Raw genomic sequence first — 72,089 nt, 5'->3', positions numbered from 1 at the left:
TTTTTAAAATCTTGAGGTTTGTTTGTTGTTCAAGTGCTAGAGTGGAGTTGAAATCATACCATATCATATACTATGCTATATAATAAAAGTTTAGCCTAGAAGTCATGGTTGCACCAAGTGAATACACCAAATTACTATACCAAATTATAGTATTTATTTTAGATAAAAACAATAAATTATTCATTCTTATCAATTCTCTATCACTTTTTTGCAACAATTTTAAGATATAAAAAAAGTTAATAATTAATATCAACTTTTTTTTCTCAGTTATTTATTTATTTTTATTCTATCTTACATTCACTTTGCCACCTATACTGCTTTAAAATACTTCAAAAAAAAAAAAAAAAAAACTTACTTGTTCTAATCTATTAACTTAATTACTGCTCAAGAACTCTAAATGATCTTATTTTTATAATTGTCTAAATTCTAGATGATGTTATTATTATTTTTTTTTTCTGATAATCTTAATGGTCCAATATAATGGTTGTTATAGAATGAGGACACTATCACAACTTTTATCGACAAATGAGAGAGAGATGCTCAAGAATGGTGATAGTGATCTAATTAATATAGTTCGATACCACTGCGTACCATTGGTGTGGCGGTCACTCTACAAATATAAGTACTTGTAGTGTGTGAGGGGAGGGGGGGGGGGGACAAGAGCCAGAGTTCAAGTTTCTAAAAGGGAGTTTCACATACATATACACTTAGATTAAATTAGAATAGAAATTCTATCTTATATCAAAAAAATTAATATAGGCCAATAATCATAGCCCTACCTCAGTCAAATAAATATCCAATATAGATAATTGTAATAATTATTTATTCCTATTATAAAGATTATTCAAGTTAGCCATATAACTAATCTAAGAGAACAATTTAATGTCTTCCAAAATATTTTTGAGAAAGTAAAAACTTCTTCTTGAATGAATGGTCATCCATTGTTCCCACTGTAAACCTAATGGCTTGTTTGGAAATTTAAAAAAGAAGGGGGAGTGGAGTAAAGGGAGGAAGAGTAATTTAATTACCTTGTTTGGAAGTTTTTTAAGGAATGAGAGGGAGGGGTTTGGAGGGTTTCAACCACCTCTAACCCCTCATTTTTAATTCACTCAAATTGGAGAGATTTGGAGAGAGAGTAGAGTAGATAAATTATTGACTAGATAAATTTCTCAATTTACCCTTTCTAAATTAATAATAGACCAATGTTGCAAGTTCATTTTCAAATAAGGGTAAATTTGTCTATTTTAATCATTTCCTTTCCTCTCCATCCTAATTTTTAAAACATCCAATCAAGGGAAATGGCTAATTACTCCCTTCCCCCTTACTAATTTTAAAAACATCTAAACAAGGTGAAGGGGAACCATTCCCCTCTACTCACCTCCCCACTACTCTCCTCCCCTCTACTCCCCTCTACTTTCCTCCCTCTCTAAACTTCCAAACAGGCCATAAATCATACCACCCACGTACACCCATGTACATTTCCCTAATATATTTTCTCATACCTTCTCGATCTTCATTTTCTATCACTATTTTCATAATTTCTTGAATTATTTTTTGTGCTTTACAAAGAAAGTTATGTACGAATCAGTGGTTGTTCCAGGATTTTTTTTTTTTTTTAGGATGGTCATTAAGAAACTTAAATCATACAAAATCTTATTAAAAAAAACAAAAAAAAAAAAAAACTTCATATATTAACAAAAACACACACACGCAAATACATAAGGTCTTACAATTTTCTTTTACAAATTTTCTTATTTTAAAATCATTGAATGATAGTCTCATTATCAATGCTACAAGCTATATCTCTTTTAAAATTTTAGTTAAATAAAATTATTCTTGGGCTTTTTCTTATGGTTAAATGGATCAAAGTTTGAGGACAAAGTTTGACAACAATTTTAGTTGTAACCTAAGGCTTCAATTTTCACCAAAAAAATTAACATTGTGACGCATTTTAAAAATCTAACTGTTAAATTGCATGTTTTTTATGTTCTTAAAACACATATCAAATTTCATGCTTATTGAATATTATTTACTATTCGATCTATAAACTTATATTATATGTATAATTTTAGAATGCAAAAACTCAAAATTTAAACATTTGATTGATAATAAAGCTATTGATCTTTGATCTTCTTGAAATTCTGCAAGTATGGAGGATATAAGAAAAAAAATGTAAATAAGTGGTGGATTTTTCAAAATTCACATCTAATAAAAAAATATTGAGTGAAGTTTTTGTTTTAGTCTACAACTAAGTTTGTTGCCATATTTTGTCCAAAATTTGATTATGTTGGGCCTCAAAAAAATTTAGGGCAATCACAATTTTTTTTAAGGATAAAAAAAAATCATAAAATTTTAAAATTTATATATAATAATTATTTTTTTCCAAGTCAAGGTGGTCTTGTGACCACCTTGAACTCAATGTAGAGCCACCCTAGACATGAATGGACAGAGCTATCGAGCATAAGGGCACAATGAGAAATGAAGAATTAATAGTTTCTTCCAATATCCTAATAGTGTTGCTTGATAAACACCTTTTTGTAATGACATTAATTTGATATTTGTCCATTTTAAACAACTTTAATTCAATCAAATTGATATCTTTGTATTAATACCAGGATGATTATTCCAAAATCATTAAATACTAAGCATTTATTGACATGTTAAATGTTTTTCATGCAAAATATATATGACCACATTACTACTAATACTTTAAGGATTTATTATTGATAAGGTTTGTGGATTTAATATTATTTTTGTGCTTAGTGAGTAAGTGGGTTTTTTTTTTTTTTTTTTTTAAATAATACTTTTTTTTTTCAAAAATGATTTTGTTAGATTTTAGACACAACTTAGATACAGTGCATTAAATTTCTCAATTGAATTTATAGACTTGGTTGCATTAATCAATAAAAAAATATAATTTTTTTCTATTTCAATAACAATTCAATTCACACTTCAAAATTATTATATGGTTAGTACTAGGTAATGAAACACTTTCTTCTCCCCACTGGAGGAGCGTTTCTTCTCACCTATAGAGTGTGAGTGTTTCTTTCTTTCTTGTCTTCTAGGGTAGCCTACGAGATAAGAGACCTGGTGCCACAAGAGTGTCCGTTTGCTGTCATGAGTAGCACTATGGATGCAGACTTCTTAGAAAAGATCCAAAAACTGCAGCTTACTACGGAAGAAGACGAAACTATAACCATACGTCCAGTGAGGAGAAAAGAGATCCTGGATGAATACTCTCTAAGTTTAGTTGGGAAGTTTCTAACCAAAAAACTGATTAACTTAAGAGCAGCAAAGAACCTACTACGATCTATGTGGAAGATGGGGGACGACCTGAAGATTGTCGAGGTAGGCGATGGATTATTACAATTTAAATTTACGCTGGAAAGCCAACTACTATGGGTGTGGAATAATGGTCCATGGTGTTTTGATAACCATATGTTGGCTGTAAAGAGATGGGAGAAAGGCATGACGAGTAGATCAGTCACATTCACGCACCTTCCCTTTTGGGTCCAAGTGTGGGGCCTCCCCTTTGATCTAATGACTGAAGAAGCAGGTCACGATATTGGGAGGGGACTCGGAAAAGTTATTGAAGTAGATAGTAAGGCATTCAAAGCTGACCAAGCCCGTTTCTTGAGAATACGAGCTGAAATACCATTAGATAAAACACTACGACGAGGTGGTCCAGTGGTTAGCCCGGAGGGAGATGAAGTACGTGTGGCATTTCGCTACGAGCGCTTGGTTGGGTGGTGCTTCGCATGTGGCAGAATTGGGCATGATGAGAAGGAATGTAGCATGGCTGGAGGGGAAGACACAGGAAACCAAAGATATGGGGAATGGATGAAAGCCGGTACTCGCATCCGTGCCGATGATCAGAGGAACAACCAATACAGTCCACGCCGTCGCCGGACTGAACCAGCCACCCAAACTGACCATAACCAGAACACAGCTAGCCCTACCATGCCCATTAATGCAGAAACGGACAAGCCGAAAAACAAGGAAACCGATACGATGAGCCCCACCCATACGTTACGCACGTTAACGCAATCAATACCCCAGCAATTACTCCATGATACGGTACAGGTGGATGCGAATATTTCAGGAAATATGGTTAATGCACATTCACGCTCGACCAATATGGAAACTGGAAACGTTGATCATGCCCTTTATTACGTGCTAATCAGTTACGGGGAATCAAATGCAAGTCACACGCCGTCTACCAAGGAGTCACGTGCAACAGTTAATGAAGCAAAAACAACATGTACAGCTACTTGGAAGAAGATACCAAGACAGGGGCTACCCAAAAACAAAACAGAGAAGGAAGACCATGTACCAGTGGGGAAGAAGAGACAATCTGAAACCAGTGAGCTTGACGATGGACAGGACATCACAACCAGCAACAAACGGCTTAAGGGTGTGGCTGGATCAACACAACCTACATCTCCAACGGTGGTGGCTACGTCACAGCCCCGCCGATCGCAATGATCGTCCTAAGCTGGAACTGCCGAGGGCTCGGGAACCGCTTGGCAGTGGAGGTTCTTGCTGCATTGGTGAGAACACAAGTTCCCACAATTTTGTTTCTCATGGAAACAAAATTGACTGTGCGTGAGATGGAACCGATTAAGTCGAAGTTGGGTTTCTCTTCTATGTTGGCTCTCTCAAGTGAAGGAAGAAGGGGTGGCCTGGCTATGTTGTGGAAGCCCGACATAGTGATTAACACACAGACATACTCCCCACACCATATAGACGTTCAAGTGCTTGTCCCGTCCACTCAACCATGGAGACTAACGGGTGTTTACGGTTACCCGAAGGAGCAGATGAAGCCTGAAACTTGGAGATTAATGAGGCACTTAAAAAACAGGGCCAATCTACCGTGGTTATGCATAGGCGACTACAATGAGATACTACATTCTGAGGAAAAAAAATGGAAGGCACCCTAGACCATTGCCACCGATGGCTACATTCCAGAACACCTTGTTAGCTTGCGGACTAATAGACTTGGGCTACAGTGGGTATATGTACACATGGCGGAATGGAAGAGAAGGAGAAGCTTTCGTTGAGGAAAGACTGGATAGAGCGTGTGCCTCCCTAGAATGGTCTGACTTGTACCCGGCGGCCAAGGTGAAACACTTGACAGCATCATACTCTGACCATGACCCAATCATAATTGACACAAGACCCATGAACCATCAGCAAGTACGCAGGAAACAAAAGCTCCACCGGTTTGAAGAAAAATGGGTTGCTCACCCGGAGTGCGAAGGGGTAATCCGAGATTCATGGATCCATACCCAACCATCGGGCAGCCCTATGTACTGCCTTTTTGAGAAGATTAAAAGCTGCAGAGCACGCCTGGTAGCATGGAGTAAGTCAGCTTTCGGGAACAAAAAAGCTCGCCTAACAGAAAAACAAAAGGAACTTGCGGAGATAGTGCAACAGGGATATGCACCAAATCTTGAACGTATACAAATATTGAGAAGGGAGATCAATGAATTGATACACCATGAGGAAATGTTTTGGAGGCAGCGGTCTAGGTCCTTATGGCTTCCGGCGGGCGACAAAAATACTAGCTTCTTTCACCAAAGGGCTAGCCAAAGAAAGAAGAAAAATACTATTGAGGGGCTGTATGATGAAAACGGGGTGTGGCAAACAGATGAGGGAAGAATTTCTGCTATAGCCGAAAGATACTATGCTGACTTGTTCAAAGCTCAAAGTCATACAAATATGGATAGGGTGCTGGAGGATGTTGACAAGGTAGTCATGGATGAAATGGTGGGCTCTTTAAACCAACCATACTCAGAGGAGGAAGTAAGGAGGGCTCTTTTTAGCATGCACCCATCAAAATCACCCGGACCGGATGGTATGTCTCCTTTCTTTTTCCAAAAATTTTGGCACATTGTAGGGCCGGATGTTGTCATGGCTGTGTTATCTGTCTTACATTCGGGTAAATATTTGAGAAAAATGAATTTCACACATATTGTACTCATACCTAAAAAGAATGACCCACAAAATATCACGGAGTTCTGCCCCATAAGTTTGGGAAATGTTGTATCCCGTATTGTATCAAAAGTACTTGCAAATCGGGTGAAATCTATTTTACCCAATATTATATCTGACGCCCAAAGTGCTTTTATTCCTGATAGACTTATCACAGACAATACTATAGTTGCGTATGAAATGCTTCATAGAATGCGCAATCGGAGAAGAGGAAAGACAGGTCACATGGCGATAAAGCTTGATATAAGCAAGGCGTACGATAGAGTCGAATGGGGTTTTCTCCAACGGATTGTGCTCAAGATGGGACTACCGGATCAGTGGGTGAATCTGGCTATGGAAACCGTGAGTACAGTCTCCTACTCCATACTCATCAATGGAGAACCAAAAGGCCTCATAACACCAACCCGTGGAATAAAGCAAGGTGATCCTTTATCCCCTTACCTCTTCTTATTTTGTGCTGAGGGGCTATCTTCTATGATCAGGAAGGCAGTGACTACCAATAAATTAAAAGGCATTCAAAGTTGCCGGGATGGTTCCGTATCTCCCACCTCCTCTTTGCAGACGATAGCCTGTTGTTCTGTGAGGCTAAGAGAGGCGAATGTCAACACCTCCTTGAAATCCTTACACAATATGAGGAGGCATCCGGACAAGCAATCAACAAACAAAAGACCACAATTTTCTTTAGCAAAAACACTGCCCCAAGTGTTAAGGAGGATATTCAGAATTTGCTTGGTGCACAGGTTATGACAAATTGTGAAAAATACCTTGGCCTCCCTATGGTGGGGGGAAAATCTAAGGTGAACACCTTTAAGGACCTGCAGGAGCGGATAACAAAAAGGGTGATGGGGTGGAAGGAAAAAACAATCTCTAAGGCGGGAAGGGAGGTGTTGATAAAGACGGTGGCCCAAGCAATACCCACTTATTCTATGAGTATTTTTAAGCTCCCTAAGAAGGTTTGTGACGATATTAACTCGGTGTTGGCTAAGTATTGGTGGGGCCAAACTCGCAATAAGAAAAAGATACATTGGATAAACTGGAATAAATTGTGTAATCCAAAGAATAAGGGAGGAATGGGTTTCTGAAACATCCACACCTTCAACCTAGCTATGTTAGCCAAGCAGGCATGGCAGTTGGTCACAGGTGCACAATCTCTATTTTATAGAGTGTATAAAACTAGATATTTTCCCCGGTGTTCATTCTTGGAGGCTGAGTTGGGTCCTAATCCATCTTTTGTGTGGCGTAGCTTGTGTGCTGCTAGAGAGCTCATCATAGAGGGGTCACAATGGCAGATTGGGAATGGGCAAAGTATCACCATAAACAACCAAAAGTGGCTGCCTCGTCCACCCCTTTTCAAACCGGGGGCTGACACATCATTGAAAGTCGGTGACCTTATTGACAAACACACCATGCAGTGGGATAGGCCAAGGGTACAAGACATCTTCATGCAACCCACACAATAGGATGTACTCATTATCAGGCTCGGTGACCTCCGGACACAAGACAGAATTTATTGGAAGGAAAATAAGGCCAACTGCTTCACAGTCCGGTCTGCCTACTTTGTTGCCCTTGCTTGAACCAAGGAGGCATGGTTGAACACTCTAGAGCACACGAGGATAAGAGGTTGTGGAATAAAATATGGAGATTGCGAGTACCACCGAAGGTGCGAAACTTCCTTTGGCGAGCTTGCTCAGACATCCTTCCAACTCAAGCTAATATTGTGAAACGAAAACTCCCTATTGATCCTAGCTGTGCAATCTGTGGTCAGGCAGAAGAATCAGTTTGTCATGCACTATGGGAGTGTCCGTTAGCCACCAATGTTTGGGCGCTGGTTAAAGGTAAGTTGCAGAAAAGCTCGGCGGTAGTGCAGGATTTCCATTCCCTCGCCAGACAAATGGAAGACAAGCTCACGGGTAAGGAAATGGAGGTTTGGGCAATGGTTGCTTGGTCTATTTGGAACGCCAGAAATCGTTTCTATTTTGAGAAGAAACAGTCCCAACCTGGCGACATACTCCACAGCGCCATGTCCCTGCTACAAGACTACCAACGTCTGAATCAGCACCTAGCCGGACAGAACCACCCAACGTGAGACCTCATGGGTTGACATAATGTAACTTCTTTATATGTTTTTTAGTGGACAAAGAAAATGTAAGCCAATATGGGGTTTCCCCTGTTCTTTTATTAATGAAATTTCTATCTTCAGTGTCAAAAAAAAAAAAAAAAAAAAAAAAAAAGAACAATTCAATTCAAGATAATTTAACCGATAGACTCCAAGATGGTTGCTCTTTGTGATAGCATCGCTAATTCCATTTCGAGCATGGTGGGTGTTTTTTTTTTTTTTTATAAATAAAATGTGGTACAATTTAAAATTTTTTTAGTATGCATTTGATCTTCTTTTTTGCACGTATTTGTTTCAACATAAAATATTTTACGACTGCAAAATATTTTTAATAAAACAACTTGCTTTCTGGTGTCTAATTAATTGTGTTTCTGAAAATACTCTAAAAAAAATTTGCAGACATTTGATTTGTATGGAAAATAAAAATGTTCAAGAACAAAAAATTCACCAACCAATAGTATAATCCCACAAAATCTACACAAATTCACAATACCAACAAATCCATGATACCATTTGTAACCTTCTAAGCAGGGTTTACGAGTTGCAACCAATAACATCGAACCAAGGCTGCTGCAGTTGTACTTCGTTGATTGCCACTAGTCGAGCTGGGATTTTACTTGAGTGGGGCAAAATTTACATTTGACACAAACATTTATGCATAGCAGACGGACATAGACATAGTATTTGAGACCAATTTTAAAAGAACATGTTATTTACATGGATGCTAAGCCATATTTGAATGCGAGAAAATCTCTGATAAAAATTTTTATTCATTATATTGTGTTTATTTATTAAGATTTCTTCATACATGAATAATATGTTTTTTTCCAGTTTTATTCATAATTCTACTTACTAATTGAAAGGTTTTTAGTTTTAGATAGACATCATGTACAATTTACTAAAATTTTTGTGATTTTGGTATAGCTATAAGTCTGTTTTAGCTTACATGCCAACTTATTTTTATCTTTAACAAATTTATAATTTTTTAAAGTCTCACTTTTTTCTAAATAGATTGTATTTTGGTAGAATAAATTTATTTTTAAACAAAATAGCTCAATGGGAATAAACTTGTCCCAAAGCACTCTATAAACATATATGTACCTAATCTTTAGAGCTTAAATTATTTTAGCAAAACCTTTACTTCTTTGTTTTTTATCCTACTATTGTTTCCCATTTATAGGTATAGAATATTCAAAGACATTGAAAAAATAAGAATATTTTTTTAATTGTTTTTATTGAAGTTTGACATATAAAAGAGAATAGTTTATTAGTTTTATTATTTATTTATTTATTTATTATTACACTAACACGCCACAACCAAAACTGCAAATTTATTAGTTATATCACTAGAAAATAAATAAAAAATCAAAATAATATTATATTATTATATGAATTTAATATAACAATAGAATTAAATTTTTTGGCCGGGGTGCATGAGAGAGAAATGCCCCCCCCCCCCCCCCCCCTCCCCCCCTATCTTCGTCCTTAGTTGCAACCCTCTACACCTCAGAGGGTATCTCATGAGACTTTCATCTCTTAGTATGTGAGACTAAACCCATGTGAGGTACACATATTATGAGAGAGGTCTAATGAAAACGTTTTATAAGATACTTTTTCATATATTATGGTTTAAGCTAATAATATAGTAGCTCATGTTGTATCTCCCTCTTCCCTAGCTCACAAGATTGGTTTTTTTTTTTTTAATTAATAATTTAATAGTCTATATATATGGTGAAGATGAGAGAAACTTAAATTAGAATTCCAAATTAGAGTTCCAATTTTGTCTCATGTGTTCTAAATTATTTATTCTTAAAGAATTTTATTTCTTAATTTTAGAATTAAATGTGGGACCACATCATAAATATTCATCCAAGTGAGTTATTACGTACAAAAATCAAAGAGTTTATAATAAATGAATCACAAAAATAAAAAAAAGTACTTCACAATAATTTTTAAAGAGTTAACAAAATATAAAAATGACTATCAATAGTATTTAAATTTTATATATATATATATATATATATAAATTATATTATGTATCTTATTGTATATTTTTAAGTGTATCTATACATATGCATGAGATTACAAGCTAGTTACAAAAACTAGCATCTGAGCACGCGCGTGAAGCTCTTCTATTTTTTGGGTAAGAGTTAATTTAGAGCATTTATTATAATTTGGAGCATTTATTATAATTTTGGATTACTACATTTTTCAATCACAAAAAAAACCTAGGGGTGTGATGAGTGTCATGTGTGGAGAAATAATTTTCCAATCACAATAATTTTTCATCACAAAAAAATCTAGGGGTGTGATTAGAAAATTATTTCTCCACACATGACACTCATCACACCCCTAGATTTTTTTTTTGTGATTGAAGAATATAGTAATCCAAAATTATAATAAATGCTCTAAATTAACTCTTACCCAAAAAATAGAAGAGCCTCACGCGCGTGCTCAGAGGCTAGTAAAGCTTAATTGGTTTTTTAGGCAGTGGGGTATTGAATTCTGATGGCAAATTTGTGTTTTTGGTTATGTTGGTACTAAACATAGGCTCATGTGTATCTCACGTTTTCCTCTTTTTTCTTTTTTTTTTCTTTTTTAAAATCTTTTCCATATTTTGGAAAAAAAAGACTCCTACAATAAAACTACTACTATAATTTCTCCATCCATATCCTTATATTTAGGCACTAACATATCTTGTTTTGAAAGAAAATAAAATGCTAAATTTTAGGGAAATTTAAAAGATTAAGGTGAGGAATTGGTGTGACCCTATCCTTATTTATTTAAAAGTTTATCAAAAAAAGAAAAACTACATGTTTAAAAATATCTCACGTTCTATCTATGTACTATTTAAAAAAAATCCCACTTTCTATCCCACGTTAAACATCTCAAGTTTTCCTTTTATTTATTTATTTATTTTTTTTTTACCTTTTTGGTGTTTTTGATTTTTTTTTTTTTTTCAAATTTTATGTATGACAGTTATCATTTTTTGTCTATTCCTAAAATGTAGTTTTTTTTAATCCTAAAATTTAGTCATTTACTACACATCCATAACATAAGTAAATAAAAGCTTAAATTGAAAATTTTATGGCAAGAGATACACGTTAATTGTATAAAAGAAATATAGTTTCTATTATAAGTAAATAAAAGCTTAAATTGAAAATTTTATGGCAAGAGATACACGTTAATTGTATAAAAGAAATATAGTTTCTATTATAAAAGAAATTTTTTTTTACAACAGTTTCTTAGATAGCAACCACTTTATGTGAGGTTTAATACATATAATAATTCTTGTAAAGTCTCTCACCCAAACTTATCTAATATTCCATTCCAATGACTCCTCAATGCAATCCAAAAAGTTTGTGTGTACGTGAACCTGAGAGATAAAAGAATTAGGGTTAAACCAAGTATTTTTTTTTTTTTTAAACTTTAATTAACAAACCAATGTTAGCGTGCATGTTATTAAAGATAATAGCTTAAGTTTGTTAGAGTTTGTGTTTGATTTAAATTTTGATGAGATCATTTCTACTAAAAATCCTATTAAAATTGTTCAGAATAAAGATACATATCTAACTCCCTACAAAATAGGACAACTTTCTGTTAGTTTTCAAAGCAACTCGCCTCACGTTCTCTCTCTCTCTCTCTCTCTCTCTCTCTTTTCTTTTTTCTTTTTTCCTTTTTTCTTTTATCAAGATTTTTTTTTTTTTTTAACTTCACTTTCCTTACTCATGTTTAAAATTATTCAGTCACCACCAACATTTCAAAATTAATTTTTTTTCTAAAGAAAAGAAAAGAAAAAAAAAAAAGAGTTAACGTGATACATATATATATATATATATATATATAAAAAAGTAGAACTCAAGGTTGCTACATACCTAAATAAAAAAATTTAATGCCAAAAGACATAACATTCAGTCACCACCAACATTTCAAAATTACATTTTTAAAAAAAAAAAAAAAGGATAGTTAACGTGATACATTAAAAAAAAAAAATGTAGAACTCAAGGTTGCTACATACCTAAATAAAAAAATTTAACGCCAAAAACATATACAATGATGGTAAAAATAAAAATAAAAAAATAAAACTTTCTTAAAAAGAAAAAAAAAATATGAAGAAGGAAAAAAAAAAAAAGTGAAGTGAGGAAGGAGAAGGAAATAGTAATTGATCATTTATATGTAACTATTTTTATTTCAATTCAAAACTTTTAAATAAAATGTAAACAAAGACTATTAAAGGAGGTAAGGGAAGTCATAGTGTTTAACTGTTTACGAATGGTTTTGAATGCTTCTTTTGTAGCATAAGATTTATATGTAACTATTTTTATTTCAATTCAAAACTTTTAAATAAAATGTAAACAAAGACTATTAAAGGAGGTAAGGGAAGTCATAGTGTTTAACTGTTTACGAATGGTTTTGAATGCTTCTTTTGTAGCATAAGGCAGCCCTGTCTTTGGACCACAATACCTACAACATGATGGAACCATTTATTTCAAAATTACATTTAAAAAGAAGAAGAAGAAAAAAAAAAAGAGTTAACGTGATACATATAAGAAAAAAAAAGTAGAACTTAAAGGAAGTCAATCATAAACAAAAGAAAAGAAAACAAAGAGGAACTTGCAAAAGATAGAACCTGAAAATTTGTTGAAGTCTCTAACAGTAAATGTCTTTAATCTGAAGAAAAAGAAAGGAGGATGTAGAGCTAAACTAAATATCTTCAATCTGAAGAAGAATGAGAGAGAGAAAGTGAGATAGAAACTGCAAAGCGTACGTGAGTTTGTGGTTTTAAAGTGTAGGAGTTTTAATTTACATATCTATCCCCGGTAGTTGAAAACTTGTAAGTGGGTATAATGAGAGTATCTTAGGCATGAAAAATGTGGAATCCAAATAGAGGAAGCCCCTTAAATAGTAGTATAAATGAGTAATGGAAAATTTGATTTTTTTTTTTTTTTTTTAATCCTTATAAAGGACAGTAGGTAATATCGTTGAGTGACAATACTCTTTGTATGTGACCATGAGGACTAGATTCTTGCTATTATGTGTAAACGAATCAATTGGAATAGTGATCATCTTTATTTTGAAGTGGAAGTATGTGCAATGCAATAGCTTTTGCCACATGGATCTCAAACTCAACAATGTTGAATTAAAAATTTATTATTTTGTATAACAGTTGTATGTAACGTCTCTTTTCCTTGTAGGTGCCCCCACAAACGTAAGATTCACCTTTAAATAAGAGGAAGGTTATACGCAACTATCATACAAAATACCATTTAGACTTATTGTGGCGTTAGATTTGAATACTAAGATATGTAATCTTATTTCATATGTTTTTTTACTAGTTTATAAAATTTCCATATTTAACTCCCAAAAAAAAAAAAAAAAACCCTCTAATTTTGATATGAGCAATTAGATTCCGGTTGACTCGTTTCTCAAAAAAAAAAAAAAAAAAAAGATTCCGGTTGACTCCTCTTTATTTAATTCTAGAGATTGACAAAGGAAACATCCTAGATAGGATACATGCACATTGGGCAACAACATTAAGGGCGCTCGTATAAAAGCTTTGCCAAAGCAAGAAAAAAAAAATCTATATATGTGGATCAGTCAGTGAATCAATACCTGAACATTGTCTACTTGACTAAACCAGTTTTTAAACATTTAATGAACTAATTTATTTGGAGCAATTAATCTTGACTCGTTTTCGACACATGTACTCAACATTTCTCATCCATGTTAACAATATTCTATTTCGAGATTCAAATGCTGTAATTTTCATGAAGAAAGAGAAAAGAAAAGAAAAATAGCATTAGTTTATCTTTGTTTTAGTTTTGTTTCTCCAAAAAAAAAAAAAAAAAAACTTTGTTAATTTTAGTTTAATCTGTCAGTTTTATTTTCAATTATCAATTAAGATATAACTTTTTATAATTTTCTCAGTATCAGCTTATATGTAATTTTAGAATTTTATTTTTTTTTCTTCGTACTATTTTATTTTTATATACCTTAATTTTTTTAAAAAAACTTTACCATGCAAACATCTACTTTTACGTAGTCAATTAATTTTTTATTTTTTATTTTTTTTCAAGTAGTTCTGTGAACGTTATCTAATTCTCTAATAGAGAGTAGAATTTGGATTAAAATCCATGTTCCAACTTATTGTAAGGAAAAAAAAAGAGAGTCCAAAGATTCTTTTTGAAGACATATTTATGTCTCTTACAACATTTTTTTAATGAAGGCAAGTAGGCAACAACTTGTAAATGATTCTTCATTCTTATTAAGTTGATATACTAGTGAAAGAAACAACGTATACGTATTTCTTTTTTGGTTGCAATATTGGTTTATTTTCTTATTTTTGTTTTATTTTTAAATGAATTCGTTGCAATATTGTAGGTTGTAAAATAATAATCTTCCTCCTACAAACAATGAAAAATCAAAACTATATATATATATATATATATATATAATTCACTTGTCAAAGGATGGAAAAGTAGTGTCCTCCACAATGATCTGATCGAGGTCCCCCTTTCAATACCCAAAAAGGCAGTAGTAATAAAGATCGAGACGACCTTAACCTCCTTGGCTGTTGGACAAACAGCAATGGCCTTTTGACAATTCCCATCCGCAGATTCCGAAACTTTCTGTGGACAAACGCACATTGTTTTTCGTAACAAAGGGAAACATGTCCCTGGTTTTGTTAATTTCTTTACTATAAAACCATGCACTCGACTCCTGGCCTAGGCGTTTTTGAGTTTTGACTATGTCCTACTTTTGTTTTTGTTAATGATGCGAAATAGAATGTGTAGTAGAGTAAGACCTCATTTTACCGTACGTAAACCTTTACATATGTTTATGTTAAGTTGTTGTGTGTTTGCGAGTGATTGAATAATGAGCGAAAATACAATAGAGAAAGAATACAAAGGATTACGGTGAAAAAATCTTAACAGCTATACATTGTCTATTATGACTGACAGTTTTTAGACCCCTTAAACAATTGATTAAACCTAGGTAATTAGCCAAGTTGTTACTTAGTCCAATTAAACAAGTCTAGGTTATCACAATAATAAAGATCAAATCATGCAAAGTAACGAAAAATAAATAACACAAGATATGATCACCCAGGAAACCAAACCGGTAAAAACCTGGGGAGAATTTGACCTAGCTATCCTCAAGGTAAACCTGAATCCACTATCTTGAAAGAATTGAAGTTTATACAAAAGGACTTACAAGCACCCCCGCTTGACTTCCTAATGCTACCAACCAATAGAACTTACTGACACGACCACGTGCAAGCTCCGAATCCACGAACTCCTTCTTTCTTGGATTCCCACGAGCTACAAGCACACCCGCTTGTGTAGTCTTTAAGCTTTAATGGTAGCAACTAAATTGATTATCAAGGTGTAGAAAATATCTCCTCCTAGAAAACTCTAAGTTTGTGTAAAGGAAAGCTCCTCTAGATCTCACAAGAGATTTACACAAACCGCAATATGAGCAACACTAAAACGTGGCTAGGGTTTGCCTTTTATACTTAGGACAAATAAGAAACCCTAAACATTTTAAAACAAATAGGGCTGAGTTGGACGAATCTGCAGAAAAGCGATCTGCCCGAACTTCGATCGGTCGAGCCTAAACTTCGATCGATCGAGCCAGGCCGAAAGCCACAGTGCTTCCTACTTTAAACTCGATTCCAACTTTACATTGACATACAACTTTGAGCTAGCTTTAAACACTTCTAAGCACATTGTTTTGATCATGGTTTGCCAACAATACAAATTAGAGTTCTAAATACATAAAATCCTAAACTTTAGAACCTAACAATGACAATGATTTAATTTAAGATTTATATACTAAAAAATACATGACTAATTCTCGATTAACTATATATTAACTCAATATTAAGTTGCATATTCTACAAATACATATATAGGCCTACAATTCAATTGAGCCACTTGGGCCATAATATATCTAACACACCTCCTCAATCTAAAGGTAAAAAGCTTGAGTTTAGAAGGTCGAACTTGAATGTAAAAGTTGACAAGTCAATTGATCAGCATAGGTGTCACATCGGCTACATTGCCATCTTCATGCAACATGGGGCATAAGAAATATTTTGGTGGAACAACAAAACTTGTGACTTGGGTTGATGGCAGGCGCAGTGATTTTTTGTTTTGGTTGAATTATATACAGTGGCTTATGGCTTTGACAGAAGACAAACAAAATTTGAGAGCCAAGATCAAATTTTGGCTTTGATAACATGTTAAAGTTGTTGTGTGATTATGTGTAATTGAAGGATGAGATGAAACATAAAAGAGAGGAGCAAACATGAATATATAACTATGTCCTAAACTAATTATATATTAATTCAAAACTAAGTTGCTTGTTTTACAAGTGCATGCCTACAATTTGTTTAGGTTACTTGGGCCATAATATATCTAACAACGAATATAACATATTATTTGAATTTATAGGGAAGAACTCTAAAATTTATTAAATTGTCTAAAATTTTGTTATATATAATACACTTCAATTTCTTCTTCTTTTTTTCTTTTTTTCTTTTTTTGGTTTAGGGACTAGTTTATACTTTATAGGCTCCAAAAAAAAAATATAATACCACTGTATAAATTGATAATGGTCAGAAAATCAGTAGGTTGGATGCTTCGAACTTCAATGATTTGGAGGGCCTGAAAAAGGAAAACAAAGAATCAAAAGAGACCGGGGTTGACTGGCCAAAAACCCTCCGATGATGAAGTTAGTTTCTCTCTTCAAAATCTAGAATTCCAAATTTCTGGGAATTGTGTAAAAGGGAAAAACTTGCCTTTATTTGATGGGAAATGAGTATTTATGTAGTGCTATGGAAGTGGTTATTTGTCTTGTAACTTCCCTAACATTTGTGGAGGTTAGAAGGTTTACACTTACTTCTTATAACTGCTATAGAAGTTAGGATATGTACTCTCATTTTCTATAATTGCTAATGGAAGTTAAGTGCTTGACAGAAGATTGCAATGATGCATCAGGATCTCACCACGTGGTTTGGTGCTCAGGTAGATGATCCTTGTGTTAAGGGTCGTCCAGATATAAGTTTGGACGAGCTCTCCTTAATAACTCATGAACAGTAGCTAAGCATTAGGCTCAGCTTTTATGGCGCTTTACATCTTATGGATGACAACCCATAGACGAGCTTACATTCCATGGACGACTATGCAAGGATGAGCTATACTTGCCTTTCCCATCAGTTGCCCCTTTGTCCTTGCATTGTTCGACCTAAGAATGCTCTCTATTATTATTTTATTTTTATTTTTTTGACACGTGGTCCAATCTGATGTGTTTCAATCATGGCTTTTGTCTTTAAAGACAGATGCCACATGGCTTATCTTGATTGGCCCTGTCGCTGTGGGTGCTAAACTTCGTTGCCTATAAATAGTAGAATTTCTCTCCTACCCTTCTCATTTCAAAAATTTTCCTTCCTAACACTTGTCGTCTAGAGCCTCGTCTAGAAGTTTCTTTGCGTCCATAGTCCTCTTCCATCTAGAGCCAGGTATTCTCTCCCTTCTCGTCTTTAGGTTTTCCTTTTAAGTTTTCCTCAAAAAATGTCTGAAACTGTCATCTTCTCATTTAGCAATAGTATAGATATGGCTATAAACAAGTATCACGACACAACCAGTTATAGTGATTCTAGTAATAGTAGTAGTAGGGGGATACCTTGGACGAGGGATACACTTCTGGCATCCCTGGAGTCCCTTTAGAGGTTTTTCAAGAACAACTTAGGAAGAGGGCAGCCTCTGGGTCTCAAGCTGGCACCTCGGCGAGTGTCCCTCCATCTAGTCCTTTAGACGAGGTGGAGACCATGTACAGTTGTGTAGTAGGCATCCACTCCAAAACAAATGAACAAAGACTTAACAACCTTAGGATGTGGTACCAAATTCCAGACGAGCTTAACCCTAGGTTAGCCATCCGTGGAGAATGGTGCTGTAACCCCCATTTTAGGATAGACGTCTATGAGGCTTACTTTTTAAGGGGGTTTAGGTTACCTTAAAACGCTTTTGTTAGGGAATTACTCGTTAAATTAGGTTTAGCAATGTGTCAATTTAATCCTAATGCATGGAGATTGATTATCTCTATGCAAATTTTGTAGAGGGAAATGTTTGGAGGGGACCGTCCTCTTACAGTGGACGAGTTCCTCTTCTGCTATAAACCCTTAGAAATCAAACAATCCCTTGGCTTTTATCAATTTACAGCTAGGGGTACAAATTGTAGGCTAATAAAGTCCCTAGCCTTGACTGACAAAAACTGGAAGATGAAGTTTTTCTTCGTCTCTGGTTTCTGGGCTGGGAACCCTATGGACGTTGGCAGGGATACATTTGCCCCTTACACTGGGGAATTAGGGAACCTTCATCCTGAAGGTATGTCCCTCCCCTTTTCCTCTTTCTTTTTTTCTCTATTTGTTTTATTTATGTACGTCTGACCCTCTCCCTCTTTTTCTTTTTCTTTTTTAAAAGCCGTTGGCCAACCTTCTTTAAGCAAGTTTTATCGTGACTGCATCCATAGGGCTCGTCTTCACGCTGATAGGAGTTTCCATTCATTGGTTACCCTTCAACGTCTTGCCAGGTGGGGACTTGGCCCTTAACCATCTGCTAAAGCCATTGCTCATGAGGTTACAGTTCGTAGACGTAAATTTTTACTTTAGATTTATATGAACATTATATGTTATGATTTCTGGTTTAACTTTCATTTATCATTATTATTATTCTTTATTTATTTATTTTTAAGGGTGGCTACTATGAAAGAAAATAAGGGAAAGGAGGTTGTGGATGAGGGGAACAAGCCTGAAACCCAATTCCAAACTCGTCCTTCTGCTGGGGACAAGAGGAAAAGCTTGTCCAAGAACCATGACTTGGGAAATCTTCCCAATCGTCGAGGGAAAAAGGCTAAGCATGGGTTGTCCCAAGCAGGAGTTGTCAAGTCTACCCTCCCTATGTCTCAACCGTCCGTCCAGGCCTTTGATGTAGACACGTCTACTCCTGTTGAGATCACTCTATCTAAGACTCCTTCATCCAAGACCACTGCACCTACCTCATCCCAGCCTTCTCAAAGGATTCCCATGAATCTCATTGAAAATGAAGACTTAGCTTGGGGACATTTTGAGAAGACTGTGTTTGACAAGGACATAGTTGCATGCTATGACATGTCTTTAAAGGACTTTGAACACTTTGGTGTTCATGAATCTTTTTAAGGTATGTAATTTTATTTTTTCCTCGTCTTTGTTACTTTATACTTTTTCTTGTCTAACCATCATTTTTGTCATTTACCTTTTATAGGCAATGTCAAAATTCATTGTGGCATCCAGGTAGGCCACAGAATTGGACAAGACAAGGATCTTGCTAGAAACCAAGATTCAGGAGATGAAGGACGAGTGCAAAAGGTGGGCTGAGGTGGCGGCTAAGGCCAAGGATGAAGCTAAGGAGTTGTAAAACCATGTTGAGGAACTGAAGATTGATATCATAGAGAAGGATACCTGTCTTGATCACCTCTAAAAGAGGAATGACTAGTTGAGTACTCTTCTTGAAAAAGCAAAAGGAGACGCGGTTACAGAGTTCAAGGATGGACGCTATGCAGCCAGGTTTGAAGACTTCAGGATGGACGCTATGGAAAACTTCCCTAAAGTTGACTTTAGCTCCGTCAAACTCAACCTTGGTGCTGCTACAAGCTCCCTCGTCCAAACGAGCTAAAAAGATGTCAACATTGAAGACGATGCCACCACCCAGCCAAACCAGGACGACCCTAATGCTGATGCCCCCCAGTGAAGACGAAGCTTTTATATTTTCATTTCTTGTATTTTTGTTTCTTTCTTATCTTTTTTATTTGGTCCGTTGTTTTGGACCATTCAATGTAACTTAAGTACATTTATCTCATCCACAGTTTTAGGACGAGCTTTCAAACAATTTGTTAATCGTTAAGGGTTTTTGGACATAGGTCGTCCACCCTCTTTAACTGATGAATGAATGTTTGTTCCTTTCATTTTTTTTTTCACTAAACATGTTGCATGGACGAATGTTTTTTGCACCTAAGATATTGATCTCAACCTTGGCTCGTCCATTATAATAATTTATTCATGTTCAACATCTTCCACCATTCTTTAAATTTTTGCAAGTGTAACTCGTCTATGAATGGTGTTCCTTTTGTTAACCTTATATACGCTCAACACAGCATTACCCCTTGTCTATAGGTTGGATGATTCTGTACTCGTCTCTAGGTAAATTGCCAGTTTTTGCTTGTCCATAAGTTGGACTTGGTTTATCAAATTCCTTTATAGATTTTGAATACTTCTTTTGCATGCACGTTTTTTTTTTCTTGTCTATTGGTTGGACTAATACATTAGGTTTTACCTCGTCCATTGGTTGGACGAGAACACCTTAGGCTCATTTTCCTTTGCTTTATCCTTATTAAGGAAAGCTTATAGACATTACATCCCTACGTCCAGAGAATTAACTCGTCTTGGGCCTTTAGCCTTCTTGTGGATTAATCTTAACAAAATCAATAGGAATAAGAAAACTAGGAATTCACAAATTATGTACATGATATAAATATCGTCCATAGGCAGAGCACATGCTTAGAAGCTAATGCCTTAGGGAATTTTAAAGATACAAACAAATACTACAAGTCTATGACTTCGTCCATACACCACATAGTTTAAAAACTAACATACCCTTAAAGAGTTAACACACAACATATAATGCTTACAACACGTAGGTAAACAAAACATTCTTTGGCTCATCCAGGATGATGCTCGTCTAGTTTAGAACCTTACTGATAATACCTTCTTAGGTGTTTAACATTCCAAGGATGCTCCAATTTCCTCCCGTCCAAGGCTTCCAAGTAATACGACCCTTGTCTTTTGCAATTGATCACCCTGTAGGGTCCTTCCCAATTTGGTCCCGATTTCCCATGAGCTAGGTTTCTAGTTGCCAATGAGACCCTTTTCAAGACGAGGTCCTCTATGTTGAAGCACCTGGGTTTCACCGTTGCATCATATTGTTTGGCCATAAGGTTCTTATACCTTGCTGTCATTTGCTCTACATCCATCCTCACCTCGTCCATTAGATCAAGGTTTAGGCAGAGTTGCTCCTCGTTATCTTCGTTTCGATACTTCATTACCCTGTGATTGGCCATATGCACTTCTACAGGTATGACTGCTTCACTTCCATAGGCTAGTTTGAAAGGAGTTTCCCCTATAGGGGTTCTCACAGTCGTCTTGTAGGCCCACAAAACACCTAGTAGCTCATCTAGCCATACTCCTTTTGCCCCTTCAAGCCGAGTCTTGATGATCTTCAACAAGGATCAGTTTGCCACTTCTGCTTAATCGTTTGCTTGAGGGTGGGCAGGTGAGGAGTAATGATTCTGAATTCCAAAGTGTTCGCAGAAGTCCTTGAAAAGGGCATTATCAAATTTTCATCCGTTGTCTGATATCAATACTCTAGGCACTCAAAACTTGCACATAATGTTCTTCCAAATGAAGTTCTTGACATTCTGTTGCGTGATCTTTGCTAGGGGTTCTGCTTCCACCCACTTAGTGAAATAGTCAATCCCAACCACCAAAAATTTCATCTGCTTGGTTCCAAGTGGAAAGGGACCCAAAATATCTAATCCTCATTGTCCAAAGGGCAATGGGGCCATCATCGGGGTAAGATACTTCGATGGTTGCCTGGGAATATTGCTAAAGTGTTGACATTGGTCACACACCTTGACGTAAGCCTTTGCGTCTGCTTGAATAGTTGGCCAATAATAACCTGCACGGACGACCTTATGAACCAAGGCACTTGCTCCTGAGTGGTTACTGCATGCTCCTTCATAAACCTCCCTCAATACATAGTTCGAATCATCCGGGGCTAAGCACCTTAAGTAGGGCTGAGAGAAACCCTGTTTGTACAACACCTCATCTATGAGAATATACTTAGCAGCTCTAATCCTCAACTTCCTAGCCTCGTCCTTGTTCTCTAGAAGCCTTCCGTCCTTGAGGTAGATGACTATTGGAGTCATCCAATTTTCTTCTCCTCCAACTTGTTGTACTTCTAGTAGATCTATGCTTGGCATGTATTAGACTTTATCAAACTCGTCCATAACCTCCCCTGCTGAGGCTACTTTCACCAAAGCATCTGCTTATATGTTTTCCTCCCTCGGGAGTTGAACAAAACTTGCTTCTTTGAACTTCTTGACGAGCTGCCTTACCTTGTTTAGATACTTCTTCATCCGGCTTTCTTTGGCTTGACACATTCCATTCACTTTATTAATGATCAATTGTGAATCCCCTTGGACGATAACTGACTCCACCCCTAGAGACTTAGCCAATTATAATCCTTTGAGGAGAGCTTCATATTCAGCTTCGTTGTTGGTGGTTTGGTATTATAGACGAGCTGCGTATTTCAACTTGTCCCCTTCTGGGGATTTGAGAATAATTCCAATTCCTCCTGCATATAACGCGAACGAACCATCCACCTTGACGACCCACTTTCGTACCTCGTCCGCCTCGTCTAGCTCACTTCGATTAGGACTAAACTCTGTGATGAAATCTACCAATACTTGTGCCTTAATCGCATTTCTTGGTTGGTACTTCACATTGGATTATTCGTCTTGCGGCCTCCAACTTGTTCATTGCCTTCTTTAATGGATGGTCCATCAAGACATTAATGATATGAGCTTGGAAATAATGCCTTAACTTCCTAGAGGCTACAACCAAAGCAAATGCTAGTTTTTCCATCATTGGATATCGTCCTTCTGCCCCTCTTAACACTTGGCTTGTATAGTAGACCAGCTTCTGCACCCTTCCTTCTTCTCTAATCAAAGCCAAGCTCACTACATATGGGGACACTGCCAGATATAAATACAACTCTTCACCAGGCATGGACGAACTCAATAAGGGAGTCGTAGTGAGGTAGGTCTTCAGGTCATGGAAAGCTTTCTGACACTCGTCCGTCCATTCAAATGCCTTTTTAAGAACCTTGAAAAATAATAAACATTTGTCATTAGTTTTTGAGACAAAGCTATTAAAGGCAAAAACTCGTCCGGTAAGAGACTGGACTTCTTTGATATTTCGCGGAGGCTTCATATCCAATATTGCCTAAATCTTATCAGGATTTGCCTCAATTCCCTTATGTGAAACCATGAATCCAAGGAATTTTCCTGATGAAACTCCGAAAGCACACTTGCTGGGATTCAGTTTCATGTTGTACTGCCTAAGCGTATCAAAGGTTTCTTGCAGGTCGTCCAAGTGCTTCCCCTCATCCAGACTCTTCACCAGCATATCATCTACATATACTACTATATTCTGTCCAATCTGTGGACGAAACATATGGTTAACCAACCTTTGGTATGTTGCCCCTGCGTACTTCAGATCGAAGGGCATCACCTTGTAACAAAACAAGCCTTGACTGGTGATAAAAGATGTCTTCTCTGGGTCTACCTCGTCCATCCTTATCTGATTGTATCCGGAGAAAGCATCCATGAAACTTAGCAATCTATGACCTGCAGTCGAGTCTACCAACTGATCAATACGCGGCAATGGATAGCTATCCTTGGGGCAGGCTTTGTTTAGATCTTTGAAGTCCACACACATTCTCCATTTGCCATTAGCCTTCTTGACCATTACTACATTGGCTAACTAGTCTAGATAATAAACCTCTCAAATAAACTTTGCTGCAGTCAACTTCTGAACCTCTTCTTTAATGGCATTGTTTCTCTTAGGGGCAAACACTCTTTTCTTCTGTCATACAGGCTTAAAGGAAGGATATACATTTAGACGGTGGGTAATGACACTAGGGTCTATACCCGGCATATCCTCATGACTCCATGCAAACACATCAATGCTCTTCTTTAAGAATTGGACAAGATCTTGCTTCGACTTCTTTTCCATATCTACTCCAACCCTTGTGTACCTCTCATAGTTATTCTCGTCCAAAGGAATGTCTTCCAATGCTTCAGTGGGCTCTGCCACAACTTTCCTCTCCTCAATGTTCATCATCTGAACCTGTTCGTCCATGGCCAACATGGCCAAATAGCACTTTCTTTCTGCTAGTTGATCTCCCTGCACTTGTCTTGACTCATACTCTGTAGGGAACTTGATTGACAAGTGGTAAGTTGACGTGACTGCCTTCCAACTATTTAAAGTTGACCTTCCGATTATGGCAATATAAGAAGATGAATAATCTACCACAAGGAAATTCACGTCCTTGGTTATCTGTTGTGGGTATGCCCCCACCACCATAGGTAATGTAATGGTGCTTATAGGCTGCACTTTCATTCCTCCAAACCTTACCAAGGGCAAATTCACTGGACGAAGTTGATCTCGTCCAAACCTCATTTGCTGAAAAATAGGATAATACAAGATGTCTGTCAAACTTCCATTGTCCACTAACACCCTTCTGGTCATATAGTTAGCAATAAGCAAAGTGATGACGATGGCGTCATCATAGGGGTGGTGAACCCTTTCAGCATCCTCGTCCGTGAATGTGATAGCTTGTTCATTTGTTGCCTTTGTCCTTAGTGATCATCCAGAGAGTTGTACATTTTGTACTACCTTCAGGTATGTCTCTCTAGACTTGGAAGATTGCCCTGTTAAGGTTCCTCCTATGATAACTCTTATTTCTCCGAGCGGGGGGCATGACGACTCTTCTACTTTCCCTTTTAACTTCTCATCCTTGTGATCTCGTCCAAGGAAATTTCTCAATTTTTCTTGCCTGATGAGATTTTCAATCTACTGCTTTAAATCAAAACACTCGTCCATGTCATGCCCATGGTCTCTGTGGAAGCGGCAATACTTGTCCCTATTGCGCTTGTTAGGATCTCCCTTCATTTTCTCTGGCCATTTCAAGGAAAGATCGTCCTTGATTTGCACAAGAACTTGCTTAAGTGGCGTGTTCAAGGGCGTGTATTGTTGACTCCATGCTGAAGAACCTACTTTCTTGTTGTCTTGGTCTTTCTTCTCTCCTATCTGCCCCTTCTTTGGAAGAGGACCTTGTTCAGAGTGGCGCGGGGAATCTACTTCCATTCTCTCAGCTCTCTTCCTCTTTTTGGCTATAATCGCGTCTTCTACATTCATAAAATTTTGGACCGAATGGACAAGTCCAGCCATGGTTTGAGGCTCTTTCTCGTAAAGCTTATGGATGAATAAGTCAGAGTTGACTCCATTATAGAAGGCCGCCAATAACAACTTATCGTCCATCTTGTCCACTGTCAGGGCTTTCCTGTTGAAACGAGTGATGAAGTACCACAAGCTTTCATTCTTTCCTTGTTCAATGGTTAACAAGCTAGACGAGGAGTGGTTGTGCCTTTGTCCTCTAATGAAATTATTGACAAACATCTTAACCAACTCTTCGAAAGAACTCATTATGTTTGGAGGTATCTTGCTGAACCACACTCGTGTTGGTCCTTTAAGGGTGGTAGGGAAGGCTCTGCACATAATCTCATCTGGAATCCCTTGGAGGTGTATTGTAGTCTTGAAAGTAGTAATATAATTGAAAGGGTCATGCGTTCCATCATACAAATCCAAGGAAGGCATCTTGAACTTCGAAGGCAAGGGGTGACCATTGATGGAAGCCGTGAAAGGGGAATTTATCCAATGAACTAAATCCTCTATGGGATTTGCCCTACTCACATTCTCCCTCATCTCATCCATGACCCTCCTCATTTGATCCATCTCCTTCTCCAAGTGTTGCACCCTTCGCGAAGTGGTGCCCTTTGACTGGCTCTCAGGCTCAGCATTTCCTCCTCTATCTTCTTGACTCTGGGCTTATGCTTCAACATATCCTTCATGACGCTACCTCCTTAGATTAATCTCCTGGTCAAATCTTGGTTCTGGCGAGTTAACTCTACCATGGCGGCTACCATGGACTGTATGTGTTGAATGGAAGATGGTTGCGTGACAAGCGTTGACTGACGATCTCGGTGGGCATTGCTAGAAGCATCCCTACTCTCCTAGTGGCCTGGGCTAGTGGCCCTTGATCTTGTTCGAACCATGCAGCCTTTTCATTGAAGAAAGATCAATTGCAAAAACAAAATCTTTCCCACAGACGGCGCCAACTAATAATACTCAGAAAATCAGTAGGCTGGATGCTTCGAGCTTCAATGATTTGGAGGGCTTGAAAAAGGAAAACAAAGAATCAAAGAGACCGGGGTTGATTGGCTAAAAATCCTCCGATGATGAATTTAGTTTCTCTCTTTAAAATCTAGAATTCCAAATTTCTGGGAATTGTGTAAAAGGGAAAAACTTGCCTTTATTTGTCGGGAAATGAGTGTTTATATAGTGCTATGGAAGCAGTTATTTGTCTTGTAACTTCCCTAACATTTGTGGAGGTCAGAAGGTTTACACTTACTTCTCATAACCGCTATAGAAGTTAGGATATGTACTCTCATTTTCTATAATTGTTAATGGAAGTTAAGTGCCTGACAAGAGATTACAATGATGCATCAGGATCTCACCACGTGGTTTGGTGCTTAGGTAGATGATCCTTGTGTTAAGGGTCGTCCATATCCGGACGACCTTCCTAAGTTTGGACGAGCTCTCCTTAATAACACATGAACAGTAGCTGAGCATTAGGCCCAACTTCTATGGCACTTTACATCCTATGGACGACAACCCATAGACGAGCTTACATTCCATGGATGACTATGCAAGGACGAGCTATACTTGCCTTTCCCATCACAAATTATTACTTCAATGCTGTTCTTTTTCTTTATGATAAATTTCTTATTGAACAAATTAATTCCTGTTCCTCTTCCTTTTAGCTTTACACCCAAAAAAAAAAAAAAAAAAAAAAAAAAAAAAAAAAAAAAAAAAAAAAAGAGGAATACACCATACAACAATTCCCTACCTCGTTCTCCGAAAGACCACTTCATTGTTTTCCAAAAATTCCAGCTTCCTCTCATCCTAATTTCCTTTTTTGGTCTTTTGGGCCAATGGGCTTCCATAATCTCTTATCATTTCACTCTAATTCCAAAGACAACATTAATAAATAATCTACCAAAAAAAATCCGGTATGCATGCCAATATGGCATCTACCAAATATTTAATGTGTGAAAGAAACTAGTTTTTTTTCTTGTTAAGAGATTGTTATGAGGTATATGTTTCAATTCCGCAGAAAATTCAGGGGTGATTTTCTTGTTATGATATGTTATGTTAATTCCAAAATAATTTTGGCAATGACATTAGGATTTACCGTGGGTGCACATTTTGCAGATGTAACCGGAAATGAAATGCTGCATAATCTTGATGGTTATAAATTATAATTGTTAGTTTGAATTGCATGGTTAATGAATTTTATCTTCTTATCCGTCTATCCAAGAATTTAAAATAAAATTGAAAGAGAGAAGAATTCCTTTCACATTGAACGAAAAATCACATTTGGCAATTGGCACCACCCAGATGTTGAGACTTGAGTTAAACAAGCAGCATTCTTAAACCAATATAGTCAGTCTCTCACACACATTCAAAGTTTATTTTTAAAAAAACAATGTAGAGTATATATAATCTATATGTGTATATATATATATATATATATAAAACCGAAGCCTCTGCTAGCTCCACAATTTTCCACGTCAGCATTTTTTTTTAATTTTTAAATATGATTTTTTTCTTTTTACATTTTTTTTTAATTTTTAAATATGATTTTTTTCTTTTTATTAAATATATATAGTCTCCGTCTATTAATAATCTCTTTTAAAAGCTTTAAGTTTTTCTATCGATCTCTCTCTCTCTCACACAATGGTTGACACCACTGACAACACCACTACCACCGCCACTACCACCACCATAGTGCCACCGCCTCAGGAAAACACCACGGCTGCAGCTGCTACTCCGCTGTCTCTACTGCCACAAGAAATCCCTGTTCCAAAGATGGAGATGAAACGTTGGGTGACGAAGAAGACGACGAGCCTTTGGAGGACGCAGCTACAGCAGGACAAAGTCGCCGCCGAACTCAACGTCGAGGCCTTGACCATCAACGACACCAAAACGCTCACATCACTGCAGTACCATCAATCTCTCACATCACCAAGATTTGAATTTCTTTATTTGCCTGATCCTAATTAGGGTTTCGATCAACTCAATACCTTTGCTACTACTTTTGGTTAAAATATAATAAAGTACTAATTTTGATTATAGTTTGAGATCCTGATTTGAATTTCTTTATTTGCCTGATCCTAATTAGGATTTCAATCAACTCAATACCTTTGCTACTACTTTTGGTTAAAATATAATAAAGTACTGATTTTGATTATAGTTTGAGATCCTAATTAGGGTTTTGAATCTTTATCATTGATATTAATTTTTGTTTTGATGCTTATACAATGTGGTAAGAGATATAGTGTTCTATAGTTTTGATTCCTATTATTATGTTACTTGGAACATGAATGCAGAAACACACATGTATAGTTGAATTTGTCAAAAGAACTGCTGAAGGATTTATAAATTAAGATGAATTCCAAAAGCCAAGTAAAATTCAAGCGATTAGTTTGCCCATGATTTTGACTCCTCCCCATAAGGATTTGATAGCCTAGGCGCATAATGGTTTTTCTGTCAATTTAAGGATTTCGTTTTTAATTAGGTTTTTCTGTTAATTTAGGGATTTCAATTCCTAATCCCTTTTTCTCTCTATTCATTTTTGTTGAAGTCAAGGAAACACTCATAGAAAATTAAATTCTATAGGTTTTGTAAGAAAGTGGAGATAGTATTGAAAAGGCTCCCAACCGTCAAAATTCCTACAAGTTTTGCTTTATTTTGCTATCTAGGTTTTTTAGCACATCTGATTTAGCTTAGCTTAATCGTATGTTTGATTAAATAATTATTTGGGCACCTAAAACATCAGCCTTCTTTGTCTCCACCCAGTCCTCTATTTTTTTTTTTTCAAACCTCACTACAAGAAAACTGAACTATTGCGGCGGGCCTACTGCGGCGGGTGCGAAAACCGCCGCTATAGGTCGCCTATTGCGGCGCTTTTTTGGCCCGCCGCTATACATGAGATCTATTGCGGCGTTTTCTATGCCCGCCGCAATAGCTCTAGTATTTTTGCGGCGCACTATAGCGGCAAGCCAATGACCCGCCGCAATAGACCTGTTTTAGCGGCACTAAGTTTACATATAGCGGCGGGTCAATGACGCCGCAATATGTACTCGTTTTTGCGGCGGGTTGGACCAAAAAGGAGTACATATTTCTATGTTAATATAATGTTAGTGTGGAGACATTTGTGGTAATGTTTTAGTGGAGCTAAAATGAAATTATTACAGGTAAAAGAAATGTGGTTTTAGGACCCAAGAGGGGAAAAAAAAAAAGCACCTATAGCGGCGGGCAAAAACCGCCGCTAAAAGGTGCATAGTGTATGTTGTGCATGAAGCCTTATAGCGGCGCTTATTGACCGCCGCTAAAAGGCAACTTGACCCGAATGGCCACCTATATGGCGGCGGTTTTTAGCCCGCCGCAATAGACCAAAAGCGCCGCTAAATGGCAGATGTATTGCGGCGCTTTTTGCGACTGCCGCAATTGACCTATAGCGGCACTGCAGCACTGGCGGGATGGCCCGCCGCAATAGCACCCGCCGCTATAGGTCAAATGTACCTTTAGCGGCGCTTTTTTGGGCTTTAGCGGCGCTTCTAGCCCGCCGCAATAGCCCAGTTTTCTTGTAGTGCCTTCATGTTTATTTTTGTGTTATTCCTTCCTTGCAACAACAAAGCAGGTTTCATTCTTAATTTTTGTTCTTCCATTCATTTTTATTTAGATTTAATATTCCTGATTAATTTCTGCTTTTTTATTGCCTTTCTCTTCAGTCTTTTCCTCCATTCGAATCAAGGTTAAAGGTATGGTATTCGTTTGCCTCTGTACTAAATTTTTGAATTTTTTTTAGTATAGGGTTAACTATTTTTCTATGTACATCTAATTTCTAAATATTGTAGTGTTCTCTTTACATTTAAAGAACTCATGAAACTCAATTTGAATTGGTACTTATCATGTATAAATAATTTTTTTTTTTAATTTTAAGTAATTAATAATTGCATTGGTATGCTGTTGGGACACACAATCCAAATAAAATTGTAAAAGTGTCATGAAGGTTGGTTGAATTTTACTCTATTTTAATGATCATGTTGATTATATGTGTGCTTTACCTATAAACAATTGCATTGTTGTATCTTCTGGAGTTTTATTTTTACAAACTTAACTTGAATGTTTTAAAGCTAGAACTGACATGAGCACATTACCCATCCTGCCCCAGGAGGTAGATTTCATAATAGCTGAATCTCCAAGTTCTAAGTCTTTTTACTATGAAATCTTAAGTAAGTGACTAGGAAGATAGGGAAAGCCCTAAAACAGCAAACATATATGCTTGGCAGTATTTAAAACATGAGCATAAAGAACCTTGGTTCTCAAATCTTCTTATGTATACTAGGTTAACTTGATTAACAGTACTGGGGATTATATAACATGTTCTAATTCTGCACCTAATTACATACACATTTGTGGGAGTTTTTTTTTATATTATTATTGGTTTATTTAAGTTTAATCTAAACTGTATATGTAATACTATGGCTCTATTTGGATTTTGAAGTATTATACCTTATTACTAGAAGTATTTGCTATATAAAATGCAAAAACTGCATGTACTGCTCAAACTTATGCTTTAAATTTAATTTTTACTCTTTAGCTTGCTTTACTTTTGTAAATTAAAGGGTTTAGGGGTTTATCTAACAAACTAAGTCTTGAATCTTAATATTCAGAGGATAAATGATTTTCACAGCAAGTAGGACTTCATTTCTGATTGTAGTTGTTGTTGGATTCATATGTTATTTGTATTGCTCATTTTGCATCTATGTTCATCAAATTTTCTCTTGCTTTGAACTTCTCCAATCCCAAAACAAAGAGAGAAGGAATGAAAATTCCACTGCCATGAGCACCAGCCTAAGCACCATCTTTACCGGTTACAACTCCAACTTCCAATTCAATATCACAAATTCTGCCAACACAGATGGAATGATATCAAAATTTGATTGATCTAGATAGGCGTTTCACTTTTTTATGATGGGTTTTGCTTGGTTTTGTATTTTGTATTATGCATAATTAATTGTTGTACATTTGGTTGGAGTCAGTGATATGCTATTGTTATGATGAATATTTGTGCATAGTACTTTCAAAAAATCATCTAAACAACATTTACAAGCAATAAAATTTTAGTGTTTAAATAATTTACAATTATTAGCGCATGATAGATAACATTATTCTAACAGTAAGACTCCGGCATTACTTTTTTTTTAGATTAAAAGCTTTTAAACATAATTGTCATTGAACTATTTCAGTTCTTTTCCCAGTTAATTGAAGTACTTTTATTAATTTATTATCAATATTCCTTCCAAATTCAGAGCCCAGATTTTATTTCTAGAATTCTCTTAAAATAGTAGTGTCTAAATACAATATAATTTTACCTTTTAGGGTAAAAACAACTTCAGAAAAAATAGCAATATTCATAAATAACAAAAAATCCAGTTTGGGAAGTCAAAATAGCCATAACTCACCCAGATATATCACATGATTTTTTTTTTCATGATTGGTCCTGCATGATGGTCACACTTCACATGTCAATTGTCAAATAATTGTACATTGTATGCATGACTATATTTGAGGAATACTATAATCTCAGCTGCATACAAATATGATATTTAAGATGTATATTTTGTAATACATTCCTCAACCTGTTTTATTGTTAGGCTTACATCAGTGATACTTCAAATGAATGTAGCATCAACTTATCAACTGAAAAAGGTAGTGATTGTACTAAATTTCAAAAAGTTGATGTTCAAAGTAATGTGCAACTCACACCAACATCTGTACTCAAGGAAAACAAAAGGACATATTCAGGAACTACTACGAAGCAACAAAGGAAGAATATATGAAAAACACTTTAAAGTTGTCTTTCAATTTGTTTGAAATATTGATTAAGTAGTTCTTAAAAATTGTGTTGGTAAGTTGATGTTAAGTTTAGTAGTTAGATGGTTTTATAGCTTGGTTTTAATGGATTTGTAATTTTGGTACTAAAGACATATTGGAACAAAGGAAAATTTTCTACTTTTATGCACAGTTTGGTTTTAAATTGAAACAGAGAGGAATGAAACTCTTATATTTACTATTTAGTTATCAAAGGATACAACTTTACTTCAAAGTTTTTTCTAAAGCAAAGGATATCACAAGCTAGCAATTTGGAAGTTATATATTCTTGAAGGAAAAAGGCCCAAGGAAATTAAGATGGTTATAAGCAGCTGAGGTAGTGCTTATTGGGTTCTTATTATGTGGACCATAACATGGCAACCCCTTCTTATCTACATGCTTGCCTTCATGATATGCACAATTTTTTTATTTCTTTTTTAGTTTGTATTTAAATTTAATTTAACTTTCTGGGTTATCTCAGCTTGGTTTTATATTTAGTTTAATTGTTTGAGTAAGTAGTTTTGCAAAAAAAAAAAATGATGTCTAGAATGAATAATACGAGTTAATGTTTCTATTATAGTTGATGCTCATCTTTTGGTATAGTAATGATATTTTATGTCCTTTTATTATGGATATAATATTTATTTTTAAAAATTGGTAGCATTCCCGTGCATCGCACGGGTTAGCGACTAGTTGTATCTAGAAATAGACGTGAAATTTTAGAAAGTTGTAATTAGTGGCAGAGCCCCTTGAGGACCGAGGGGGGCCGGGCCTTGCCCCCCCCCCCCCCCCCCCTCCCCCCCAAATTTTTGAAAAAAATTAAAATTTATTTTTTGAAAATATCTTAAATAATTTGAAAAATTTTAAATAACATTATCATTTTGGCCTCCTATATCTGATAATATACATATTTAAGAAAATCTAAAAATAAACATAATTTTCATTTAAATGAAATACAATCCATAAATATATATGTCCACAAATTATAATAATTAAACCTTCAATATCTTTAAAATGAACGCATAGATATTTTAACAATTACCTTAACAAATAAAAAGGAAAAAATTATAATCTTCATTCCAACACATCTATGTCTTACTTGTACAACAACAGTAGAAAAATTGAGAAGTCAGAAGTTTTGTTGATGTGCCGCACCACCAAGTACCCCACACAATTGCAAAAACATTTTGCCTTACACAAGTGACTTTCTCTCTCGCTCTCTATCTCGTTTGGCGACTTGGTGTTTGCCTTGTTTTTTTAGTTCTTTCCTTTTCCCTCCCACTACTGTTGTAGTTTGTTTACAATATAAAAAGTAAAAGTTTTGTACTATGTGACTAAACTAGACAAGAAAGAGTGAAAGATTGAAGCTTCCGTGGACCCCTCATCCCTTGACTGTACAGTGCTCTGTGCCCCTAGCTAACCAGCTAACCCCTTGTTTTTAACTCTTTCCCATGTACTTTGCATTTGCTTTCTTTTGATTTTTTTACTTTACTTTTCATTTGCTTTCTTTTTTATATTCCTTATAATATATTATTTATTATTATAATAATCAATATATTATATACTGAATGGCATTATAAATTATAAATGCGACTTGGTGTTTGCTTGTTTTTTCAGTTCTTTCCTTTTCCCTCCCACTACTGTTGTAGTTTGTTTACAATATAAAAAGTAAACGTTTTGTACTATGTGACTAAACTAGACAAGAAAGAGTAAAAGATTGAAGCTTCTATGGGCCCCTCATCCCTTGACTGTACAGTGCTCTGTGCCCCTAGCTAACCAGCTAACCCCTTGTTTTTAACTCTTTCCCATGTACTTTGCATTTGCTTTCTTTTGACTTTTTTACTTTACTTTTCATTTGCTTTCTTTTTTATATTCCTTATAATATATTATTTATTATTATAATAATCAATATATTATATACTGACTTTACTTTTCATTTGCTTTCTTTTTTATATTCCTTATAATATATTATTTATTATTTTAATAATCAATATATTATATACTGAATGACATTATAAATTATAAATGCGACTTGGTGTTTGCCTTGTTTTTTCAGTTCTTTCCTTTTCCCTCCCACTACTATTGTAGTTTGTTTACAATATAAAAAGTAAACGTTTTGTACTATGTGACTAAACTAGACAAGAAAGAGTGAAAGATTGACACTTCCGTGGGCCCCTTATCCCTTGACTGTATAGTGCTCTGTGCCCCTAGCTAACCAGCTAACCCCTTGTTTTTAACTCTTTCCCATGTACTTTGCATTTGCTTTCTTTTTCATATTCCTTATAGTATATTATTTATTATTATAATAATCAATATATTATATACTGAATGGCATTATAAATTATAAATGTACTTATAGATCATAAATGTACTTGATTAGTTGATTAAAATATATAGTATATACTATTATATTAACATTTCATAGTTGATTAAAGATATTAAGTCGTTTTGTCAATCTTGTCTCGTGATTGTTTACATTTCATTCACACACACAAAAAAATAATAATAATAAATACATATGACCCTCCAAAGATAAATTCCTAACTCCACCACTATAATTAAAAGAAAAACTGTAGGCACATTTGGTCTTATTGCATTATTGCAGTTGCACACCTTTGCAATACCCTCAAATTAAATTTCATAAATCATGCCCACTTTTAGCATTCGCTTGTGAGGAATGTCAAACACATCATTACTCTCTCAAATTTCTCGTCAAGAAATTGTAAACATAATCTATGAGGATTCTCTTGCCTATACTAGCTCCTTTGCTACAACTACTTCACCCTCACCAATTAAGTGAACAACTTCTGAGTTCCAAGCCTTGTCCACTTCCCCAATCTCCCTCTTCACAACCTCTTGTCCCTTAACTTCTTCAACTTCCTTAACATCCTCATTGTCACTTAGTGCCTCTTCTTCTTTGATTTCCTCTACTTGTTTCATCTCATCATTCACTTCTCCACCCTCCTCACCATTATTGAGCATTCTTTGAGATAACCAAAAGTCATCACTAATGAACTCTTTCAATCTTTCTACCAAAATCTTCTCAAAGGGCTCCTGCTCATTCCGCACATCTGTGTATCCATATCTCACAACACACTGGAACACGTTGAGATCTTTAGGCTCTACTCAACGAAGAAGGAAACGCTCTTCAACAGAAACCTTGCTTATAGGTAGTGTCTTGATGGAGACGAAAATGAGGACTGAGTGCAACGCAGGCACATTTGCTGCATAGCATTTGAAGATTGGTGGGATGCCATGAACAAGTTCTGAGTAGAACAAGGCAAGCCTTGGTATACGACAAAACTTTGTGTCGTCAAGTATTTCCTTTAACTTGTTGGAAGAAACTTTCTGCTCAAGCTCATAATAGTACTTCCATCGGAACACATTGTTCCAAACAAACATTATAGTGATTAGAACTGCTGCAAAGACTAGAGAAAGATATCCTCCTTGGTCAAATTTGTAAAGAACCGAAGTAATAATGAGAAGCTCTAATGCGCCAATGATAACAATGTAGGAAATGGCAAAAATTATGTGGATTTTCCATATCATGATCATGATTAGAACTAGGAAGGATGATGTGAGGGTCATTACGAAAACCACTGCTATCCCTGCACGCGGTTAACAACTCATCAATTGATACTCATATCTCACAGATTGAATTTAAAATAAAAATCCTCAATCTCACTCTTAGTATTTCATTTTTATGCTCCATCAAATGTAGTATGTTATGTTTCCCAAAAAAAAAAAACTCGAGTGATTTATAAGGGAAGGAAAGAAAGTATGGTAGGCTATAATTGATGGAGTATAATGTCAAACACAAAAGGTGTGACGAAAGAATTTTTATTCTTTCAAACTCTTGAATTTCAGCATTCAAAAGAATAAATATATATGTAAGTGACTAGCTTGCATATTATTGAACATAATACAATAAAACATGGATGCATAGTTTAGATATAGTTAAAAGGAAAATGTGAGAAAATAAATTACCGTAGGCATTGCCAATCTTAGCCGTGGTCCTGAAACCCAAAGTAACTCCTACGCAAGCCAGCATAAGAAGGTAATTGATTTCTGGTATATAAACCTGTCCTTCATACTTTGCTGATGTATATACTATTTTCACATGAGGGAAACACCCTAGAGAGAGGGATTGTTGGATTATAGAGAAAGTCGCTGAAATTATTGCTTGACTTGCTATGATTGCCGCCAATACAGCCACCACAAACATGGGCCAATACATAGCTTCTGCATCATATTCAACCACTTGCACAAGTTATACTCTTATCACACACCAAAACAAAAACGAGAGAGTAACATAAAAAATGCATTGCTGTACTTGGTATGGAGCTGTAAAATACACCTCCGACGAGTTCATTATTCTTGCGAAGAAAAGCGGCTTGTCCCGTGTATGCTAGAACGATAGCCGGGTAGGTTAGGCAACACATGCTTATTTGTATGGACCGAACTGTGAAGTGGCCTAGATCAGCAAATAAAGCCTCACATCCTGCATATTTTACAAGTAATAATACTTCATGAACATGCTTAATTTCCAGGTAATCCAAAACAGTAAGATAAAGGGTATTCGTATCTAATATATATGTGAAAGAAATTGCAACTTGTAGTGCAGAGGACAACGCCACCAAGAGAAATCCACGCTTCTTTTTTGTTCCTCCGAAAATATTCTATAACGTAAATTGGATTTACGGCTTTGACAACACTTGGATCAAATTTGAGGATATTGTAGATGCCAATGCCAAAAATGAGTACAAACCAAACGCAAAGTATGGGGGAAAATGTATAACCCACTTTATCAGTTCCAAATCTTTGAATCAAGAATAGGAGGATCAAGATAGCTACTGAAATCCAAACGATCAAATCTGTATATATATATATATATATATATATATATACACAAACACACACACTTATATGAAAAGAAATTTTTTTAATCATTTTACAATTATTTTAACACTAATAAAAGATAAAATTTGATAATAATAGTTCCACCTGAGGTTGTATTGACTGTATTACAGATAATCTAAATTAACTAATTAGAACTCGGATTCTAGTTTGTAGGAGCTCTATATTGATAGAATATTGAATGGCTACTTACCGTCTGTGATTTTAGATGTGGCTTCCTGGAGTCCTCCCACAGCTGACAAAACTGTCATCACATAAATGGAACAGGGAAGACTCGTAATTTTTTTTCTTTATTAATTCCGAAGTCAAATACATAATGAGAGAACAAAGAGACAAACACTAATCGATGTATGAACTAGTAATGGAAGAACAGATACACCACATGCATGGCTTAGCAAGCACTATCTTAACAAATAAAAAAGTGAATATGTAAACCTGAGATACAAGGAGTGAGAACACCATCTCCTATCACCATGGAAGTTCCAAGCATTGTGGCAAACAGTAGCAAAGACTTAGCAAAATTGCTCTTCTCTAGCTTAGACATGAGCCACGAAGCCCTTTAATACGGCGGTTTGGCAACTGAAGCCGGTAGTTTGAGACGTCATGATCCTCAACTTGTTGATTTGGGATCAAACTCACCTTGGCATACCGGCATATTAGAGAGTACAAGGTAAATGTCCCACCTGGAAAGAAAAAGCTTTCTATTATATATGTTCAAGTGTTACTAGACGTATATTATAGCTCAACCTTAATATTCAGAAATCAAAATGATTGTAAAAAATTTGAGGTACGAGAAATATAGCTTAACCTTAATATTATAACACTCTCCTTGCTACCATTTTGTATAGTGAACAACGACTTAGTTCATACCCCCAACCCCCCCCCCCCCTCCTAAAAAAATCTAGAGTAGCAATCTAAATATTACATGTACGGGAATTGGGTCCTCGATACAGGGCTTAGGCCCTTGAACCCATGTTCCTTGGGCCCAAGCCCAACAGCACGTCATACAATCGTCCTCATACTTGGACCTTAAGCCTCGACCCAGAGTCCTCCGAGCACAATTTGGGCCGGGAACCCAAAATAAGACCACAGTGAACACCTCAAGCAAACCCCCCCCCCCCCCCCCCCCAGTCATTTATGACCTGGACGAGAGAGTTCTTGCCCGGAGGCATATCGTGCCTAGCTGCCCGGCCTTGCATTTAACAACATCACTACCGAGCAGACGGTGGAAGTGGGAATCAGTTCCAATGCCACTCCCACCATTCCGACAAAACGTCCACTTTGAGATGATGTAATTGGACCTTCATTCGCACTAAGAAGGAGAAGTAATCATAACTCCTCCACTCATCCTAGCCTATAAATAGGAGAGAATGAGGAAAAAAGGGTTGGTAATTTTGGACAGAATATTAAGAAAAAGAGTAAAACACTCAGAGAGAGCAAAGGAGTGATTCTATGTGGAAGAGAGAAAGGCTTGGAGAGATAGGAGTGTATTTGGGTATGCCGAGTATAGAACCACCCACAATAGGAAACACAAAAGCCCACAAAACAAATAGATTATGAGCCCAAGAAGAGGTTAAGCCCAATAACCATATATTTTTGGGTACGCACAATTGGCGCCGTCTGTGGGAATCTCCTACGTAGCTGTGGTTCTGTCAAAATGTGCACGGGAGAATGTTAGAGGTCAACTAGGGAGTTATGCTGAAAGTGGCTCTGGGAGGTCTTCAAGGGGATCCACGTGGCGGGAAAGAAGGCAGAAAACGCACGAAGATAGGGAGCATGAGCAGGAAGGGCAGTCTGGCCTAGGAGAAGGGTCATTTCAAATGTACCCAACAATGTCTGGTGCTTCGGGGCATAACCATTTTGACAGAAGGGATGAAGAGCTTGAGCAAAGGGACGAGGAACTAAAGCGCCTATGAAGGTTGGTTAAGGATTTGGAATTGCAAGCAAGAGGTAGGTGTCAGAGAAGGGACCATGAAGAGCGGAGGGAAAGGTCGAATAGTGTCAGGAACCACCATGGAACAGGGTTTCATCAATTCGGGTCTCATCGGCATCAGGACCGCTCACGGGAATATGCAGACCGGGACTTAATTTCCCCGAAGGAGAGGCGACCTCAGAATGCGACCATGAACGCTATGAGCCGTGCATTACGCTGAGCTACCAGATCACCATTTTCAAGGGACATTGAGAGGGCACTTATGCCAAGTAGATTTACACGGCCACTGTTCAATTCTTACAATGGGAGGACGGACCTAGTGAAACATGTAAACCATTACATTCAAATGATGTCTTTGTACACTCATAACAATGCACTAATGTGTAAAGTGTTTCCCTCAAGCCTCGACCCCACTACTTTGAGATGGTTTAATGGGTTAAGAAAAGGCTCGATTCACAGTTTTTTCCGAATTGATTCAAGAGTTTGGTGTACGGTTCATGACCTGTAGCCAAGTTCCACAACACGTGGACACGTTGCTTTCAATGAAAATGGGGGCTGGGGAAACCTTCTGCAGCTATGCTAGCCGATACTGGGAACTATACAACGAGATTGGCGGAGGCAATGAAAAGATCACAGTAAGTACTTTTCAGATGGGGTTGCTTGAGGATTCCAGACTACGAGAATCATTGACGAGGAGGCCTCCCGAGGATATAAGGCAGTTGATGAGGCGTATTGAGGAGTATAGCGGTTGGAAGATGATCGGTTACAAAATAAGGGCAAAGCCCCTGTCACAAATCATCCTCAGCATATCAGCTTCCAATCTAGACCTCGGAACGATTTGAGGATTCAAGAGCCGGGGCCACAGATGGGAGAGGTGAATGTGGCCTTCAAAGAACCAGTGCACAGGATTGTGGATCGAATCAAGAATGGACCATATTTTTGGTGGCCGAACAAGATGGGAGGAAACCTGTCCAAGAGAAACCAAAACTTGTATTGCACTTACCATAGAGATAGGGGGCATACTACTGAGCAGTGTAGGGTGTTAAAGGATCGTCTAGAGCAGTTGGTGAAGGCATGGTACCTGAAGGAATTTGTGACGAATCCGAGGAATCAAGAGTCCGGGCAGGGCGCACGGCCGTGAGGGAATCCTCTCCCACCCCCGTTGGGAGTGATAGAAGTCATCCATGTAGCTCCAAGAGGCACCCAAGGGTCCAAAAGAAGGGGTTATTGGCTGTAGCACCAGGGGGGAGTTGCACAGGCGAGCAACCCTCCGAGAAGAAGTTGAAGTATACTCGGAAGCCCATTGCTTTTAACGACAATGATCTAGAAGGCACGATCCAACTGTACGACGATGCTTTGGTAGTTACAGCCCGGATAAATGGCTTCATAATAAAGAGGGTACTGATAAATCAGGGGAGTGGCACCGAGGTGTTGTATCCCGACCTGTACAGGGGGCTTGGTCTAAAGAAGGAAGACCTATCCAAGTATGATATACCCTTGATGGGGTTTGATGGCCAGATAGTGATCCCAGAAGGGCAGATCTTGCTTCCCGTAAACATGGAGGGCAAGGAGACGATGGTAACATTCATAGTGGTCGCCTCATTTTCTCCGTACACGGCGATTTTTGGAAGGCCATGGATTCACACAATAGAGGCAGTACCATCCACCCTGCATGTAAAGGTCAAATTCCGCACCGAGCAAGGTATTGTCATGGTAAGAGGTAATCAGCAAGTGGCCAGGCATTGCTTGGTAGCAGCGATTGACCAAGGAGCTAAACCAAAGGAGTCGACTAAGGAGACTCCCTTGTAGCAATTACAGAAGCCCCAAGACAAAGTAGGGGCTAGCCGTGCTGAGGATTTAGTGAAAGTAAGGATATTACCGGACAAGAATAGGAATTTTCTAATAGGATCAAGTGTAGCCAAGGAAGAGAGCGTAGAGATACTGTTGTTTCTTGTACAGAACATAGACGTGTTTGCTTAGAACCCATATAAGGTGCCCGGGGTGGACCCTGAGTTCATAGTTCACAAGCTTAATGTGATCCGTTGTGCCCTCCCAAAAAGTAGAAACCGAGGAGAGCGAATAAGAAGCATGTTGAAGCCGTCAGGCAAGAGGTTAAAAAACTGATGGAAGTTAGAGCTATAAAGGAGATATTTTTCCCGAGGTGGCTTGCAAATACTGTAGTGGTAAAAAAGAAGAATGGTAAATGGAGGGTTTGTATTGATTTTATTGACCTTAATCGAGCATGTCTGAAGGACCCATTTCCTATGCCAAAAATTGATCAGCTGGTAGATGCCACATTTGGACACCTGAGGATGAGCTTTCTTGACGCTTTTCAGGGTTATCATCAGATCGCCTTGGTTGCCAAGGACCAGGAGAAGACGACATTTATCTCACCCGACACTAACTACCATTACACCATGATGCCATTTAGGTTGAAGAATGCTGGTGCCACATATCAGCGGATGATGACCAGAATGTTCAGAGATAAAATTGGGCACGCTGTCGAGGTCTACATCGATGATATGGTGGTAAAGAGCAAGCAGAAAATGTAGCATATTGGCGACCTCAAAGAAGTGTTTGAAGTACTTCGATGGCACAAACTACGACTCAATGCCGAGAAGTGTGCTTTTGGAGTGGGGGTTGGCAAGTTCTTGGGGTATTTGATCACTAATCAAGGAATAGAGGTCAACCCCAACCAAATTGAAGCAGTGAAATGCCTCAAACCGCCGAGCAATCCAAAGGAAGTTCAAGTATTAAGCGACATGTTAGCTGCCCTTAATCAGTTCATTTCCAAGTTCACTAACCGTTGTCGACCATTCTACCAGCTTTTAAAGAAATAAAAGGGATTCCAATGGAGTGAAGAGTGTGAGAGAACCTTTTAGGAGCTAAAAGAATATCTGGTGCGGGCACCAATGTTAATAGCGCTAGAGCCCGATGAGGATTTATTCATGTATCTCTCAGTATCTGAGCATGTTGTAAGCGTCGTGCTCCTAAGAGACCAAGGAGTACAACAACCAATTTACTACATCAGTAAAACCCTAGTTGATGCCGAGACAAGATATTTGCCTTTGGAGAAATTGGTACTACCACTAGTGCATGCTACATGGAAGTTACCCTATTACTTTCAAGCTCACACCGTTTACGTGTTGACCGAATACCCCCTACAGTCATTGTTGAAAAGATCTGATTTCACAGGAAGAATAACGAAGTGGGGGACTCGGCTGGGTTCTTTTGATATTAGGTATAAGCTAAGGAGCTCAGTGAAAAGCCAGGTCTTAGCTGATTTTGTTGTAGAGTTTTCCCCGAAAGAGGGGAAGGAGATGATTTGCCTTATAGGGGTGATCCCATGGAAGGTATTCATGGACGGTGCATCCAGCGCATTAGGAGCCAGGGTTGGGATCATAGTTATCACTCCGGAAGGAATAAAGTTGAAACATTCCTTTCGGTTGGGCTTTAAGGCCCTTAACAATGAGGCCAAGTATGAGGCCTTACTAGTTGGGTTAAGAGTTGTATCAGACCTGGGTGCTAAGGAGGTAGAGGTCTATTCAGATTCTCGGTTGCTAGTCAATCAAGTACAAGGAAAGTTTGAGGCCAAGGATCCCCAAATGATGGAGTACTTACGGCTAGTAAAGCAAACTATGGACCACTTTCTGAGCGTCAAAGTGGACAGGTGGCAAGAGGGCAAAACTGGCATGCCGACTCTTTGGCCATATTGGCGTCATCATCAATCGAGGGGATACCTCGATTAATAAAAGTAGAGCTGGTAGCAGAACCAAGTATCGGTGCAAGAGCAGGTGTCTCACTAGTGGCAACAGTTGAGCCATGTTGGATGGATCCAATCATCAACTTTTTAGCTAAGGACCATGTGCCGGATGATGAGAAGGAAGCAGAAAAATTATGTCGAGCAATTGCTCGATATTGGTTGTTTCTGATTATAAGCTATATCGAAGATCTTTTGGCGGGCCTTACCTACAGTGCTTGCACCCCAGCAAGGTTGAGGAACTACTTGCCTAGCTACACGAAGGGGTGTGCGGTAGTCACGTGGGGGGGTGTTCGTTAGCTCATCGGGCAACGACCCAAGGATTTTAGTGGCCACAAATGCAGAAGGATGCTAACGAGTACGCGCGGAAATGTGAGCAATGTCAAAAGCACACCCTTATGATCCACCAACCGGCAGGGAACTTGAATCCCATTCAAGACGTGGATGTGAAGAAGTTTGTATGGAGGAATATAATGACGATATTTTGGGTACCGAAGTCCCTAGTGTCAAATAATAGGTTGCAGTTTGATAGCAAAACTTTTTACGAGTATCATGGCAGCCTCGGCATCACAAATTGGTACTCCACCCCGTCATACCCTCAAAGCAACAGCTAAGCCGAGGCCACTAACAAGGCCATTGTGAACGGTTTGAAAAAGAGGTTAGAAGGGACCAAAGGTAGGTGGGCAGACGAGTTACCCAGTGTTCTGTGGGCGTACCGAACTACCCCGAGAAGGTCTACAGGAGAAACCCCGTTCTCCCTAACATATGGAGCAAAAGCAATCATACCGACAGAAGTGAACTTGTGCAGTGCCCGGGTTTCAGGATTCAGTCTCGCTGAGAATTCAAAGTTGATGACGAAAGAGTTAAACATGTTCGAAGAACACCGGGAGTCAACGACTATACGGCTGGCAGAATATCAACAAAAACTTGCCCAGAGATACAACAGGGATGTGAGGAAAAGGGAGTTTGGAGAGGGAGATCTGGTACTTTGGAAGGTAGTGGGGAATACACGGGACGTCAATACAAGGAAGTTAGCACCAACCTGGGAGGGACCATACAAAGTCACCGCCATTGCAAGCGCAGGGGCATATTACTTGGAGGATTTGGACGAAAAACCACTTCCTCAGCCATGGAATGCCCACAATCTGAAGAAATTCTACCATTAAGTATCAAAACACGGGGGTACATGTTAAATGTAATATTATATGTGCATATTGTTAATTAATACAAAAGCGATATTTGTCCATACAGTTGTATCAGCACTTATGATTTTATCGTTGTTAACTTATTAAACTCTAGTCGACGCACACGGGGAAATTTTGTATCAAATTTTTCTAAAGATGGAAACCTATTCCCGGCTCGATTTTCATCGTCGAGTAGGTGGAAACCTTATGCTAAATCCTTCTGAGAACAGAAACCTATTCCCGACTCGATTTTCATTGCTAAGCAGGTGGAAACCTTATGACAAATTTTTTTAAGGACGGAAACCTGTTCCTGGCTCGATTTTTATCGCCGAGCAAGTGGAAACCTTACGCCAAAATTTTCTAAGGAAGGAAACCTGTTCCCAACTCAATTTTCATCGCCAAGTAGGTGGAAACCTTACGCCAAATTTTTTTAAGGACGTAAACCTGTTCCCGGCTAGATTTTCATCGCCGAACAGGTGGAAACCTTACGCTAAATTTTTCTAAGGATAGAAGCCTGTTCCCAACTTGATTTTCATCACCAAGCAGATGGAAACCGCACACTGGATTTTTCTAAGGGTAGAAACCCGCTTCCCAGGTTCAATCACAATGGCTGGGTAGGTTGAAACCTAATCCTAAATTTTATCCAAAGGCAGAAGGCCGATTCCTGGACGAACGTGAACCATACATTGGTCTATTCTAAGAATAGAAACAAGCTTTCCAGCTCTATTCTAGTCGCCAGGCACACATGGAGTACGTTAAACCATTTAGGGAAGGCTAAAGCCACAATCTCAGATACAACCCCAAATCACGGGGAAGGTAATTGCCCTACGTCTTCTTAAAGAATCAACATATGTCAAATCTAGTAATTATCACTAAGAAGTCAATTCTTTCTAAAGATAGGTGACCTATTCCGGGCTGGTCCGAGAAGTAAACTACCTGGTCATCTGGAATATATAGATAAAAAGATAAAAACAATCAAAGAACATGACCCAAAGAATAACTTAGTAGCAAACATTCATAAACGCAATTGAAACAAGCAAATAAAATTTAAACCAATGTTTAGTCGCCATAACCCGGAAACTATAGGGAAATAAAACTTAAAAAAATAAAAATATTGTTCCGTCACCACAGCTCAGTGACTCTAGGCAAAACAAACAAATATAGGAAAAGTAAGCTGATAAAAACATATAAAAGAAACTAGTGAAAAGCATAAGTATCAAACAGCGAGATCAGTAGATGAGAGCTTGGTTGCGTCATCAGTCCACTGCTCTGGCACGTCCTCGGTTAGTGGCTGCTAGGAGTGAATGTCCTCGGCGATATTAGGGTGGCTGGTGACCTCAGGGTCAACATGGGCATTGATCGCCCCTCATACTGGGGGTGTCCTCTTCATCGGTAGCATCAGTTTGGCTCCAAACAGAGGGAGGGGGAGCCGGGTATGGTATTTGCTCTAGATTCCTTAATAAGGAAGCTTCGGGCACTCCCATCACCTAGAGGGCTGCCAGTCATCCCTTCCCGAACCCATGAATCCTAGCTTGATGAACGATAGGCTCCACTAATTTCTCGGCATCCGCGAAGCCCTTGTCATACCACTTGTTTTCACAGGCTTCAAGGGCCAACTTCAGGTCAGCTATCTCGTCGGCCTGGGCCAAGTTCAGGCTAGCTGCCTCCACCAATTTGAGCCCAACACCCCTCAGTCTATCCTCCGCCTCAACCAATTTCCTCTCTGCCACTAGCCAGGCTTTCTCCGAGGACTGAGCCTTTTTCTCAACAACCTCGACAACCATGCTTTTTTCCTTAGCGATGGCATTGGCAACATCCTTCAATGCTTTCTCCCGATCAGTGTCCTCAGTGAGCTCCTTCATTCTCTCATCGAGGATGTGAGTCAGTTGAGCGGACTGGTGACAAAAGTAACGAATATAAGGGCTAAGGGATTATTTATGCATTAAAATGAACAAGAAATAAAGGAGAGAAAAATTACCGCCACGGTATGCCACTACAATCGCCGTGCTAAGGAATCCTCAGTCCCGTCTATGAAGAAGTGGACGTCTTCGGGAAGCAAGAGGTTGTGCACCAAGCTCTCGGCCACCCTCCCCCCTTGGCTCTGTGCCCAAGCCTTGATGCTGTCCAACGCTGGCAAAAGCCCATCACCAAGCTTGAAAGTGGGCTGCCAGATGTCCATAGATTGAGATAAGGATGCCACGTCCTTACTACCCTTGGTAGGTGGCTGGGAATCACCCACCGGTTCTCGGATCATAATCCCTCCCCGGGAAGGAGTCTTTGCAGGAGCATCACTGGGGACTTTATGGGGTGGTCACTAACCTGCTGTTTCTTCTTAGGACGGCTGGCAACAGGGGAAGGGGGAGCACGGTCCCCGCCTTAAGGCTGGGCTGGGGGCTGAGAGCCGGAAATAAAACGGTCAACGGTCATCTTCCTTCTAGTCACCATATCTGCGTCCTAATCAGTCTCGGCTTCTACTGGCTTGGCTACTTGGGCAGGGGTGTCTGGCACTTCAATAGGCACGTGGACTTCACGACTCAGGGATACACGCTCCGTTGATTCGTCTTATATGGGTGCACAGTCCTCTGCAGTGATATACCTAGGGCCGAGGTCCCGAGCTTCACCAATGGTTAGAGAAGGCGGGAGGAAGTTTGCGTGCTAGACGTCTATGTATGATAGAAGTGGGCTATCTACAAGCAATGCCTGGTTAAATGCTTGCCAGGTCAAATATACGGGGTCGACGCTGAGTATCAAATGGGATGCTCGAAGCTGTCCGTCCGTATGAACAAAAATTTCTGATCTAAGTACAAAATTAAGATCTCGTACGTGTACAACTCGGAGATCTGGTTGGAACCTTTTTGATTCTGCAGTAAATCAACAAAAAAGACTAATTAGTTCAATACTTGAACAACTAATTAAAAGATGCAAACTTAAAGTAAATGAAAGTTCTCGGTACCGACCAACATCACACGGCGAGAACGAGCAAAGGAGCTCATCAGTAAACCAATTGTCGCTCACCCGGACAAATTCCCCCGTCGAGTTTCTATTAGAATCAAGAAGGCATGATATCAGTCGTACCCACATATCTCTAGTTTTAGGTAATAATCGGATCTAATATTTCCGCATAAACTATACATAAAGTTAATATCGTGGTGGTTTAACTACAGACCGAATATGTGGTTTAACCTACTCACACAACTCACCACTCAGTAAAAATTAGGGGGGAGTTGGTCGAGACACAAACTGTAAAACCTAAGGGTGCCTATAATGAGAGGGTCAACTGGGAATCTAACCCCACCCTCGAGAATAGCCATCAAAGGGAAAAAGACAGTGTTTACACCAGTACGCCTACGGAGGTCAATATCGCCCTCATGACAGTAGGCAATATCAATGTCTCTAGGGACGTTGTAGGCTGCCCTAAAGCTAGCCAAGGATGCCTCTAAAGATAGGAGGTGAGAATAACCCATTCCCAAACTAAGATTAAAAGAAAACTAAAAGAAGAGGAGGATATGAAAGGAAAGGCAAAGAGGACTTACTTTGGGACTCTAGGAAGGAATGGTGTTCTGGGCTGGAAGATAAGCACACGAAAACAGTATGCTCGGCAGAGTGATAGTTTGGAGAATAAAGAATGTAAAAGTGAAGTAGAGATTCAGAGAGAACTATTTATTGGAGCCAACGAAGGAATAAAGAACATTTAATGCAAAAGAGGCGGGAAAACCTCTCTTATCCCTCCAAATAACTCCCACACGCGTGGGCTCAGTTCACGAACCGTCAAATGATTTACGAACCGACAATTCATACTTACTGCTGAACGTGACAGTCTGGCGTGGTGCTTCTTTTAAGGTGGCATTGATGGGCATTTGTATCACTCAACAACTGACGATTAAGATTCTTGGGAAACCACTACCACCGCTTAATTGTCCTTGATTTGTTCTCAGTAACCAAGCATGGATCAAGGGGGGCTATTGTACGGGAATTGGGCCCCTGATACAGGGCTTGGACCCTTGAACCTGTGTTCCTTGGGACCAAGCCCCACAGCACGTCATACAACTACCCTCGTACTTGGACCTTAAGCCTCGGCCCAGAGTCCTCCGAGCACAATTTGGGCTCGGGAACCCGAAATAAGACCACAATGAAAACATCAAGCAAACCCCCCCTAATCATTTCTGACCTGGATGGGAGAGTTCTTTCCCGAAGGCACATTCTGCCCAGCTGTCCGGCCATGCATTTAACAACGTCACTACCGAGCAGACGACAAAAATGGGAATCAGTTCCAATGCCACTCCCACCTTTCCGACTAAACATCCATTTTGAGATGATGGAATTAGACCTCCATTCGCACTAAGAAGGAGAAGTAATCATAACTCATCCACTCATCCTAGCCTATAAATAGGAGGAGAGAATGTGGAAAAAGGGGTTGGCAATTTTGGAAAGAATACTAAGAAAAAGAGTAAAACACTCAGAGAGAGCAAATGAGTGATTCTGTGAGGAAGAGACAAAGGCTTGGGGAGATAGGAGTGTATTTGGGTATGCCGAGCAGAGAACCACCCACAGTAGAAAACACAAAAGCCCATAAAACAAATAAATTGTGAGCCCAAGAAGAGGTTAAGCCCAATAGCCATATATTTTAGGTGCGCATATTACGTTATCAAGTATTTTGATCTTGACACAAATGTTCCACACCTAGAGACTAGAAAAGAAAGCAATATTAGGTGCAAGTCTTCATAACATTATTTTGTCTTTTTCCAAACAAAACAAAGTTATGTGGGTCCTACTTAACACCCATACTATTTTTCCTTGCCACATGTTCTCAAGTACCGGAATTTTTTTTTTCTTGGAGTGCTTTTCTTAGGGCAATTTGTTCCTCAAATAAGGTATTCCCACATAATTATAATATAAAAATATATTTAGGTCCTTGTATATCAAACTAAAACCTTAGCGTTCCCTAATCTTTTTCTCTTCTACTTTAACTTTTTCATAATTTCAATTTTGAAACACTTTATTTACTTAAAGAATAGAGTAAAAATTAAATACTGAATTTTGCATAAATGAAAATACAACTTTATAATTCTTTTATATTGATTTATTTTCTCAATTTATTTTAAGGAATCAAATTACATGTTTAAATTCTATATATTTAGAATAATCTCTTAATTTGATTGTTATTAACTATGATTTTTTTTTTTTTAATAATATGAAATATATACTTATAATCAATTGAGATTATGGAGAAGCCAAATTATAATAATGATTCAGATTCAAATTCTAAACAAACTCTTATCGAGATGTATTTTACTAATCTTCCAATTGAATAAATTAAATTATGTATGAAAAAATAAATTAGAGTTTATATTATATTAGATTTTGTATGACAATTGCATTAATAGTATATAATTCTATATCTATTTTGTTATTTACATCGATTAATAATTTTACTTTCAATCTTGTCTTTTAATTTTGCCCCCCTCATCTGAAATCCTAGCTTCGCCATTACTCAGATCTAATCACATGTATAGATCAAAATTGACGTTAGACACAGCCATATCATTATCTAATTAATAACACAACCTAGCTTCATTGTCACTTAACGTGAGATACAAAATGACATTAAGCATGTAATTCATTGTCATTGTATGTTTTTCTTTACAAGGAGAATAATGGTTGGAATGCCTCCACATTTATTGTTGTAACTATTGAATTCTCTCTCAAAAAAATAAACTAATAACGAAATAAGACTTACCAAATGCTCATTTCAAACAAAACATCCTCATTATTATCTACTTAATAATATAAAGCATGATTTAATATTTGTGTTTATTTGTTCAAAATGAATGAGAAAAAATTCATGAGCATTTATAGTTAGGACCAAGGTTATCATGATTGAGATCCTACACAGATCGGTGAGAGGGTTCATATAATTATAACTCATAATATATATTAAAAAAACATTGAAAAAAAAGTAATTTTTGGCACAAATTAGTGAAATTACTCATAATAAAAAGAAAAGTACCAAATTATAAATAAATAAACAAAGTTCAAAGTTTAAAAGTTACAACTCATAAATATTAGTTTCTAAGTCAAACAACTCAAAGTATACATAACGTCTCACATAAATTACTCAAAGCAAATAACAATGTCAATACCTAATGTATCACATAAATTACACAAAGCAAATAACAATGTTTCAAACAACACCACAAACACACTCAATCATCAAGACCAAAGTTTTAGTTATCATGAATGGGTTCCTCAAAGTACAGTTGATCATTATAAAAAACATTCACGTTATTGTTAGTAGAATTTTTTTTTTTTTTTAATCACCTTCATTGTTAATGGTCTTTCTCACGATGGCGTTACTATCAGATTTCTTAACTTCTTGTACTCACCTTCTACTCTCTAGTAGTCTATTCTCTTCTCTTTTATCTTCTTTGATTTGGTTTATTAGGTTAAGGTGATGATTGACGACTGACATAAGCCTTAAGGTTTTATTTTTTGCTTTTTTTTAATGTTTTTTTAATCAATTCAAGCTAGGGCCACTAAGCTTATCTGGTTATTACATTATTTTTTATCAATTTGGGGTTTTTGGGCTACATTTGGAGGGCCAAAATAAGCAAAAAAAAATTGAATTTTCCTTTATAGTACAGGATCTTTTGTATCACCATAGGATCAGAATCCTATAAAATCCTAAGATCCAGAAAGGAATCCCAGACGAATTTCACTTTAATAGATATCCTAGTAAGAATTAGGACGTTTTAAGGACTTAGAATTTTAGGATCTTAAGATTCTAAGATCCGGATCGGGATCAGGATACAAAAAACCATGGTTAGAACAACTAGTTCTTAGCTTCTTCCTTCTTAAACCATCATTGTTTCATATATATAGAAATGATCGGTTGTTAATTAGATCTTACCTTCGCCATTATCATTGGCCCGTAAGACAATGAACACATACTTGATGAGAGGGATTAAGGTGAGTGTATAGTAGATCAAGGAAAGTACTCCCAGGATGTCGTCGTTGTGCTTAATACCATCAGTGAATGTGCTCGCATGCACATATAGTGGGGATGTGCCAATGTCTCCATGCACCACTCCAATACTTTGGAATGCTAGGTTAAATATCACTAGCCACTTAAGATCCTAACAAAAACAAAATCTAAAATTTCAAGTTATAATCATGCAATAAACGTTGTTGATTGTGCAAACAAAATTAAGTTAATTAGCAGTGTCTCCATAAGTATATTTATGAATTATATGTAAATTCCTGTGGGAAAGACCTTGGAGTTATGGCCATTACGGTAATCAGAAATTTCGTCAGATTCTTCCATGTCCGACTCATATACACGCAGCTTTTGGCTTGAAACCTTCTTCTCTTTGAGCTCTTTAATAACTTCCTGCTGCCTTACTTCATTAATAACGTCTTCTTCTTCTTCGTTCCCAGACATTTCTACAGTCCCAGATCTTCTGATGATATGCACAGTACACTTTCTCTTCCTCTGGCCTTAATTTCAGAGAGGGATGTTATATTCAAGGGAAAATGGGAGGGTTCACACTTCTATGGTCTGTTCATATCACGAAAAAGGTGATCACAAAGTTATCCTGAATCCTGATACTTGGGTGCCTCCTCAATTCTTTGAAGGACGCTTAATTCAAGTAAAATGGAAAAAGTCAACTTCATCACCGCGTTGAATTTTTTCTTTTCATGGACCAGGTGTTGTACAAGACCTCATTTGAAATTTTAAAATGTGAAAGTTGCACTAGCCAAATACTAGGTGCTGTTTTTCTAGACCCTCCAATTTTAGTTACCCCTTAATTAATTTTAAAAAATGCTACGTTCACAACATTTTAATAAAACTTTCACAAAAAATTTTAAATATTAAATTGTTCTTGGTTCTAATTTCTCATTAATTTTAGACTGAACGCAATTAAAGCGGAATTTACATAATTAGCCAATTAATTAACCAAAGCATCCAAACAAATCGGAAATGATACATTAGTGAATGAGTTGAAGTACAAGAATACACAAGGATCCTCCAAGCCTAAGTTACTCAATGTACTTGAGCCCTTTAAGTTCTAGCTACCAACGGATTTCACGGAGTTTTGTCTTCGCTAGCTTTCTAGATCCTACAACACCACCCAATTGCACCACCAAGCCTCCATGGTTGAAAATGTGGTCAAACTCTAATACTTCCCAAATGTCCAAACAAAAATCAATACTCAATATGGTGAAGAAGGTGAAGGATAGAATCTCCTCTCATTCGTATGGAAATTGTGAGAGGGAAGAGGTGTAGAGAAACTAAGGTATTTGACTTTTTAATGAAAGGCACAATTCTCACACTCTCAAGGTGTGAGTTTCTGATTTATAAAACCCTATATATCTAGGTTAAAATCTATGGGAAAGAGATGTATAGTAGAGTGTGTGTGTGTGGAATTACAACAAATTAATTTGTCAAGTTATGGTTTTTCACATAACATTTATGTTGGCTTATCCCATAACAAAAAAGTGTTGTAATTACATTAATTTATTTCCTTGTGTTTTATGGGATTTTATTGTATTGGGTTTAATATTAAGTTGGTGAAGATTGCTCAAGAAGTTGATCTCGCAACTTGGCTTGTGAGTGGTGCAACCCACGAATGTCACATGAGGAGCACATGCCAAAAGCTGAAGAGTTAGTGAGTTTCGCGACTCATCTCGCAAGTTGGCTAAGTCACGAGAGGACCCACGAAATGCACTGACTATTGGGATTTTAAGTATGACTCTTATACCCTTCACTCATACTATATATACCTTTACTAGCCATAAAATTAAAAGGAGGCTATTCAGATAGAAAACACTAGAGAGGTTTCTACAACACACCCACCATTTTAGAGAGCGCTACTCATCCTTAATTGAGAATTCCTTTGTAATTTCTTCTCCTTTCCCTCTCCCATTGTTATAATTTGAGAGGAGATTTGTACCCAAACACAATCCCACCTATTCAAAGTGTAAAGAGTGTTTTGGAGCTTGGGAAGAATTTGGGATTTGCCAAAAGAAGTCGATGAGGCTTGGCGGATGCAATCGGGCAGTATTGCGAGATCCAGATAACTAATGAAGACAAGATTCCGAGAAGTCCATTGGTAGCTGAAGCTTGGAGGGCTCAAGTACATTGGTAGATTAGGCTTGGAGGGTCTTTTTGATATTCGTGTACTTCAACTTATTCACCAGTGGATCGATTTTGACTTGGAGGGTCGCGAAAAGGTTTTTCGCCAAGTTTTTCGGTTTCTTCTTTGATAATACATTGCTGTATTATCTTGTATTTGCATCTTTCTTCCCTTACTTTTTGTGCTTTACATTGATTTTTTATTGCTTATGTTCATGCACTAGAGTAGTTTTGGTTTATTACGCTTCATTTACTCTTGTTCCACACTTAGGTTATAGTAAAAGCAATTAAGCCGTAATTTAACATTGGGGGTCTAAACAAGTATTAGTGTTTCTACACTAATTGAGCTTTCATAATCTAACACAGAATGAAGCCAAAAAAAAAAAAAACACACACACACACACACCTATGAGAATTCATGACTTAAAGCATTCACAACAGTAGAGGCATATTGCTATATTGCTAAAATTTAGCTCCACAAACACAAAAATCACGCTACAGCAGTGGAGGCATAAGTAAAAATTTTAGATGTTCAGCTACAGTGCACATCAAAAAAAAAAAAAAAATTTATTCGGCCGGTTAATAAAATAATAAAAAGTCTCTCTCATCTCTCATCTCTCTCAGTCACTCTCTCATCTCTCTCTCAAAACTTTCTCAAGCAAACTTCTCTTCCACCGTAGATCGCCTCAAGCTGCCAATTGCCTCACGCTATCGATTGCCTCATCTCATCTCATCTCACGCCACCTCATGCCTCACACCTCATCTCATCTCATCTCATGCCGCCGATCGCCTCATCTCATCTCATCTCACGCCACCGATCGCTTGCTCATCAAGCCGCCAATCTGAAGCTCATCGAAGCCGCCGATCTGAAACCCATGGAGCTCGCCGACCCATTCCTTCTGCCGACCCAGCTCGCCGACGTTGTGCTTGTTTGTGATTGGTGATTTTTTATTTTGTTTGTGATTGGTGATTTTGTTTGGTCTGGGTTGAGGAAAAGGATTGGAGATTTGGGTTTTTTTTTTTTTTTTTTTTCTGCTATGGACTGCTGGTGGTGGTAGTGGTGGTAGTGGTGGTTGTTGTGGGTGTGGTTGTGGCTGTGTGTGATGGTAGAAGTGGTTGTGGTTGGTGTTGTGGAAGTTTTTTGGATAGTGGGATCTATTATTTTATTGTAGTGGTTATATTATTTTATTGTGATATTTATATTATTTTATTGTGTTGAAAGCTAAAATAAATCCACTGTTGTAGCATGTGTGTAGATAAAATAGATAAAGTAACTTTTGGTGAAGCTAAATTGCTATATTTTTAGCTCCACTGCTGTGGATGCTCTTAACTAAATGACATGTCATTAGATATATTTAGTTTTGTAATTTTTAATCTTAATCATGAAATAGATTTGTTACAAAGAGAAAGAGAAAATCATGTTAAATTTTCTTTTTTTAGGTTATTAATGCCTTTCACATTGATTTTGTTAGAAGGAAAATTAAAGTGTCACACCCATGTGGATATTAAATATGTCATTTAATTGTTTCTCTCCAAAATTGTTTAATATGTGTGTGGCTATTAGGCACTGTTTTCAAACTCGGACCGGCCCGAAAGGTCGAACCGTGAAAATCGAGAACCGGATTGAAATTCGGTTTTTTAAGCTTAGAGAACCGGGCATATGTGGCAATTTCGTGAACCCCTAAAACCGGGTTTGGACCGCACGATTCATGCAAAACCGATGGCAAGAACCGTGCAGTCCAACCCCTTAGCAATTTTTTTTTTTTTATAAAAACAACTTAACACAATTTTATTCTACTTAATTAAATTATCCATCTCTTACAAGGAATTAAAAAAAATTATAATTAAAATCCTTCAAAGATATTCAATTTTACTTCAAAAATTAATCATAAATTTTAATGTTTTCATGGTTATTATTTTATTTTATTAACTTTCTTATTTAATTATTAAATATATGCTTGAAAATCATTAAATTTCCCTCACATATATATATATTAGTCAATTTTGCTAGTTTTATAAATTTAATATCTATATTTAGGCTTTAATTAATTATTAAATTAATTATGACATCATCATGGTTTGACCCTAGTTCAACCTTGGTTTGACCTCAAAAATCTTGAACCTCTCCCTTTACGGTTCAATGAACGGTCCGGGTTTCAAAACCATGCTATTAGGTATAATTCTTTTCTGTCACAAATCTATGCCACACAAAATACCTCATTTTTTCCCTAAAAAATCATGCTTAAGGTTTGAGCAAGACTTAAGTACAGTACTTAGGTGTTGTTCTTTAGGTTTCTCTTTTAAGATTTTGCCATGTGGATTTTTTCTCATAAGATGGAAGTGTATTTTTTTAGTTAAGTAATCACATGGCTAAATCTTAAGAGGGGAATCTAAAAAACAACACTTAAGGTACTGTAGCTAAGTTTTGTTCTTAAGGTTTAATGTATAGTGTCTGATTATGCTTTGTAGGCCATATCCAATAGCCGAAATTTAACGAACCTTCAATTTGGAGATCACAGTCATTGATAAGTTGATAAAGGCCCTTAAAATCCGACAAGGAATTCTTGTGCCTCTCATGGTTTACTCATATTAACAAGGTTTAGATACAATGAACCTTTTTTTTTTCTTTTCTTTTTTTGGGTCAGGGTTTAAAGGGGTCACATAGTCGTATGTGGGGGTGTGCACGGTTCAGTTGGTGTGATTTTTTTCTCAAATTTATCACCAAACCGATAGGGATCAATTTCCCCATAACTGAAACTGATGCACACCTCCAAGGGTCGATTTTTTTACCTACAACAGTGCGGTTTTTTGTGGTTGGTTTCATCTACATTATCGGTTTGAAATTTTTTTTTTTTTTTTTTTAAAAATTCTACTTAGTCATTACTCAACCACAATCAGGTCTTCCATTATTTTATTTATATGATATATTATATATTTTTATCAAACTAATACTAGTTTAGTATGTTATATGTTATATAAAATATCTATCAAAAATTTTTTTTTTTTTAAAAAAAAAGAGGGAATATAAGAAGAAGAATTCGTACGTGGGAGTGGAGAAAAAAGTAGTTACTTTAAAAAAAAAAAAAAAAGTAAAATATTAGGGGAGTGTTACTGAATACTGATATTAATTAACATTGCCTAGTGTATGGTTTTCAACCATACGCGTGGGCAGTACCCTTCTTGGAATTGAAGCAAGGATTTAAAGGCACTACAATAGTCTAGAAACTAGTTTAAATAACTTGAAGCGAAAAGAAAAAGAGTTCTATAGAAGAAAAAAAAAGAAAAAAAAGAAGGGAAATCAGATAAAGAAAGACGAAGGAGACAAACTAAGAAAATATGGAATGCAACAAGAGAAGAGAGGAAGGACTGAAACTCTGAGAAAAGAGTCAAAGAATCATCTGTGGGCTTAAGGTGGGTTGCAATGTTGCATATCAATTCAGTTGTAGTCTTGTAGATTTACTAGTGGTGCTGTGTGTTGTTGAATTTTTTCCTATATATGAATTAGTCGATGCGGTTTGTGGGTCAATTTCGAAAATCAATTCCGTCTGTGTTACCACACCAACGTCGGAAGAGTCACCAGGTTCCATTCATAGGCATTGGCTCCTTCGGTCAACCCAAAGTTCAATTCGGTTTGGTCTGTGAGGCTTGGTTTTATCGGTGAGGTTCGGTCATTGCTCACCCCTAGTCGTATGTAAGAACCATGAATTACTCCCTTCTACATATATTATAGTAAATAGTAAGTATAGATAGACAACTTTTCACAATTGCTAAGATAACAAGTTAAAAATGATAGATAATAAAATGGTATTAGTTGTAAGTCTAAAGAATATTAACAAAACCTACGAATGAATTAGTGTCAATATCTTCTTCTTTTTTTCTTTTTTTTTCTTTTTTTTTTGCCCCAATTAACATGCCAAAATAGTGATTTAAATCTCAAAAAAGGGTGAAACTCATGATTTTTAAAACCAAAAGTTGGAAACAATGAGTAAAACCCCTATTAACCCTAATTGGACGACGAAACAAACAATCCAAAATAAAACTTGTCATTTCTGGCAAAATTTGACCAATGCTAATCAAACCCTAACCAGGTGTGGTCAAAACGTTGACTTTTTTATCCACCATCCGATCAAGGTAAATTTTAAACCATCTTAAATATCATGAAATTCTCTTTGAAACGACATTTCACAGGCCAAAATCAAAATTAAAACGGATAAGATATCATGAAAATACCAAAATCAAGTAAAAAGAGCTATTTTTAGGGCGTTTTCACGCAATAAACTATATCAATCCTGCCATAACTAGTGCAATCTGCCTGAACTAGATTGAATTATGATGAGTCATCTACTTTCCATAAAAAGAGCTGGCAATATCTGCCCAGATTGGGAGAGATGAATTTTCCAAAACAGTGCTATTAAATTTCCTACACTGCATCACCTCCCTTCTAGACTTGATATCTCAACAACCATAACTCCACATCATGCAAGGTTAGGAACTATGGAAACTAGACATCTAGACCTTTCCATGGACACTAAGTTTGAAGAAACCCAAGCTCCGTAAGGCCTCCAAAAATCAGCTAAAAAATAGAGTTTAAAAAAAAAAAAGACAAAAAATGAAATTGCGTATGCATCAAGGCATTTTGGGTGATGTTGACATCTCACCCCAAGCCGCAAGATGCTTTGTGTGGCTGGGTGAGATGTTGACATCTCACACCCGAACACACACCCCCCCCCCCCGGCGGCCACCCTCCTACCAACAAAACATGCACAAAAATCCCAAAAATCCTCTCTCTCTCTCTCTCCCTCTCAGGAATTTTTCTAATTTTATTTTCTCTCTCTTTTTCTTTAGAAAACCTTTCACTTAAACAAAAACTCCAGCCCTCTTTTTCACCATTTTCATACCTCCAAAGCTCTTAAGTAAGCTTCGTAAGCCTCGTAATAGAAATGTGTAGCTTTGTTCATAGCTACATCATTCTCTTTAATTCTCTCTTTGTGGTGGAATAGAAGGCATGTGGAGATTTAACATAGGTGGGTTTTCCTTTAATGAATATGGTAAACCTTCATCTTCCTAACTAGAAGGCATGTGCTGGAATAGCCTCGCGCACAACCAATCTTAGTAGGAAAGTGGAGATATAAGATAGGTAGGTTTTTCTTAAATGAATCTTAAACTTTTTTCCAAGCACAACATGTGAATACTTTCAGAAATTGGGATAGGATCACTCGAAAGAGGGAGTATAGATACTTCCATTTCCATCATGGGAGGGAGCCTACAAGCTTGGCTCTTACAAGTTTTAGGGTTCATTTGAGGGAGATTTCATTTTCAAAAAAGCTTCAAATCATCTCTTTGTTAATTATGCTCTTGCTTAAATTGCCTTTATTTTCAAGTCCTTTAAATTATGTTCTTGGCTTCTTGCTTATAAATTGTCTTTATATTCAAGTCCTTTAAATTATGTTATTGTTTATAAATTGTCTTTATTTTCAAGTCTTTTAAATTATTTTATTTCTTATAAATTGCCTTCATTTTCAAGTCTTTGATATTATGTTATTGCTTATAAATTTCCTTTATTTTCAAAGTCTTTTAAATTATGTTCTTGCTTATAAATTGCATTTATTTTCAACTTTTTAAATTATGTTCTTGCCCATAAATTGTTGTTACATTTTAAGTCCTTTAAATTATGTTATTCATTGCTTTTAATTCATTTCTTTTACCTATAAGTTCTCTTTATTTTGCTTATTATCATTCTCATGGGTACTAGCTCTATAGTTAGCACCATGAACCCCAAATTACCAAATAATGAGAAGTTTGGGTAAACAATTCTCTAAAAATTTGTTTTCCAAAAGATTAAAAAATGGGCACCAATGGCCATCCACTTTTTCTAAAATTGATCTTTTCAAGGAATAAAATGCGACTTTCTTTTGAGTTCCCTTTTAGCAAAATACCTTCTAAAGGGGTAAGGTTTTAAAAAAACCCAATCAATGCCCATTTCAAAATCCTTTTTCCAAAAAAAGAGTTTAAGTTTGATTCTTTCTTTTTACACAAAAATGAATAAAAACCATGGAACCCTTTCTTCTTAAAAACCCTTCTTTTTTAAAAATAATTTTGACCTAAGTTTTAGGTTTTTTCTTTCAAAAAGACATGGAAACTCTTTTTCCCTTGAATAAGATGATTTTAATTTTAAACCTTTTATTCTTCCAAAATTCCTTTTTCAACTAAGCTCATTTTTAGGGTTTTTTTTTTTTTTTTTTAATAGCTTACAAGATGAACAAAAACTATGGTTTTCATTAAAACCATGGAACCCCCTTTTTCTTAAAAACTTTCTCCTTCTTTTAATGTTTTTAAATCCAAATCTAGGTTTTAGGTTTTTTCTTCCCAAAAATTTTGGAAACCCCTTTTCTTTCCCTAAAAAACCAATTTTTAAAAAGATTTTGAGTCTTAAAGTTTTGTTCAAAAAATTCTTTTTACTTTCCCAAAATCCATTTTTCTTAAAATTAGCACATTTTTATGTTTTCTCATTGTAGACAATCAATTTTGCACCCATAATTTAATCAAGGAGAATGACTTGAATGACCATCCATGTACCACAAATTGCATCACATGCATCAATTGGTTCTTGCATTACATGCATCAACTTGTCTTTGCATTACATGCATTAATTCATTCATTACCTATCATAAAAATGATCTTGAGATTCTAATGGTCGCAACGGTGTTTCCGATTTTCAAATCGGGCCATCGGATCAAAAGATATCGCATGATTAAGTTTGCACGGTCAACATGCATTGTGTCTAGGTAAGGTCGACCATACATGATTATTTTAAATTAACTCTGATTGGTTAATCCATTAAAATTAATTAAATAATTTTGTGATTGGTTAATAATTAGTATTTAAAATAGGATTGTATGCATAGAAATAAAAGGGATGATTGGATAATAATAAAATTGTGGATAATCTGAACTTTATCAAGATTTATTTTTCGATATTTATCTAAAAGATAATTGTTCTTAAATAGCCTGAATTATCTAGAAAAGAGATGAAAAATCATAGATGGAAGATGAAAACACATCTAGGTACAAGGACCGGCCAAAAAACCCTAGAAGAGGAGTCCAAATGGAACCCAAATGCGAAAGAACGTTCGGAGTCCAAAGGCCAATTCGGCACTTTTGGAGTGTCGTATGGCACTCTAAAAGGGTTGAATTTCCATGTATTGGGCTTTGGCCCAACGACCTTCGGGTGACAATAATGCATACCATTTTCGATCTTTTCGCAAAAGGATGCGTCTAAATTCAAACCCTAATCGTCCGTACCTATTTTTTAAAGCCCTATAACCTCTATAAATAGAGACTAAACCTCATAATTCAACACCCTTTTTTTTACGCTCGAAGAGGCACACGTTTTGAGGCTCTCAAATTGTTGATATCTGCTGATCCTCTTTGAGATTTGCTACTTAAATTAGGGTTTTTAGGTTTCAAAGATAACTGAATAAGTTTCTTTGAACCTTAAAACATCCTCTCAAGAACAAGGAGTGCTCATGCAAGAGGTTTTTTTCAATCGCCCTCTCTTTTTTATGCTATCTTTTTATGGTGATGAATGTTTTATCCATAGCATGAATTGTTAATAGTTGTTTTGTTTAAAGCATGATTTTTTTTTTTTTTATGTGATTGTTATAATCTCTTTCTTGAATGTCAATAAACTGCATGTGAGCAATTCTTTTTCTTAAAATAAAACAGATCTACGTCTTTATTAGGTGTAGATCTAGATTTTTCTTGAAATAAGACAGATCTACATCATTATTAGATGTAAATTTGATTTTTCCTCAATACAAAAATAGATCTGCATCATTCTTAGATGTAGATCTGAATTTTTCTCAATAAAAACGGATTTGCATCTTTATGAGATGTAGATCTGAATTTTTCTCAATTAAAAACTAATTTGTATCTTTCTTAGATACATATCTAATTTTTCTTTAATACATGCAGATTTGAAATAAAGAAAAAAATTAAACATGATTGTGTTTGTGTTTACTTTCTTTAATTCATGTTGCATAAATTTAGATTATGAGTGAAACTCTCTTCTTAAAAAATCTTTTTCATTTTTTTTAACATATACAAACCAGGTCTAATTTTTTCGTTATCAAAGAAACATTTTTTTTCTTAAAACAGATCTGATCTTTTATAAATCCAAAAACCATTTTTTTTAGTTCTTAAAAAATAGATCTAATACTTTTTTCAAACCAAAAGACTATTTTATGTAATAAAAACAAATCTGAATTTTTACCTCCAAAAACCACTTTTTTCTACATACTACAAAACAGATTTAGTATTTTGACAAATCAAAATCAATTTTTTTTTACCAATCAAAACAAATCTGAATTTTTTTAAAACAAAAGAAGAGACTTCATTCATAAATAAATTTGTGTGATTTAATTTTAGTGTCATATGTTCAACATATCATTCATGACATACATAAAAAAAGTACATCAGTTACAAGAGTCTAGAAGACCAGACTCTGTCTGGGTGAAATGGGTGCCTAACACCTTCCCATTCCATAACCTAGCCTCCGGATTTAGGTCATTGGTTAAGTAGATCTAGCCTTGTCTTTACTTTTTATTTTGGGTAGAATGTAACTAGGACAAAAGCCTTGTATTTTTGGTAGACTGTAACTAGAACCTAAAGCTATGTAATTTTAAAGTTTTTCAAGATATGTAATTTCTTTTATTCAATCAATAAAGAGAATGATTCAGTCATGTATTTGTATATATTTATTTTTTCTTATTTATTTATTTTTGCTACCACATACCCAAAAAGCGAGATGCCCTAAAAGGTACCCGAATCTCTTTTTTGAGGGACGCTTTTGTCGAGGTCTCTCACACTCACAAAAAAATAAAAATAAATAAATAAAAACACTTTTTTCATGTAAAACCAAGAGAATCCTCTTCTTCTTCTTTTTTCTTTTTTTCTTTTTTTAAGGATCTCTTCCAATAGAGTGTTAGTTTTAAAGTAAACCTTTAAAACTAACACTCTATTGGAATGGATGCTTAACACCTTCCCATTCCATAACTTAGCCTCCGGATTTAGGTCATTGGTTAAGTAGATCTAGCCTTGTCTTTTCTTTTTATTTTGGGTAGAATGTAACTAGGACAAAAGGCATGTATTTTTGGTAGATTGTAACTAGAACCTAAAGGTATGTAATTTTAAAGTTTTTCAAGATATGTAATTTCTTTTATTCAATCAATAAAGAGAAAGATTCAGTCACGTATTTGTATATATTTATTTTTTCTTATTTATTTATTTTTGCATAAAAAAAATAAGTGGCGACTCCATATCACATACCCAAAAAGAGAGGTGCCCTAAAAGGTACCCGAATCTCTTTTTTGATGGACACTTTTGTCGAGGTCTCTCACACTCACAAAAAAATAAAAATAAATAAATAAAAACACTTTTTTCATGTAAAACCAAGAGAATCCTCTCTTTTTTTTCCTTTTTTTTTTCTTTGTTTTTTAAGGTTCTCTTCCAATAGAGTGCTAGTTTTAAAGTAAACCTTTTTTCCAAAAGTCATGAGATTTTCTCAAAAGAAAACACTCATCTTTTTAAAAGAAAATTATAGGTTTCCTTTTATATAGAGTTGCTTTTAAATCTTTCCTTTAAAAATTGCATCATTTTTAAGAGGTTTGTTATGTGTCTATGATTCACTTCCATTGAATCATTAGACTTCCATCAAGCTAACAGATCCCCCTCCCCCTTTGCCCTAATAATTTTTGGTTCATTTTGTTTATGCATGAGAATGAAATTTGGACAATAAAATGGGCTTAAATGCATAAAGTGACATCATTTTTAAGAGGTTTTTTATGTATCTATGATTCACTTCCATTGAATCATTAGACTCCCATCAAGCTAACATATCCCTCCTCCCCTTTGCACTAATAATTTTTGGTTCATTGTGTTTATGCATGAGAATGAAACTTGGGCAATAAAATGGGCTTAAATGCATAAAGTGACATCATTCCTCTCTTCTCCTTTTTATGTTATGGAATAAGCATATTCACATGATAAGTATATAGTAAGTATAATATTCACTTGTTTATTATAATACATTTAAATTCTTGCAATTTTGTAATAGTTTCCACATGATATGTATATATAATTTACATTTTTTTTTCGTATATACTTCTTGCCATAAATATTAACATGACGATGCTTTATACATAAAACAAAATACTCACATGACATGTATATGTATTGTTTGATGAAAACTCTTTCAAAAATCAAATTTCAAGTGTTTAATTTATTTTCCTAAAATGTGAATGTTGAAGTTAAATTAAAATAAGGTATTATCCTTTGGATAGGCGGTGTGGAATGCCTAATATCTTTCAAACCTGTAATCAAACTTCCGAGTCCAAAATCTTTAGTTCGAGAAATTGTTTATATTAATTAATTAATACCCTTGAATCAGTTTTTAGTTAATTAAGTAAAACAAATTAGATAAATAGATGATCAATCACACCTAATACAAAACCAATGGTTGGTAGTGACTACTTAGAATTGAAAAAATAATTATAAAAAAAAGACTCACACACCTCACCCTAGAAACACATGCACCCATAAATCACGTCGCCAAAGCACCCAATGTGGAAACCAAAAACCCAAGAGGGAATTAATTTCCAAGCGTCCACAGGTTGCTAAGTACTTCAAAAACTTTCCTGAGCTGAATGGTGTGCTCCTCCCACATTTTGTTGTATATCAATATGTCATCAAAGAAAACCAGTAAGAATTTTCGTAAATACGGTTGAAATATGGCGTTCATTGCTGCTTGGAAAGTGGATGGGGTTTTGCAAAGCCCAAAAGGCATCACAAGATATTCAAAGTGGCCACTGAGTATGGAAAGTTGTTTTGTGAATGTCATCAGGGTGGACACGAATTTGATGGTATCCTACTCGAAGGTCCAACTTGGTGAGGTAAGTCGCTCCATGAAGCTCATCTAGCATATCATCCACTGTTGGAATTGGAAAACGGTCCTTAATGGGCACCGTATTTAGAGCACTATAATCAGTACAAAACCACCATGATTCTTCTTTTTTTTTTTACTAACAGGATAGGTGAGGAAAAAGGACTTCAAATTGGACGAATTGCTATAGACAACATCTCCTTCACTTGTTCAATTTCATCTTTTTGAAAACGAGCGTAAAGGTAAGGTCTCACATTAATGGGTAAGCTGCCTTCTTTTAATGGAATCTGGTGATCAAATCCTCTAGGAGGCAGAGTCTTTGGTCCCTCCAATACATGCTGAAATTCTTGGAGCAATGGTTGCAATCAAGCCGGTACCAGAGCCATCACCATGTTGTCCTCTCCCTTCTACATGATGGTAAATAGTTCCCCACCACCTTGCATTTCATGTTCCAGCTGCCTTTATAGGGTCACCTCTTGAGTGGGTTTGATTGAGGAAGCCATGATTACATATGGTTTACCCTCCCATTGAAAGTCATAATCTTCCAATCACACTCCACCAGTCCTAACAATTCCAACCATTGTATGCCTAACACCAAATCTAGCCCATTGAGTGGTAAGGAATGGGAAGTAGTGCAAAATGTAAATCCTTAGACAGTAATTGAGACATGTTCATACCTCTCTCGGCAAACCAAACTCTCTCCATTTGCTACCTTCACCATGAACTCCTTAATAGGCGTGACTGCTAATTGTAGTGATTGGGCCAACTTCTTATCCAAAAAGTTGTGGGTTGATCCACTGTCATTGAGAATAATGAGTTCTCTTTTACCTATATCCACGCTTTTACTTGCATGGTTCGGGGCGATTGCATGAAGGGAAATCAATGGAGCATCTTCTTTGTAGATCTCATTCTCTTAGAGATCATCTTCTTCCCATTTGCTGTCAGTGACTTCCAATAGCTCCTGCTGTGAGTAAGCTTCTACCAAAAAGGCTTGTGGTGTGGCACAACGATGCCTCGGTGTAAACTTCTTGTTGCAGCTAAAGCATAGCCCTTTTTCATTCCCCCTTTGCATTTCCTCCCAAGAAATCTTCCCTGTGCTTCCAATTTCCGTTGCTTGATTCGTTGTACCAAGAGTGCTACGTGAACTTGACTTCCGCAGAGACTTGGTCATGGAATTGGACTGCTGGAAACCCTTCTTGCCTTGACGCCGTCTATTTAGACTCTCATCTTTGATTCTAGCCAACTCAATAGCTTCCGAGAGAATTTTTGGTTTGAACATTCGGATTTCCGAGGCAATCTCTTCTTTTAATCCACCCATGAAAGCTCCCACCAATGCCTTTTGAGGCCACCCATCAACTTGATTAGCTAACCTTTCAAACTCTCGCTGGTACTCCCGGAGTGTTCCCTTCTGACATATCTTAGACAAAGCTTCATCAAAATCCTCATCCTCCGTTGGCCCAAATCGAACCAATAACTCTTTTTTGAATTTCTTCCATGTGATCTTTGTCTTCTCCTCTTGAAACACCTTCTTCATCCACTGCCACCATCGGTTTGCTTCTCCTTCCAAATGAAACACAGCTAACGTGACTTTACGATCTTCAGGTGTCCCTTGGTAGTCAAAATATTGACTTACAAGGTCAAGCCAAACCATTGGATCATCACCCGAGTACTTTGGAAAATCCAGCTTGGCGGGTTGAGGTTGATCATGTGTTGTAGTTTTGAATCTAATTGACTCATCTGATTTCGGGGTTGAAAGAGAATCTAATTTGTCACGGGAATCGGACAACATCTCTTTGATTTCACGCATAGATGAACCAAGAAATTGTGATTCTATGGTCAACTTTTGCACACTCTCTTTTAGCTCCTGCATTTCACTCTCTAAATTCTCAATTTGGTCCTTCATGGTGGCCATGCTCTAATACCAAGTTGATAAAACAAAGATGAGAAATTGATAAAAGACTTTCTTCACAGTACAAGAGAAAATTCACCAACCTCCTCCTAATGGCTTACATCCTAATATTTAAAGCTAAACAATTATCTCCCAATTGGAGACTTATTCAACAACCAACCAACAGGTCCTAAGATAATGTGATAACAACGACAAGAACTAACAACAATTATCAAAATAATGATAAGATGATAATATAATTAAAGACGATGATAAGGATCATCAGACTCCTAAGGTTTTGGCGGCAACTTCTCATGTATAGTAGCAGAGTTCTTTTCATCCTTATCTTCCAAGCTAGCCAAGTATTTATAATTGGGCTTAGGAATTCTAGAACTCCTACTTGGCACACTATCATAGAGGTTGTTGGAATATACTGCTGGAGAATAATTCAATTGTGGATTATCATTATTTTTTTTTTTTTAGTTTTTGAATAATGAGGGTAATTATCCATAGCAGTTAGGAAGTCTTTTGAATAGCAGTTGATATAAGCATTGTGCTATTCTTATCTGTTGTTTATGTTAATTAGTTGTTTCTTTCAATTTGGAGTTTGTAAGTCTATAAATAACTTAACACTTTGTACAATGATATAAATGAGAAAATTATAACGGACGTTAATCTTTTGGGAGATCTAGTTTTTACTCAAATTAAAACCAAAACACGTTGCTTTGCTAAAAGAAGGTCACATCACGTAACACATAATCAAGAATTCATAATGTTCATGGAGTGTGCGAAAAGCTATTTTATGAACATCAGCATGTAGGAAACGAATCTAATGTTACCCAAATCATAGATCTAATTTTGAGAAAACCTTGCCCCATTCAACTCATCTAATAGCTCATCGGTAGCCGAAATGGGAAACTTGTCGTTGATCGTAATTTGGTTGAGGGACTTGTAACTAAGCACATGCGCCAAGACTGATCTTGTTTTTAACGAAATTATTAAAATAAATTTCAGTCAAATTTAAATTGTGCAATTTACATTTTAGCCTTGATATGATGTGTAAGGATACCACTTAAAACCAAAAACTTAGACTTACAAGTTTGGAGTCAACTATATTATATTAACCGTCCACTCTTATTATTATTATTATTTAATGTGAGTTTGAACCCTAGATGCAGGGAAGGCTCAAGGCCTAAGCCTAAGGCCCCCAATATTTTAATGATTTCACCTTTTATATAAAGGCTCTATCTCATTATAAAAAGGTCAAAAATTGTAGAGTGATGATGGAGATATTACATTCATTGCTACATCAATTTATGTGCCTTATGTGGTAAAATTTATAATATCTTTAGCATTTTTCAAGATTATATGATAATAAGTGTTTAAAAATAAATAAATAAATAAAGGTTGTACAATGTTGATTTTTATCTCACCTCCAAATAGGTCTCCAAAATATTATACCAACAAAAACTAAACCCAGTTGAAAACCATAAACTATTTTGGGAAAAAAATTTGTTTTGATGTTGTAATTGTTGCCAGACAACATTCTACACGACATATTGTCAACATTAATTACCTAATTTTTCATATAGCTACACATCAAACAATCTCTATCTCTATATGAAATTAAAATTTTCTTAAAAAAAAATATATGAAATTAACTTTATGATTAGTTTGGATTGAGGGAGAGAGGGAGGGAGAGGGAGTAGAGTAGAGTTAGTCCAACCTACTTTCAACCAACTTTGCTTTACTCTCCTCCACTCCCCCTCCCTGCCCCCTAAATCCAAACAAACCGTTAGTTTGGTTAGTATTAATTCATAAAATTTCTAATTCATCAAATTAAGATTGGTTATTTTGTTAGTATTAAATAATTTTTTTAATTGATATTTAAATATAAAGGTCCCACTTAGGATTATCACCGTAAATGTCTCTATTAAAAGGATCAAGAAATAAGAACAATTTAAGTTACAAATCTCTTGACTATTCATACGAGGCATCAAAATGAGGTCTTTTGAGATAAAGTTTCATCCATAAAATTATGAGAAAGACTGTAGACGCCAACAAAAAAAAAAAAAAGAATTCATACCTAATTGATATGGCAGATTATTAGTGATAGGTAATACATGATGTTAGTAATAGGTCTAGATAAAAAACCAATAAATGCTTGTCCACTCAACTATTGTGATTTTTTTTTTTTTTTTGGTCTATAGCATTGCTATTAAATTATTAACTATCAATATTTGATGAGAAAAGGGAAAAAAAATATTTTTTTAAAAAAAATTATATTTCCCATAAAGGTAATATTAAAAATTTTTCTAAAATTATCCGTTAATCTGACCCCTCTTTAATATGACTTATACCTCAAACTTATATAATAATTTAATTATAATAAGAGAAATGTTAACAAATGTCATCAGGGCATTGGTTTAGGAACCATTTTTAGGAACATAACTCTTTTATTTTTAATAGTTATGTTGTTAATAGTTATACATCATAGATACCATATATATTTTTATAAGGGAAAATGTAACAAATTTAGAAAATATTTTTAGAAACTTTTTATGAAAGAAAATAATTAAATTTTTTATAATTTTTTATATTTCTCATAAAAGTAGTATAAATATTTTCTTTTCTTTAACTAATGTTCTAAGAATATACCTACTATGAATACTTTTTTTATCAAAAATAAAAATAAATAAATAAAAACAAAGAAGTAATGTCCCACCTTTTAATTAAACTATTCTATTTCATATACCTACGAAACATTTTTAAAACCCTATGAGTTGGTAATATGATGGATGGAATTTTGGAATTTGTTAAAAGCCACTTGCATTTCAAACAAATTTTCAAAGCAAAGATTCAACTTCTTGGTGGTCAATTTGATGAGCTACTTAAAAACATGTGCTAGAACTCCAAGTGCCATCAAACCTCGATATTTGATCCTGCTTCTGGGTCAACGTTGTTTTGTATTCTCAGTGTGATTGACATCATGTGATTTATTAACGAGTTCAGAATCATTTAGCAAAAAAAAAAAAAAAAAAAACACCAGTGCAAAATCTGCCGTATAAAGAATTTGAAAGTCCTTTTGCGTGTTTTTCTTTTCTATGTGAGTTTGGATACAGTTGAAATCCAAACTCACTTGCTTTTATATTTTAAATAGTAAATCTAATATACTATTTATAGGACTTACTTACAAGTATTAAATTTGGTCAAATCAACTTTAAAATTGGGTCATACGGTATTATTTATATATTTAAAAATTATTTTGTTATAGTATTTTCAGTTTTCAGTAATAAATGGTATTCAGTTTTCAGTTAGCTAAATATTCACTGTGAAACAGTATATTAAATTCAATTTTTCGTTATATCATGTAACTTATATTACAATCAAGTGACATCTCAAAATAATTTAGAGAAAGAGAGAGAGAGATAGATAGGAAGAGCAACTGGGAAGGTCAGGAAAATTATTAGGTACTTTTGGAGTACCATAAATACGTACTCCCTCTTCTCACATAAATGGTAAGTCCCATCATGAATTTAATTAGTGGGACCCACCATTCATGTGAGATGAGAGAATACGCATTTATGGTACTCCAAGAATACACAATAATTTTTCGGAAGGTCAAGCCAGAGCGTGAGTGATTTCAGGAGATAATTAAATAAAGTGACACCAAATAGTACAAGTCTTTTTGAGGTTGTACCACATGTTATCATGCAAACATTTTTTTTTTTTTTGGTGAAAAATAATGGCTAGAGGAGGTCTAACCCATGTGGCTTCTTTATTTTAGCGTGACTATAATAGCACCTCAACCACTCACAAGATTCAAATATTTATAATTTCCTATCGTAAGAGGATTTTGAAAAGTGTGGCAATGAGCTTCTAAATTATACTCATAACTAAAATAAAAACCTCTATAAAATATAATATGTAATTCGTCTCTTCAAGTAGTCTTCACAAATACAAATTTTTATAAGACGGGAGTCAAAGGCCAAAGTTTAATGGTATAAGAGGGAATTTCAGATACAATTTAAATTAGGTTGGAGTCGGATTTATTATTAAAAAAAAAAAAAAAAAAAAAAAAAAAAAAAAAAAAAAAAAAACTTTGAATGGGCTCCTGAGGGCCAACTGCCATGTTGTTAGCTCTATGGGCTGGGCTTAAGCTATAAAGTGAAAGAATTCAACCGAAAAACAAATGGATTTTCCAGAGTCATTCAATCCCAATCACAAACCCATAGTTCGTTCTTTGCTTTATACCTTTTCTGATTAGAAAAACTGAAAGCACACACCCATCACCCACGTGTCTCTTAAACAATGACAACCTTTACTAATTTTAAAAGCATTTTCTTCTAACTACGACAGTGACATTATCTTCCAATAAATTGGGTCATATCATATCATGATATTTCGTGCATGACAATTTTGACAATATATCTTGTTAGTTACGTTCTTAATCGAAAGAAAGTGTGAAGTCTCTTTCTTTGAAAGAGGACAAATAGAAAGTGGTGCACCATTCAAAACACAACCACAAATGAGTGGACGTGGAAAATGGGTTATGCTAGACAAGAGCGTCCTTTTCTTTTCTTTTCTTTTTTTCTTTTCTTGATCAATGCTGGACTAGACAAATTTCTAGTTTAGTTTAATTTAATCACCCATTAATTCCGTGATTTCAGGCTATCATTTCTTCCTTTCTTTTAATAAACAGTAAAAGTCAGTGATTACTTGCATAAACTGCACACAAAAATACAAATACACCACGTCTGCATAAGATAATAATTAATGACACCCACCAACATTTGGGTGGCATAATTGGTAAGATACCTGCCAACAAGTCTCCAGATTTTGGTCTGAGTCTCAACAACTAACTATATGTTGATACTTCTTATATTTTATCTTTATCTCAGACAGTCTAAAAAATAATAAATGAATTTTTCACAATCGAGAATATGGGGTCTCGCTTGAGAGTGGATAAAGTACTACTATAGTCACGTTCAGGTAAGGAAGTCACTCCTCTTTACCTATTTTTTTTTTTTTACCCAAAAAAAAAAATTTAATGACACCCATATTGGTCTAACTTCTTGTGAGAGGTTTGAAACTTTGAATACAAAGTACAAACCTTTTGTACTAGTATTATTTAAATTTCGTTAAACTCTAGAAGTTACTTTTAACCAGAACCCATGATAGTTAAACTCCCCCTATAATATTCTTAAATTAAATTTGAAAAATTAAAAAGGGTTTGTTAATTGTTTGTGTGGCAATTAAAAAGGCTTGTTTAATTTTATCTTATATTTTTGTATTGGTCTTGTTTATAATTAAAAGAGATTTTTTTTTCTTCTTTCAATTTATCTCTATCTCAATTTGTAGTTTGTTAAATCTCCTTCAAAACTTAAAAAAAAAAAAAAAAAAAAAAAAAAAAAAAAAAAAAAAAAATCTTTCAAAACTAACAGCTAATAATTTGTCATCTAAGATTATAGATTTTTTTATAAATAAATTTACAAAATTCATATTTTGTCATTATATATAAGATATGACTTGTCAATTTTTAAATATCAAACCACTTAATTATAATGTTATAGTTACAAAAATGTCGTATTCGCATAAATTTAATAACTGCTTCTTACCTTCTTCTATTTTTTCAACAACTATCAACAAAGTGAGTCTTTTTTTTTTTTTTTTTTTTTTTTTTTTTTTTTTTTTTTGAATTACGAATGAAATATTTATCACAATGTTATTAATTACCTATATTTTATTTAAGTCAATGCTTGATTGCTCTTCAGTGAGACATACAACCTAATACAATATTTTTTACTTTCCCATATATACTATATATATAAAGTATAGTCAAATTGGAATCTGAATTTTATTGTCATGTCAATGTAGAATGAATTATAATATATATATATATATATATAAATATATATCAAGATATATTATTATTCATATAAGTTAATAACTCTAAAAATATACATATCACTTTTTTTTTTAAATCTAGTTTCACCACTGTGGTTTTCCAATGAGAGGATTTGAAGTTTAATCAATTGCAAGTAAGAAACGTGTGGTATCAAGAGAATCAAAATCCTCGATCCCATGGGTATGCCTCACTCCATGTCCCATCAATTAGAACCATTCACATGTAATTTTTTCTTCAAAGTAAATAGAAGCATCTAAAATGAAAACATGGACAAAATGGGCTTCTGCCCTTTTTGGGCAAATTAATTAGCCTTTTGCTCTTCTTCTCAAACTAAATAGGGAAATGCCCCTCTTTTGAAAATCGAGTTTCTCAAAATC

At 36.1% G+C, this 72,089-nt stretch overlaps 1 protein-coding gene and 1 pseudogene across 1 annotated transcript; both read right to left on the bottom strand.

Annotated features, from left to right (window-relative positions):
• Positions 1–24,842: 24,842 nt before the first annotated feature.
• Positions 24,843–25,784, bottom strand: LOC115990360. Its single transcript, XM_031114195.1, has one exon. It carries the CDS (start codon positions 25,782–25,784, stop codon positions 24,843–24,845), a length of 942 nt encoding a protein of 313 aa, XP_030970055.1.
• Positions 25,785–34,682: 8,898 nt separating this feature from the next.
• LOC115990359 lies at positions 34,683–51,283 on the bottom strand (annotated as a pseudogene).
• Positions 51,284–72,089: the final 20,806 nt, after the last annotated feature.

Source organism: Quercus lobata, chromosome 5 (assembly GCF_001633185.2).
Source record: "Quercus lobata isolate SW786 chromosome 5, ValleyOak3.0 Primary Assembly, whole genome shotgun sequence".
In the NCBI taxonomy this organism is placed as follows: Eukaryota; Viridiplantae; Streptophyta; class Magnoliopsida; order Fagales; family Fagaceae; genus Quercus; species Quercus lobata.
Note: the sequence above shows the minus strand (reverse complement) of the source record. Positions and strands in the feature narration are given on the sequence as shown.

What these genes read in the sequence shown, in the direction of transcription:
- LOC115990360 (XM_031114195.1), bottom strand. Translation starts at nt 25,784, where the DNA reads ATGGATCAAATGAGGAGGGTCATGGATGAGATGAGGGAGAATGTGAGT.